Here is a 56293-nt window from a genome sequence, read left to right on the forward strand (position 1 = left end):
TCCATTCAATAAATATTTTCTTCATTTTCTATTCCTCTAGTTTCATCATATATAATAGTTATTTAAAATATTTTACCAAACAATTATTTAAAAATTAATAGATGAAATGGGAGACTAGAAGAAGTAATTGGGTTTGAAAGAGTGGGATTGAGTGTCGGGAATTTGGAAGGGGGCATGAGGATGGAATTTTGGGAATGCGGCATGAGGCTTGGTCGTGGGGAAGAGAGAGGGAAGGAGTGGATATAGGGAAGGAAGGAGAGTTGCAATCGGTTGGAGATATAAGAAGTGACTGGATTCTAGAATTCTAGCTGGACTGAAAATCGGAAAGGGAGAATTGACTATGAGTGGAGACTTGACTGTGCTTATTAGCACATTTAAAATATATATATATATAGAGGATATTTTATGAATAATAATTAAAATAACATTTCAATTTTAAAAATTTATGTGGTAAGTGAAGTTATAATGTGGGTGAGAAAAATAAGACCTTAGAGTGGGTCGAGCAGCACTAGACTTTTATCACATAAAGTACTCACAAATTAATAGCCTTTACAGTTGCACCCGTCTCCAATTCACCTCTAGATTTATTTGAACAAAAGAATATATAATGAGTTTTGTTTGTACACAACTGTTGCCATACCAAATATGGTTATTCAGAATCCCAAGTTTTTTGTTTAATCATCACTTAGTTGAAATTAAGGGGTGGTTACTGAAATTTCAGGTGGCAACCGGTAATCTTACCTATTTGCCTATTAGCTTAACATCTACCTGAGATTTCAAGTTTTTTGTTTAATCATGTACCTAATCTTACCTATTAGCTTCCAGCTTTCCACTGCCAGAATTGGTGCCTACATTGAAATTTCTTTTGTGCACCAAAAGGCTTGAATACTTTGTGAAAGCGAGTGTGTGGTTAGGTTGGGTGCATGCAAAATAATGTCCAGGAAATGGTGTCCATAAACGCTAAACAGAATATGAAAAGCTAGGGTTTGAATATCTTGTTTGGCAACGCAAGGGAAAGAGAAAGAAAAGACAAAGAAGGCAACCACAAAGTATTAATTATATTGTCTTTCTTATTTGAACGATCAATTCATGTCTGGATTTAAAAGAGACAGACTATGGTGGAAATATTTACTTAATACATTCACCATGGAGATAACTATTAAATGGTGAATGTGTTAAGTAAATGCCATAGCAACTCCACAAAGATAAGAGAACAAAACATACTAAATATATGACGAGAGAATGTTACGCGTATTTAAGAAGGGAATTGTTATTAACACTCTAAAAATCTCATTCTACACTCCAAACTTTCTATATTTGAAAAGAAAAATACACTTATGAGAAGTGTAGAAGGAGATTTTTAGAGTGCCAATAACACTTCCCTTTTAGAATAATCAAATGATGAATAGGGGCATGCTTTTGTGGGTTCAACTTCAATTAGGTCCAAGAGCCTCTCTTGGTATCTTTGAAACCCCTACGTAAGAAACAAAAACAAGAACCTCTAGCTGGAATGATGAAATTAGCATGTGAGGTATGGAATCTGATCTGCAGAATATATCTACCAGTCTTGTACACACAACTTTTCGAAAAGGGCGAGCTACAGACCGTCCTGTAATCTAATATGAGCCATGATTAAACTGTATTAGCAGTGTTGGTACAAAATTCTCGACATGCTACCTTCAACCTACACTAATACCAAAAGGCTTGCATGTGATGTGATAATATTCTCTTTATTTATATATTGACTACACTAGTACTAGTATGATTGTCATGCATCATATCATTGAATCCGTATTTGTATTATTTGGTCTAATTGGCCCCCCATCCGTGTCCTTATTTGACGAATATTGACAAACATTGTAAGACTTTTGGATGGTAATTACTAATTTGTAGTGTTAGTGTCCAGGCAAAGATTTCTTTGGAGAATGCTCCTCGGACCTCAACACAGCTTCCCAAAGGATTGGCAATTTTAGATGTGTAGTCAGGCTTTTACTTCTTGAAGTGCTACAAGAAGAAAACAAAGTTAGTTCTGAAAAGTGTCTTTGTGGGGCCTTAGGTGTAGGCCTTCAGGCTCGCAATCAAAACTAAGTGCTAGGCGTGCCACTGTTATCTCGGCATAGCAGATGTAGAACAGATATGTTTTAAGTTGATTACTTGCGCCCCAAGTTACTCAAACTCCTTGTTCTCAAAGGATTGTTGTGGATGTGCTAAGTCCACATTAAGTTATTTTTCTTGCCTTGTAAACAAGGACTTTTAGTTCATAGTCTTGTACGATCGAATGAAGGGAGTCCAGAGCCCCTTAAGTTATTTGTTTAATCCTAAACTGATCTTAATGAAAGCATATCCATTAAGCTAACCAGATCCAAATGCAAATGGGACTCTTAAAATAGGAAAAAAAAAAACAGATGGGAATAACTTGAATACATGTTGGAGAATGCATTAAGTAATATATCTACTAATTTAGAAAACAAACAAAGAGCTTCAGGCAAGATTTCACCTTGTCTAGCAAGGTTGAACCTCTTGCAATCACTTCTCTTTGAATTTACAAGGTTATATGCTAAAAAATGATGGATTGTAAACAAGTTTACACGAGAGAATCGATACTACAACATTGGGAATGGTAGCAGAGCTTTTATACTAGAGAAAATATAACTTTTCTAAGGAAACTATCACTAAAAAGGGACTAAATCTAGGTTCATTTCAGCTTTTGGGTGCAAATTTGGCTTGAGAGAAGAGTTTGTATGTTTGTTTGTTTGATTGGTTAAGTGTCATTGACTCTAGGGCCTGTCTTTCCTTTTATAGACAATTTGGCCTAACTGCTGTAGCTTTTGCTCTTACCTGAAAACACTTGGAGGGTAGTGGGTCATCAACTTTTTACTAACAATGCCACTGGAAAATGTTCTTTAGCTGGTAGTAGGTTAGTCTCCATCACTTGTCATTTCAATTATACATACGTGGCTTGTATCCTGGCTGAAAAGACTTCAATTTGCTTCTAGGCTTGATGCTGGGCTTCGGGCAAATCTCTCTTTTAGTTGGCATCCTTAGGTTTTCCTTTATTAAGGCCCAATATTCAAATATTAACCTAAACAGTGCCCTCTTTAATCATTGTAAGGTCCCACATCGCCCAGGGGTGAGGATCCTGTAAGCCTTATATGTATATTCCCATCTCTACCTAGCACGAGGCCTTTTGGGAGCTCACTAGCTTCCGGTTCCGTAGGAACTCCGAAGTTAAGCGAGTTCGTGCGAGAGCAATCCTAAGATGGGTGACCCCCTTGGGAAGTTCTTATGTGAGTTCGCAGAAACAAAACCGCAAGGGCGCGGTCGGGGCCCAAAGCAGATAATATTGTGCTACGGTGGAGTCGAGCCAGGGATGTGGTGGGGGCCCCGGTCGGGATGTGACAATTTGGTATTAGAGCCAATTCCTGACTGGAAGTGTGCCGACGAGGACGTCGAGCCCTTAAGGATTGTGGATTGTAAGATCCCACATCACCTAGAGGTGAGGATCCTGTAAGTCTTATATGTATATTCCCATCTCTACCTAGCACAAGGCATTTTGGGAGCTCACTGGATTCGGGTTCCGTAAAAATTCCGAAGTTAAGCGAGTTCGTGTGAGAGCAATCCCAGGATGGGTGACCCCTTGGGAAGTTCTTGTGTGAGTCCTTAAAAACAAAACCATGAGGGTGTGGTCGGGGCCCAAAGCGGACAATATCATGCTACGATGGAGTCAAGCCCTAGATGTGGTGGAGGCCTAGGCGGGGATGTGACAATCATTGTTGAGTCTGTAAATCGAGGAGTTAATGATGATTAAACAGCCACTGCATACCTTTACTCGGGACTTGCACCATTCAAAGCAACCGTTTGTTTTTAACAAAACCTTTGCATTAACCCATGGATTCCGACATTAATTAATTGCATTACTATATAATCTTCAGTTAACCTCTCGGCCAAATTCCTTAGTAACTCCAATCCTTCAAATTTCCAAGTTTCCTAAATTTTCTCAGAATTCTCTTACTCTCTGCTCCATCTTGCTTCCTACCTTCAAATGTTTTCTATCTTTTCTAAAACCATCCAATTGCACCCAAAGTTGCTCGGACTCAATCTTCTTGCAAATCAGGCGAGGGCATCGCCACCATGCGCCACTTGCTTAACGACCTTTAATTGCCCTCAGGCTGGCCTTTATACCTCACTTTTCTTTGAAGAGGGAATAGTGCACTCTTTGGGACCTGCATGGACTTCTTAGGTCCCCATTTCCATGGAAAACAACATGCCCAAGGCGAGGATTTCCTTTTACGAATGATGAAGCTTGGGTGTAGAAAGGAAATGAGCTCGAGCCCACCTTCAAGAAGATATGCATGAACAACAGCATATACGAGCTAATTATGTTGTCCAAGACTACTATAATTGCCAAGCCTAAACTGTTGACCACGACTCTCCTCATCTGGAATTCAGGCACCAATACTTTTAACTTCAGGATAGGCCATGTGTCCCTGACCATTCTTGACATGGCTCAAGTCTTCGGGCTAAGGCCCTTAGGTAGAGTCGTAAACGTGACCCACGACTGATCTTATTCTTCTTGCCTGACTGCTGAGAGTTCGAGCACCTCTAATCCTATTATCAAGCTGGAGTATAACTTTTCCAGTTCTAAGAGTTATGGGACTTCCTTCACAGGTTTCATTCCTTTTGCCAAGAAGAATTTTGGCTCGACTTCTTCTACTGCCAACAGAGATCAAGAGCATATGTACTTTCTCCTGTACTGGCTCAACAAGCATATTTTCCCTAACAAGTCTAAGGGAGTAAAACTCGAGTGAATCCCTTTAGTGGAAGCTACAATTTTGATGACGTGGCTACGAGCCCCTTCCTCCTCACTCATCTTTATCATCTTTTGTATAAGATGACCAGAGACGAGCCCTTTGAGAACAATCTCAACAGACCGACTTGGATGATCCAGCTATGGCTGCAATGATACTTCCCCGAACTTCAGGCACCCTACCTGGAGTTTCCTGAAGGTGTTGCTTCTGCTTGAATTCTTGGGGAAGTTTCACCCACTAATCACTCTACATTTTCCTGCTCTACTTCTTCAGAGTCTGCAGGACTCGGGCAGACTTGGAGTGGGGGACTTCAGTATTAAGAAGATATTGTTGGTTCTCCAGCCAAACTTTCCAAGATGCTTTCGGGGAGGATGTCAGTGCTTTATGTAGAGAGAAATTTATCAGTTGCATTCAACCAAGGGATTTAGCCTGGGGAGTAAGGAGCGACCGCTACGAGTGCGGGCTAGAAGTTTATCATCCAAACTTCTGCAGTAGGCAGCTGGGTTTTAGGCAAGCCATTCTTATTCCATTTTTTTACTCCGTACATTGTGGCACCTATGTTCGTCTTTTTTCTCCACAAGAGCTCACATTTCAAGTTGCTCGACGAAGTTTTGAAGTTATGACCAATATTGCCCGAAAGCCCATGGCTCTCAACTTCGAGTGTACTTCAAGGTGCTCTACTTGGTGGGAAACCAAGTGGGTTAAGAAGTACAGAGGAGATCTCAAGGAGTCGCATGACCGCCTTTTCAGTCAACTTTCAATCAAGTTATATCCTAACTCAGGCGAGCTCGATAATTGGAAGAAAATGATTCACCAGAAGAACCAACTCCTTCTAATAGGTATTTTTATGTTCTTGAATTGTATTTTATGATATTTTATGAATCTACCTTCTTCTAATCCTTTATTGGTTACCTTGATCTTGTAGCCCAAGGCCACACTGAAAAGGTGGATGTCAAGCTAGACGAAAAAGTTACGAACACATTTGTCTTCCAAGAGGCTGCGACTAAGGTGGAGAGACAAGGTGTTGGGGAAGGCGGAGATGTCTCCAAGTTATTTGGAGATTCGGGCAACACACCAAACAAGGGCATTGGTGATAAAATCTTCAGAGTCTAATCCTGAAGAGTAGCCCGAGTCATGGCCTGCTTTGCTCGTACCTCTGGCAACTCTAACCAAGAAGAGGACCAGGGCTCAAACCTCTAAGACCTCTCAATCTTCTATGTCTTTTATTGCCCTTGCACCTAAAGTGGCCAGGAAAAAAACAGAAGGCTTCTAGTAAGTTGTCTATCCTTCTTTTTCTGTTTAGTTGCAATCTCACTTTATAGGGTAACAACTTTTTCTTCTTTGAAACTAGAACCTCAAGCAACTAAGAAGCCCATTATGGTGTCAAAGGAAGAGCCATTGGGTGTGGAGATGCACCAGAAGGCCAATGATCTTCTTGATACCACCCTTGAAGAACTGGAGGTATGCCGTGCATCTCAAGTCATTCCTTTGAAGTTTTCCTTTTTTCCTTTCTCTTATTTATTTATTTATTAATGACTCTTTGCCTGATTGCCTGAAACAAGGTATAAGAAAAGAAATGATCTCTTCGCCTGAGGCTTCTTCACCCCCAGCCTGAACGAAACATGCTTCTCCTCCTCGGGCTAAATCTTCCAAGGTATATTTTTCTCACCTTTGGCTTAAAATTTGTAACTTTATTACTTTTGAAGCTAATGATTGACTTTCACTCCTTTGTAGGCCAAGGTTGGAGAACCTACATCTTTGATCAGGCAAGGCTCAACTCCCAAGTCTTTCATTCCTCCTCTTGCATTGATGGTGACTTCAACCTCTCAATTCAATCCAAGTACTGGGGAGATACTACATTTTGTAGAGGATAATAGCAACTCAATGAGTATTTTGTCTTAATATTTTATGCTTAAAGTCCTCTTCTTCTCTTATACTTATCTTCTTTTTACTTTTCCCAATCTTCCCCAGTGCAAGAGTCTCATCCATCAACAACAATTGCATTTGGGGAGCCTATAGTCCCTGAGATCCCCGTGGTCTCAGAGGTGACTAGCCCACGGGCTTTTACTCAAACAATAGCAACCATAGAGGAACCCCATCCTCCCATTCAAGATCCTGCTTAGGCATAAAAGTATTTTTACTTCTATTTTATTTTCTTAATAAGTTAGTTACTAACATTTGCCATTTCTCCTTGATATTTATAGGTCTCTGGTGAGGACTTGGGCATCATCCCTCCTTCTCAAGTAAGTGAGAATGATCCTCCTCAACCATCAAGGGAAATAACTCATCCTCCACCTCTTTCCAAAACTCCAGGCTCAACTCAGGTAAATCAATTTTCCTTTGCTCACCTTCCTATTGTATGCTCTGATTTGTAATCTTTCTATTTAACTTGTTTTTCTTGGTTTGCAATAGAGTTCTGGAGAGGGCTTGGGAAAATCTCCCATACCCTTGATGCACAAGGCAGCTCTCCCAATGCCTCCCTTGACCTTTAAGGTGACGGAGATTCCTATCCATCAACCAAAGAAGAAAGTCAAAACTGCTGCTACTACTTCCATTCCTGCTTCTGCTCCTGAGATCATTCATTCTCTGCGACTGAGGTCGCCCCCTCTGCTACTACTGAAGGTGTTAGAGAGATGCCTCCATCTTTGATATCTACTCATTCAGCAACATCTTTGCTCGAGCTGGTCAAGAAGTTTGGGCAAATCAAGACCAAGCTGCAATCTCATCCACCTTTATCTGAGTCTTATATTCTCCAAAATGCTCGTCATATCTTCAAGGATTGGATGAGGAGGGAGTTTACTACTTCCTTTAGTCTCAAGATCTTTCATGATGTTGAGAAAGTCCTGATCGAGCTTTACAAGGCTCAATTACTGTCAAAGGCTCAATATGAGTCATTTCTCAGTTTTTTTGAGAATTTGCGCTCGCTGAAGGATCAGTATCAAAAGGTGGAGCGGGCATCTAATAGAGTTAAATTCGTCCAAGAAAAATACACGAAGACCTCAGCCACACTCGAACAGTTGGTGGATGAAGGATCGGTTATGGAAGATAGGATCGCAGTGGTTGATTATAAGATTCTGAGATTGGAGGAGAAGCTTTCTTCGCTGAAGGCCGAGAAGATGACCCTAACATACCATCTTTTCAACAAAGTAGAAAAGATGGAGAAGATTTCTCAGGAAGTTAAGGACTCAAAAACCCAACTTATCAATAGCAACATGTATCTAGGAGAACCAGGCAGAATTTTCACCATTATGCAAACTTATTATTCTAGAATAACTGTCTTGGCCGAAGATGCAAAGTTGTTAAGCTAAGATCTTTTGTAATTTTTTTTATGAAATGATATGAATTTCTTCTTCATCTTTATCTTGGTTTTCCTTCCTTTGAATTTTTAACTATAGTAGCCTAACTCCAACCTTTTTTAACTTGCTTATATCTCCTCAATATAACAATCTATTGCATCCCATAAAGTTGGATGGTATTTCTTTAAAAACTTAGCGTTAACTGGATGCCTTTGCAAGCTTCCTTCCAAATCTGCCAAGTAATATCCTCCCTTATCTAGCACTTGATTGATAATGAAAGGACCCTCCCAAGTGGGGCTCCACTTCCCAAAGCCTCTAACTTGAGCTCCTAAGGGTAAAATGGCATTTCGAACTATTTCTATTTCTTTGAAGGTTTTCAATCTCACTTTCTTGTTGTATGCTCAGGTAACAGCTCTCTTCCCTTCTTGAATTTTATTTAAAGCTTCAATTTGGGGCTACATCTAGATCTTCAACTCCTTGACACATAGCCTGAATGTATTCTTCACTATGTAGCCCAAACCGGTTTTGAATCTTATCAGAACTCACATTAATTTCCATGGGTAGTACAACATCTTGCCCGAAAGTTAAGGCATAAAGAGTAGTTCTAGTTCCTGCCCTCTTAGAAGTTCTGTAAGCCCACAAAGTATCTCCCAACTTCTCATGCCATTTCTCTAGACTATCCGCCACCATTCGCTTTATAATACTCACCAAGACCTTGTTGCTAGCTTCTGCTTGACCATTTAATTGGGGATAGTAAGGACTAGATTGGATCATCTTTATCTTGAACTTACTTGCAAACTTTTCTACTTCTTTGGAAATAAAAGATGGCCCGCGGTCTGTAATAATTGTCTCGGGCACCCCATATCTGTGTAAAATCTTGGTTTCAATGAACTTCTTGACAATAGTTGAGGTGATGGTCTTCACAGCTGAAGCTTCTAGCCACTTGGTAAAGTAATATGTTGCCACAATTATGAATGTATACCCTTTACTAGAAGCTGGGTAAACTTGCCCAATGAAATCCATTGCCTATCCTCTAAAAGGCTAAGGCTTGACCACAGGGTATAAGGGTACTGAGGGCACATGTTGGAGAGGTGCATGCCTTTGACATTCTTCAGACCCTCAGGCATAGGCCTTGTAGTCTTTCTCCATGTCGGGCCACAAGTAACCATATCTTCTGAGTAACCACCTCATCTTAATTTCAGCTTGATGTGCTTCACAAATTCCTTCATGTACTTCAGCCATCACTCGCATTGACTCCTCTTGGCCTAAGCATTTTAACAACCCAGAAGATTCTCCTTCCACATGACATACTTAGTTGCTTGATGTTTATCCTTTTTTAGAGCAGAGTTTGTATGTTTGTTTGTTTGATTGGTTGAGCATCCTTGACTCTAGGGCCTATCTTTCCTTTTATAGACAATTTGGCCTAACTGTTGTAGCTTTTGCTCTTGCTTGAAAGCACTTGGAAGGTAGTGGGTCATCAACTTTTTACTAACAATGCCACTAGAAAATGTTCTTTGGCTAGCAGTAGGTTAGTTTCCATCACTTGTCATTTCAATTATAGATATGTGGCTTGTATCATTGCTAAAAAGGCTTCAATTTGCTTCTAGGCTTGATGCTGGGCTTCGGGCAAATCTCTCTTTTAGTTGGCTCCTTAGGTTTTCCTTTATTAAGGCCCACTATTCAAATATTAACTCAAACAGCTAGTAATGTAAAATCTTATCATACATCAACGACGGATAATCACTCATGCATATGTGTTCACTACTAACCACTCTGATAAGTAAACTATTCCTAGCTGCCATCTTAACCGACCGCTTAACGTTCTCTCACCCTCTAATGTAGGTGGCATTCCATCACTTAAAATCCATACAATGGCAGCATTTGTTAAAAACTAAAGAATATAGACTTGAGTACTAAAACCATGGGAGAATTGTCTCATTTCTCTGACTATATTCCAAACCATATTGCTTTAGCAGAATAGTTTCTCGTACAAGTATATATACATATAGGAGAACCAAATATATGGCTGCAAAAGGTACCCAGAAACCGTTCACTGGAACACGGTTTCTTTATCCCAGAAACCTAGCATTACCCTTAATTTTAGAATAGTGTTATATGCACATTATTTTCAACTTTTACTCACATCTCTTAATTTTTCATTTTCAGATCTAATGAATTGAAAATAATCAAATGACAAAAAATAACAATGAGTATATGGACGTAAAAAGATATGTATGGATCCCTAAATTTAAGATTGGAAATTTTGAGGAAAGTTTGGTCTTCTAAGACCATCTCCAATGGTTGGGCTAAAAGCCAAATTTTTTAGTCTGGAAAATTTAGCTTTTAGCCCAGAAACAACTTTTCTGCTCCAACCGTTTTAGCCTAAAATTTTAGCCCAGGATTATTAAAGAACGAACTTAGACTATTTTTTTTTGTTAAATTAATTTTTTTTAAAAATAAATATGTAGACTATCATAAATTAATTTTATGAACATTTTAATTTAAAAAAATTTAAATTCCGATAAATATTGGGTGGAGTTCACTCCGATTTCTCGACTAAATTTTGGGGGGAATTTGGCATTGGTTTAGCATTTAGCATTTAGCCCAAAATTTCCTCTTGGGTTGGAGTGGGTTTGGAGGGAAATTTTAGGGGGTAATTTGGCTTTTAGCCCACCATTGGAGTTGGTCTAAAAGTGGCAATTTCAAGATTTGGGTGAAAAATAATTGTATAGATTTTGAGGAAACCTAGATGAGATCAAGAAAGGAGAAAAGGGGTAAAAATTAAATTCTTAGAAAAATGGAAAAAAAGGAATTTTTTTTTAATGTCATGTGAATTTATACACTTATATTAATTTATTATATTATTTAAAATTTCAAGCAATTTGTCATAACAACTTTCTAAAATCATCAATTGTATTTGCATATAACTTCTGTGCAGGATAATTTTAGACATTTCAACACAATAAATGTCATTCAACTTTACCATTAATTAGAGGATCACTAATGACTCTATATTTTTTAGTCATCTTTACTTCTAAACACAGATAAGCGTGTGCTAGTCATTCTTCTTTTTTGAACGGAAAACCCTCATATCCTCATATACCAGATTAACCCTCCATTTTTGTATTTTTTGAGAAATCCTAAAATTATATTTGTTGAAGACAACTTATTAGAAGGGAAATGAGATGTTGAAATGGCCGAAATAACCCTGCACATAACTCATGTGGTTGGAAATTTAACCGAATTAGCGTGAAAGGAAAAAATAAAGATTTCGAAAAGCTAGTGTGACAAATCGATTAAAATTTCAATTCATATGAAAAAACAAAAAAATATATATATAAATTCATAGGATATTTTAAAAAAATCAAAAACTAAATCGGTATTGGAAACGGGGAGAAAAACTTGTGTGAGGCTTTGGCTTGTCATTGAACTTCGCTGAATAGCACTACAAACCACTCAAAACTCGTCACGTGGCAAATTTTAAATATAATTCTTTATCATTCTTTTATAATTAAAATTCTCATAATTATTTTTCTACTAATTAATATTATACATATATATATATATATATCAATCTAATGTTTCATTTTTTTTCATTCTTTCCCCATTTTTTACTTCATTCCCCCTTTTTTTTCTTCCCAAATTTCCCTCCACTTTGTTTTGTTGTTCTCTTCACTGTCTTTCCCACTTCTTTCTCTCTCCCAATTATGGTTCTTGCTTTTATGAAATTCTGCACTTTTTTCTTCCAAAAATTTCTTTGCTTTCTTTCCCCCCCACTGTTTATCTCCTCTCTCCAAATACCCTAATTTGTTATAAATAGACAAAAGTTAGAGAGATAACCTTTCTAAGGACAGGAGCGAAGCAGGTGCAAAATATCACACTATGACATTAGTAGTTGTAACACAAAAAAGGATGGCAGGTAAAGAGAATGAGAGATACTGATATTATTTCTCTTGCTTTCTTTTACAGTGCATTTGATAACAGATGGATTGCTCTATTTATAGAGTGACTCTTGTAACTACAAGCATCAAAATATAATGATGATACTTTTGAAAGTATTAAACACTATTACTAAGTTTTTGGGCATTCTTTTGAGTAGGCATTCACCCATTAATTCTATAACACTCCCCCTTGGATGCCCACATATCAACATCAGTTACCTCGTTAAAACCTTGCTTGGAAAAACCCTGTGGGAAAAATCCTAGTCGAAGGAAAAAAAGTACAACAAGCATGTATCATGGATGCTTCCCCTGATATTTATCTCCTCCTGATTCCACATTCTTCAAATTTAGCTGATTGGTAAGTCAATGTAATCCAATACTCTGCACTAACTTCTGAAACGTGCACTTTGGTAGAGACTTGGTGAATAGGTCTGCCAAATTTTCATTAGAACGGATTTGTCTGACTTCAATAACTTTAGCCTTCTGAAACTCATGTGCACTGAAAAACTTTGGCGATATGTGTTTAGTCTTATCACCCTTAATGAATCCTTCTTTCATTTGGACAACACAGGCTGCATTATCTTCATGGATGACAGTTGGATTGTTTGTCTTCGAAGGTAGACCACATGAATTTCGAATATGATGGATCATTGATCTTAACCAAGAACATACACGACTTGCTTCATCTAAAGCAAGTATTTCTGAATGATTTGAAGATGTAGCAACTAATGTTTGCTTTGTTGAGCGCCATGAGATTGTTGTATCTCCATTGGTGAACACATATCTGGTTTGTGAGTGGGCTTTATGCGAATCAGAGAGGAACCCAACATCCGCATATCCAGCAAGGATCTGGTCATTTGTGGATTTTCCTGAGTAGAAGAGATCCATGTCTGTTGTTCCACGAAGGTATCGCAAAACATCTTTGACTCCTTTCCAATGACGCATTGTTGGAGCAAAGCTATACCTTCCTAACAAGTTAACTGAAAAATCTATATTTGGTCTAGTACATTGCGCTAAGTATAATAAAGCACCTATTGCACTCAGATATGGTACTTTTGGACCAAAACCATTTCATCATCTTCTTTTGGACGGAATGGATCTTTCTTAATGTCCAAAGAACGAATGACCATTGGCGTGCTGAATGGATAAGCCTTGTTCATGCCAAACCGCTTAAGGAGTTTTTCAATGTAAGTTGATTGATGGACCAAAATTCCATTAGCACAATGCTCGATCTGCAGGCCTAGACAATATTTTGTTTTCCCGAGGTCTTTCATTTCAAATTCGCTTTTCAGATATTCAGCAGTTTTATTGAGTTCTTCAGAAGTTCCAACTAGGTTCATATCATCAACATATATTACCACTATAGCAAATCCAGAATTGAATTTCTTAATGAACACACAAGGGCAAATGACATTGTTGATATATCCTTCTTTGATCAAATATTCACTGAAACGATTATACCACATTCGTCCAGATTGTTTCAGCCTTACAATGATCGTCTTAATTTGATCGAGAGCATACCTTGTGGTTTGTTAGTTGTTTCAGGCAACTTAAGTCCTTCTGGGACCTTCATGTATATGTCAGTGTCTAATTCTCCATATAATTACGCAGTGATGACATCCATAAGTCGCATGTCAAGGTTTTCTGAAACCACTAAACTTATTAAGTAACAGAACGTAATTGCTTCTATTACAGGAGATTATGTCTCCTCATAATCAATTTCAGGTCTTTGTGAAAAGCCTTGTGCAACGAGTCGTGCTTTGTATCTTGCAATCTCGTTTTTCTCATTGTGTTTTTTTTGTGAATACCCATTTGTAACCCACAAGATTTACATCAGGCGAAGTTTAAACTACTGGTCCAAAAACACTTTGCCTTTCCAAGGAATTTAATTCTACCTGGATTGCATCTTTCCACCAATCTTGTCTCTATTTGCATTCATCAACAAAGCGGGGCTCAATATCATCAATTAATATGATTTCAGTGGCTACTGCGAATGCGAACATATCATCGATGATTATTTCATTCTAATCCCACAATTCATTTGTACATGCATAATTTATGGAGATTTTTTTGTTTTCATGTACTGCTGTCTTTTCAGGGACATGTGTCTTATCAAGGACATTTTCTTTTTCCGAAAGTACAGAATCATGAATTGCGGATTTTTCATTCATTTTCTCTTCCTGAATGATGTCATTTAGATTCAGTTGTGCCCTTGTCTTTTTTGAAGGGCTGAATCTTTTGACCCTGGGGGTCCACCACGCTTCAGGCGTACACCAGATGAATCATTCGCTGCCATTTTATTTTGTCCAACAGGGACATCAATTCTTGCAGGTGCATTTGCAGCTGGTATATGTGATTTTGTCACTTTCATAGCATCATTAAATGCATCTGGCATTTGATTGGCAATACTTTGAAGATGAACGATCCTTTTCAATTCATTTTCACATTGAGTGCTACGTAGATCAAAATGAGACAAGGTGGGTACAACCCATGTTAGCTCTTGCCGTTCTTCTGGAACGGTCTTTTCTCCTCCTAACAACAGGAAGACGGTCTCATCAAAGTGACAATCAGCAAAACGAGTTGTAAACATATCACCTGTTAAGGGTTCTAAATATCTAATGATAGATGGTGAATCAAAACCCACATAAATTCCCAGTCTATGCTGAGGTCCTATTTTAGTACGTTGCGGCGGTGCAATAGGCACATAAACAACACAACCAAAAACTCGTAAATGTGAAATGTTTGGCTGATGTCCAAACACGAGTTATACTAAAGAGTATTGGTGGTTAGCTATAGGTCTCAATCAAACCAATGATGCAGCATGTAAGATGTTCCTATGCAGAAACTAACAATTTTGTTTTCATGAGCAAAGTGCGAGCTATTAACTAAAGCCGCTTGATCAATGCTTCTGCTAAACCATTTTGAGTATGGACATGAGGAACAAGGTGTTCAGCATCAATGCTCAACGTCATGCAATAATCATCAAAGGTTTAAGACATAAATTCACCAGCCTTATCAAGTCGAATTGACTTAATGGGATAATCTGGGAATTGTGCTTGCAACTTGATTATCTGAGTAAGAAGTCTCGCAAAATCTACATTCTGAGTAGATAATAGACAAACATGTGACCATCGGGTAGATGTATCAACCAAAACCATAAAATATCGAAATGGTCCACAAGATGGTTGAATAGGTCTACAAATACCCTTTGAATTCTTTGCAAAAATGATGGGGATTCAGCATCAACCTTTAATTGTGATGGTCTAATTACCAACTTCCCTTGAGAACAAGCCTTGCAAGGGTTATCATTTGAGATAGCAATGTCTCTACTCAATAATGGATGTCCATTAGAGTTGGCAATGATCGTACGCATCATGGTGGATCATGGATGACCCAAACGGTCATGCCAAAGCATGTAATCTTTTGAAGACAATATGTGATTCAATTGTCCTTATGTATGTATAATACAATCCACTCGACAAACCACGCGACTTCTCCAATATACGCTTCTGGGTATCCTTGGAGGTAAGGCATAAATACTCCACATTTTCTGCACTTTTCGTTTCAATGTGGTATCCATTTAAATGTATGTCTTTGAAACTCAATAAATTTTGAGTAGATCGAGTAGCATACAATGCATTCTGTATGGATAATATTGTTCCATTTGGTAACATAATCTGGGCTTTTCATGAGCCTTCAATTACATCTGATTGACCTAATATTGTTGTTACCCTTACTCTTATAAGCATCAAGCTTGAGAAATACTTTCAATCACGAAGTTTTATATGTGTGGTTGCGCTGTTTGCAAGACAAATATCTCTGCCATTTCTCATGTTTTGAGAATAACCATAGCTTTTATCCATGTTTTCTAAGTAAAGGAGATCACGGTTAAAAACAACTAAGAAATTTAAATGCCTCTTTTATTGAAATGCGAGTTTTTAAACTACAAGTTCAGAATAATAAAAGTACATCAAATATAAATGATTCAGTCAGACCGATACACTTCATTCCCCATTTCCACAATGAAGTCTGAGACATCTAGGTGGGTTATGTTCAACTGTCCTGATAAGTTGCACACAGGATCAGGTATATCCATTGGTCTAGCTTAGTTGAGGAAATTAGTCTCGACACCCTTCTCCTTAAGGGAGGCTTGATATAGATCCACCAGATGTTTTGGGGTATAACAGGTACGCGCCTAGTGCCCATCGCCACCACACCTATGGCAGGCTCCATCAGAGTTTCTAGGAGCATTGTTCATACGAACTTTGCCTTTGTGGCGATTTCCATTTTTAAAGCTCGAGCTTGAATTTTGCCTTGGAATCTAGTTGTAAAACTGACCACCATGATTCTTGCCTTTCTTGTTCCACCGACCTCGCTTATGGTCACGTCTTCGTTTATGATTAATACCACCAGAGGATGTGGCGTTCACTTCGAGGGAAGCAACATTCACTTCTGGGAATGGTGCAGATCCAGTAGGTCGGGTTTGATGATTTTTCATCAGGAGATCATTGTTTTGTTCAATTACCAAGAGCACAGATATCAGCTGGTTGTATTCAGTGAAGTCGTGCGCTCTATACTGCTGCTACATGAGCACATTGGAGCCATGAAATGTGCTGAAAGTCTTTTCCAGCATATCTTCCTCAGTATTGGTATCCCTACAGAGCTTCATTTGAGAGGTAATTCTGAACAACACAGAATTATACTCAACCACTGACTTGAAATCCTGGATCGTTAAGTGAGTCCATTCATAGCTAGCCCTTGGAAGAATCACCGTTGTCTAGTGATTGTATCTATTTCTCAATGCCTTCCAGAGAGCTAGCAGATCTTCAACCATTAAATACTCGTTCTTTAGTCCCTCATCAAGATGGCGACGAATAAAGATCATGGTCTTCGCCCGATCTTGAGAGGATGAGTTGTTTTCTTCCCTACTGGTATCTCCAAGATTCCCTGCTTTCAGATGGATCTTGGTATCCAGTACCCAGGTAAGGTAATTATTCCCAATAATGTCCGGGGCAGCAAAATCAAGCTTTGCCAGGTTCACCATTTTTTTTTCTTTCTGAAAGAAAAATGAGATGCGTAAGAACTTGCAATATTATGTACTCCTGGAGGAATATAACGTTAGAACTTCTGGTTCTTACCAATTTTTCATTTTGATCTTCAAGCCAAAAATGGTAAGCACTCGAAACTTCAGGCTCGAGATTTTCATGATTAATGAGAAAAGCGATTGAATCGCACCATCCTGATCTAAACAAGCATAGGATAGGCGATTATTCCGCACCACTTGAACAACAGAAAATTTTAAATATGCAGAGCAAGATATAATCGATTTAGATATGTAGAGCAAGGTGGATGATTATACCGCACCACTTAAAATTGCAGTAAAATTAAATTTACAGCTCAAGATGGGCAATTGTACCGCACCATCTTTGATCGTAGTGAAAATTAAATTTGCAGTTGAAGATGGGCGATTATACTGGACCATCTTTGATTACAGTAAAATTAACATAAATAAACATTAGGTTAGAAACCAGGAACTACACCAAACAAGAAATCAAAGATATAAGTAACTGTTAAATTTAGAACGAGAAGCAGGCATGGTGCTAGCAGTTCATCGCGAGGGTGCATCACACAGATGAAGCAGCAAAAGAAGAAAAACAGGAAAAACCTTAAAGGAAGCATTTTTTTTCTTTCTTTCGGTGAAGGGAGATGTGAACTATTTAAGGTTAGAGAGTCGTGTTGATAACGTGTTATAAATAGATAAAAGTTACAGAGATAACCTTTCTAAGGATAGGAGCGAAGCAGGTGCAAAATATCACACTATGACTTTAGTAGCTATAACACAAAAAAGGATGGCAGATAAAGAAAGGGAGGGATACTGATATTATTTCTCTTGCTTTCTTTCGCAATGCATTTGATAACAGACGAAGTGCTTTATTTATAGAGCAACTGTGACATCCTACATCGCCTAAGAGAGTGATCCTTATATGTATATTCCCATCTCTACCTAGCACGAGGCTTTTTGGGAACTCACACGAGAACTTCCAAATGGGTCACCCATCATGGGAGTGCTCTCGCGCGCTACTCGCTTAACTTCAAAGTTCCAATGGAACCGAAGCCAGTGAGCTCCCAAAAGACCTCGTGCTAGGTAGGGATGAGAATATACATATAAGGATCACTCCCCTGGGCGATGTGAGCTCCCAAAAGGCCTCGTGTTAGGTATGGATGGAAATATACATATAAGGATCACTCCCCTGTGCGATATAGGCTTGGGGTTCCATTGGAACTCTGAAGTTAAGGGAGAAGCGCGCGAGAGCACTCCCATGATGGATGACCCACTGGGAAGTTATCGTGTGAGTTTCCAAAAAGCCTCATGCTAGGTAGGGATGGGAATATACATATAAGGATCACTCCCCTGGACGATGTGGGATGTTACAGCAACTCTCGTAATTACAACCATCAAAATACAATGATGATACTTTTCAAAGTATCAAACACTATTACTCACTAGTACTAAGTCTTTGGGCATTCTTTTGAGTGGGCATTCACCCACTAATTCTATAACATAATTCATATTATAAACATAAAAAACCAAACACCCGAACTGAAAAACCCCTAATTAAAAGAAAAAAATTACAAATTCTTGGTTGTTTTTCATGAAAAAATTGGAGTGGGTGTAGAATATATATATATATATATATATATATATATATATATGTATGTATGTATGTATGTATGTATATGTATGTATGTATGTATGTATGTATGTATGTATGTATTTTTTTTGAGGAAAGCAAGAAACAAAACTGGGAGACAAAGAAGTGGAAGATAGTACTGAAGACCTACGACAAAACAAAATGGAGGGGAATTTGGGAAGAAAAAAAATAGGGGGAAAGAATTAAAAAAAAAACATTAGATTAATATATATTAATTAGTAGAAAAATAATTATAAAAATTTTAAATATAAAAAAGGTGATAAAAGATTATATTTAAGACTTGCCATGCGGTGAGTTTTGAATGGGTTGTAATATCACTCAACGAGTGAAAAGTCAAGCCCCACATAATTTTTTATCCGAAAACAGAGGAGGTCATGAGTAAAACCGAAAACCACGTACGGCTTCGTTGTCGAAGAAAATTGCCATAAAAAATAAGGCGCATAAAATCACGTGATTAGTAAATGGAATTTATACAAGATTAGGCTTATATTTAGTCCTTTTTGTCATTTTGGATGGAAGTTTATATGCTAATGCAAAATCTAGCATTTTAGAGAGCTACAGAAAATCATTGGATTCACTTCAAATTTGGACCACCACATCATTACAAACCCTATCCAATGTCCTTAAACATCAAACTATGCATTAAAAAATAAATATTGCTATTGCCAGTGTCAAATAACGAAGAAATTTTCAGTGTACCGGGAACAGGATGTGGTACATTAAGTGTCATAATACAATTTATTGGAATTTTTTTTTTTTTTAAGTTTTCAGCTAGTTGTATTACTATATTTAGTGTAACGAACTGCATTCCCAACACAATAAAAATTCTCCACCAATAAAGACTATTTGTCTCAACTAACATGGACCCCCTAATTCTTTTTTTTTTGTTTTGCCCTTTCTATTTGTTAATCTTGGTCAATGCAAAATCGCACATTTCACAACCACTGTAAGTGCTAAAATAGAAACCCAACGGTCTTTGTTTCATTCATTGCATTCACTTTCCAACCCTCCTACAACCACCACCCAAATCCACTTGTTTACATAGTGAGTGAGAAGACTTTTACCCCAAGAAATTCCTAAGTAATATATTATCATCATTCTATTGTTTCTCTTTGTTCACTCCCCTGATCATAATTTTGCTTTATTTTTTTCAATTTAAAAACTAATAAAAAAAAGAGAAAATGTTAGAAGACTAAATATATAGACAAAATATATAACTAAATTATGTGTCATTAATAAGAATGAACACGTTTATCAACGCTTAAATAATAATTCAATCATCAACTTTTATATATTTATCTACAAATTTAATATTTCTACCATTATCCAAAAAAATAAGTGTAAGTACGAAAATCGAAGCTCACAAAATTTTTGAGATCATGGTTATTTGGGTGCCACTGTTGGAACTTCTTTACAAAATAAAAAATTTTGAGAGGCAAATAAAAATTTTTGAGAGGCAAATAAGAGATGAAAGCTCTATCGAAATTATCCAAAAGAACGCCAATGAATTCAGGAATCGATCCTGTACAAAGGATCGATATAGAAAACACAAAGATATACACGTCATTATCTATGATAATTATTAAAGTTTATTAATCTTTTTCATATTTATATATGTAACAAGTTACCAACTAAAAAGGAAAATAAAAAGCACCAGCCTAACAAAATTCCACAGCTTATCTCTGTAGATAGATGTTATAGTTCACTTCAGTGCAAGAAAGATACTACACAGCAACACATGAACAGAACATGGTAATTGGTACTTGAACATTTTTTCCCATGTTCCCATTCTACCCTTGACATTGCTCACTTTTTACATGATAGAGCAGGCATTAGGGTTCTCATCACTGAAGATCTGAGGTGGGTAGGGATTTTCCATGATCTGAGGTGGGTAGGCATACTGTTCCATGGCATACCTTGGTGGGTAAGAATAGTATTCATTCTTCTTCATCAGCTCCACCACCTTGGTCTCTTCTGCGGCAGCTCCTTCCGGTGCACCACCAGCGGCCGCGGCGGCAGCTTCATTGTTGTCACCTTTATTTTCCTTGTTCTTTTCTGCTTTCGCTTCATCGCCACCACCATCTTTGCCCTTCTTATCTTTGTCACCTTTACCACCTTTCTTCTCATCTTTGGCTTCTTCGGCTTCTTCTTTCTCTTTCTTCTCCGGTTCTTGCTTCACGATCGCCGCGTGCCTCCCGGTTCTTTTGTGCACATAATCAACTAGCTTAGGCGGATCAAACACACCCTTCACTGTCACCTCTGAGCTCGTAAGATCCGCCTCAGCAGATTCCACTCCTAAAAATGTAATACAAAAGAAAAGACACAAACATGATTAATTAGAAGATCGCTTGAATAAAATAATTACTTTAAAAACAGAAACTTTTGGAAATAATTTAAAGTTGGGATTGGTGGGATTTGGTCTTGGAAGAGAATTAAATCGACTTTAATTGGACCTGTAGAAATTAATTAATTATATTATTGAAGAGAAAGAATGAATTGACATTGAAAGATTGGTCATTATTGATAGAATAATAAACTCTTTTTTTAAGAGATTCACAAAAAAAATAATAATAAAAGTTCAGGACCGTTAATTGCCAACGCATTCATACTCCAAAATTTCCATTTTTTAATTTGTGGAAAGTTAGAAAATGCATGAACCAAAATCTGAAAAGGGATCAAAGAAATAATCCTTTTTTTCTTTTTATTTTTTGGGTTTTGTTCTTGTTTCTGAGAAAAGAAAACGAAAATAAAAATTTGAGTACACCTTTCATTCTGAGAATGCGTTTCTTGATTTCTTGGGCACAGGCGTCGCAATGCATGTGAACTTTCAGCACCACTGTGATTACCTGAGGCTGAAACAAAACAAAAAATAATTAAACCCATCAAATTGAAAGAAAAAAAAATCAATTAAAATGGCAATGGAAAAAATTCTGCAAAATGATTAAAATAATTGAGTGAACTGAGAACCTCTTCTTTCTTTTCCTCTGGTTTGGGCTTCTCTTTCTCCTCCGCCTTCTTCTCCTCCTCCGCCGGCGGTTTTGGGATTGGAGAGAGAAGCTCCACCTGCCGGTGGCTCTTCCTCTGAACTCTTTCAAGAACCTTAATTGGCTCAGCCTTCTCTCCCTTCACCACCACCTTGTGAGTCTTGCAATCTGTGCTCACATCTTCCACCCCTGAAAAAAAAAATTAAATCAAACACATATTAATCCCCCAACCCAAGATTCCAATAACACAAACACAAAAACAAACCAAATCTGAAAAAACAAACCTTGAAATCCTTTGAGGCACCGCTTGACCTTGCGAGCACACCCTTCACAATGCATATAAACTTTGAGCACAATTTCTTGGGGTGGAGGCGGAGGCGGAGGAGCGGTAGCGGCATCACCCTCCTTGGCCTCTGCTTTCCCATCTTTTCCCTCCTCGGCTTTCTCCTTCTTTTGCTCGGCAGCTTCAGGCTTTTTCTCTCCGGCCTTCTTCTCCTCCGCCTCTGGCTTCGTCTCCATTTTCTTCTCCTCCTAAATCAACACAAACCCAAATACAAAAACAAACCCAATAAACAAAAGATGCAAACTTCGAGAGAAACAAATCATATCAAAAAAAAAAAATATCATATCAAAAAAAGATTATTAAAGTTGTAGGACCTCCCCCATTGGTTTAGTTCAATTGTTAAGTTTTACTCTGTTTTTAATCTCTCTCCTCTCTCTCTCTCTCTCGATCTCTCGAGTGGGATGGGAGCTCAGCTTTCTCTATATTTGTGACAAATGGGCACTCTCTCTCTCCCTTATTTTTTTATTTTTTTTATTTTTGAAACAATGGGCACTCTCTCTTTGTGTTTTTTTTTCTTGGTTAAAACTCTCTCATTGTGTTTTGTATTAAACTTTGAGTTACATATTTGTGTCCATCAGATCTGTAGCCAAAAGCCACTCGGTTCTCTCTCTCTCTCTCTCTCTCTCTCTCTCTCTCATCATCCAATTTCTGCAATTTTCTAACTCCATGACGTGGCATTGTTGAGTGTCCATGTGTGCGCAGAAATTAATATTTACGTGCACTCTCTGATTAAATTATTTTATTTTATTTTTTTGGCGCATTTCTGGAATTTTCTACCACTTGTTTCTGCTGTTTTTCTTTTGCTCTTGTTCCTTTCAATGGACTGTACTTGGATGCTTGCTTTGTCATTTTGGCAGCTCTTCATGTGTGGACTTCGAGTTACTAGGGCACATCCAGTATAGGAAGGCTCCCCGGATAATTGACAATTTAATCTCCTCTACTGAATAATAATCGTTTTTAATGAACAGTAATTGTCTTTTGCATCTCCACATCTAAATTAAATAGCCATGACAATAGACAATTAAATATTAGTATTTTTTATTTTATAAAATAATAAAAAATAATTTTATTTGTAATTTCGGATATGATTTTTAACCAGTCTCATTACGCCACGCGTCATTATTCGAAAGTACAATTTTTTGTGATAGTTTTCGATAAGATTTTTATCCAATTCCGTCGCGCCACATGTCATTATCTTTTTAAAATTATTGAGGATAGATTTTTAACCAATCCCGCCACGCTACGTGTCACAATCTATTTAGAATCTTTGAGGATAGATTTCAATAAGATTTTTAACGAATCACGGCATGCCACGTGACATTATCTCCAACCTAATCCCTTTTTTTTCTTATCCATATAACCCACCATCAATCCTAAGAAATCACACACCAAAATCAAAATCTCTCAAAATCTTTATCCTTATTTATAGTTTCTGCTTCCGTCTTACAATGTCTTCTTCAAGAATGATGTGGGAAATCGATGAGTAAGAGAAAGAATTGTTTAAGTAAGGGAAAGAAATGTTCAATCTCTAGGAGGGCGAAAATGAGATGGAAGAGGTAGATGATGAGGAGCGTAGAAGGAGAGATGATGAAGTAAGAAGCCAAAAAGCCTCACATTCCAGTCGAGTCATCCAAGTTGTGGCTGAGATCTTCAGGCCCAGCCGTTCCACAAACATTGATAGAAGCAAGCAACGACGAGGTAAGGATCTTTTGGATGATTATTTTGTCTGTAATAGTGCATTCCCTAATACATACTTTAGACGTCTTTTTAGAATGCAACGACATTTGTTCAACAAAATCATGATTGCTGTTTACAACCATGATTCTTACTTTGTGCAAAAGAATGATGCTTTTGGTGTCATAGGTCTCATTCCTAAGAAAAATATTACTATTGTCTTGTGGATGCTTATATATGGAACATATGTAGACCAAGTAGATGAGATAGCGAAAATGGGGAAATCAACCATTCTTGAGTCCATGATAAGGTTTTACTCTGCAATCAAATCTATCTACACCAAAAAGTACATCCGAAGACCTACGACAGTGGACTTGCAAAGGCTTCTTGATAAGCTTATCTTTCTGAGCACGTGTAAAATCATCTGGAATCTTTTTGGTGACCTTGTAATTGATAATATCTGCATACCAAGGGTTAGTAACCTTTAATGAAAACAATTGTTCATCCGGAAAACTCTCACGTAAAGGGATAAGATCTTCCTCTGTGTTTGAGTGCACAAGTCTGCTAAGATGATATGCTACAACATTCTCACTCCCTTTCTTATCCTTGATCTCCAAGTCAAACTCTTGAAGCAGAAGTATCCATCGAATGAGTCGCGGTTTTGCATCTTTTTTTGTGAGTAAATACTTCAAAGCTGCATGGTCAGAAAACACAATAACTTTAGTTCCAATCAGATAAGATCTAAATTTTTCTAAAGCAAATACAATAGCTAGAAGCTCCTTTTCTGTTGTTGAATAATTCAACTGTGCATCATTGAGTGTTCGTGATGCATAATAGATGACATGTGGCACTTTGTTGACACGCTATCCTAGAACTGCACCGACACCATAGTCTGAAGCATCACACATTAACTCAAAAGGTAAACTCCAATCTAGTGGCATGATCATAGGAGCCGTGTATAACAACTCCTTAAGCTTGTTAAATGCTACCACACACTCTTCATTCATATCAAATGTTACATCCTTTTGAAGCAAATGGCACAAGGGTCTAGAAATCATTGAGAAATCCTTCATAAACCTATGGTAGAAACCTGCATGTCCAATAAAAGAACGAACCTCCCTGACAGTAGTAGGGAGGGGTAAAGAACTAACAAGTTCTACTTTAGATTTATCAACTTCAATTCCATTTTCAGATATGATATGCCCTAGAACTAATCCATGTAAAACCATGAAATGACATTTTTCCCAATTTAAGACCAGATTAATTTCTTGACAACGTTTTAAAACTAGGGGACAGATTATGTAGACATGTATCAAAAGAATCACCATAAACTGAAAAATCATCCATGAACACTTCAATTATTTTCTCAATCATATCAGAAAAGATACTTACCATACACCTTTGAAATGTGGCGGGGGCGTTGCAAATTCTAAACGGCACTCTCCGGTATGCAAATGTGCCAAATGGACATGTGAAAGTCGTCTTTTCTTGATCCTCCAGAGCAACTGCAATCTGATTATATCCAGAATATCCATCAAGAAAGCAATAATGAGAATGACCAGCTAACCTTTCTAACATTTGATCAATGAATGGAACTGGAAAGTGATCCTTGCATGTGGTGTTGTTTATCTTCCGATAGTCCGTACAGACTCTCCAACTATTTTGCACACGTGTAGGCACTAGCTCACTAGCTTCATTCTTAACAACTGTGACTCCGGATCGCTTCGGAACTACTTGAATAGGGCTCACCCACTTGCTGTTCGAGATAGGATATATAATGTCAACATTAAGAAGCTTGATAACCTCTTTCTTGACGACCTCCATCATGAGTGGGTTCAAACGGCGTTGAGCTTCCCTTGTAGGTTTTGCACCTTCCTCCAGCAGAATCCTATGCATACATGTAGCTGGATATATACCTTTGATATCTGCAATGCTCCAAGCTATGGCAGTTTTGTGATCATTCAGTACCCGAATCAGTTTCTCTCCCTCTTCTGCTGTGAGTTGTGATGATATGATGACTGGTAATGTTTCAACCTTTCCCAAAAATGCATACTTCAAATGTTTAGGAATCGGTTTAAGCTCTAATTTGGGTGCCTGAATCACAAAAGGAAGAATTTTTTCGTTAGAAATAGGAAGAGAAATAAAATAGGAAGAAGACTTACCACGAATTGGTGAAAGAGACTCAAAGGTTGCCACTGTCTGGATTAATTCTTCTTCAATGTGCTCATAATAATTAAGTTTTCCATGTGTAATGTTATGCACTAACGCATTCTCTAAATTATCTTGTCCCACACCTTCATTAAAACAATCCTGCACAAAATAGTCAAACGCATCAATAGACAAACAAGATTCAAAATCACTAGGGTACCTCATAGCATTGAAGATTTTGAACTTGACGCTTTCTCCATCAATTTCCACAGTTAAAGTACCATCGTAGACATCAATCTTCGTATGTGCCGTTCTAAGGAATGGTCTTCCCAATATAAGAGGAAGTGCAATAGGCATAGGTTCATGTTCCATCTCAAGAACAAAAAAATCAACGGGAAAAATAAGTTCATTCACTTGCACAAGTACATCCTCCAATAAGCCTTTGGGATATCTATTTGAACGATCTGCCAACTGGATTACTACCTTTGTTTCCTTCAAGTCTCCAAGGTTTAGTGATTCATACACTGAATATGGCATCAGATTGATGGATGCCCCTAAATCACACAATGTTCTCCCAAAACTCTTTCCCTCCAATTAGACATGGAATGATAAAGCTACCGGCATCCTTCAACTTCAGTGGTAGCTTTCTCTGCAAAACAGCTGATACTTCCTCGCTTAATGCCACATTTTCTTAATCATTGAATCTCCTCTTGTTCATACAAAGCTCTTTAAGGAACTTTGCATACTTGGGCACTTATTTTATGGCATCTAAAAGAGGTAAGTTCACATGGACTTTTTGGAAAGTATCCAAGATTTCCTTATCAGTTTGCTCTTTCTTAGACTTCATAAACTTACGAGGAAAAGAAATAGGGACACATGAGTTAAATGAATTTTGAACTTCTTTAGTTACCTTATCAGAATCTTTTTTGTTCAAATATGTATCTTTAGGAGACTTTTCAATTTCTGTTGAAGCCTCATCTTGCTCAAGATTTTTGGTTTGTTGCTCCCCTTGCTCATTTGTATCTTTTCTAGTCTTCTTTTGCATCCTTGGCTGCTCAAAAACTTATTTTCCATTCCTTAAAGTCACAACATTCACCTGCTCCGCATTTGGATTCACCACAATTTGGCTAGGCAACCTTCCTGGTTGGTGTTGTTGCCCCCATGAAACTTGCTAATTGACTTATTTGGCGCTTAAGGTTTTCAATTGCTTTGTCTGTTTTCTGTTGATGAGATTGAGTAGAGTTAGCTAAAGAAACAATTAAATCCTCAAGAGACTTACTTGGAGCTTGTTGTTGTTGAGGCTGAAATGGTGCCTGCGGTCTTGCTTGAAAGAAGCCAGGTGGACGGTTATAGTTGTTGGGAACAGATTGTTGTCCGTTGTCTTGATTGTTCCACTTTAAGTATGGATAATCGCGCCACCCTACGTTATAGTTGTTGGAGTATGGATCATACTTTTGTCTTTGTTGCCCTTGAAACCCTTCTAACGCATTAGCTTGCTCAAGACCACCTTGATCCATCAACAAAGGGCACATGTCCATGGCATGTCCCATCATTGAACATACACCGCACACCTGTTTTGGAGCCACCATAACTTGTTGTACAAGAATAGTCAAGTTAGCTAATTGTAATTCAATACTAGAGTTAGCATTTACCTCGTTAACTTTCTTAAGAGGTAGCTCATCTCCTCCAAATTGTCGTGTGTTGCCAGTAATGTTCTTTAATAATGCCTTAGCATTTGTTGGTGTCTTGTCCATAAATGCTCCTCCACTTGCTGCATCAAGCATTACACGATCAGTACCACACAATCCTTCATAAAAATATTGTATTAAAAGATGCTCTGAAATTTGATGATTAGGACAAGATGCAACCAAATGTGTGAATCGCTCATAGTAATCTCCAAAGGGCTCTCCATGTTGTTGTAGGATTGCATATATGTCTTTCCTTATGCTTGCAGCTTTTGTGACCGGAAAATATTGCTCTAAAAATGCTTGCTTCATCTGGTTCCATGTGTTCATTGATCCCGGAGGTAAATTGTAAAGCCACTCCTTTGCCTTAACTTCTAATATAAATGGGAATGCCCTTAACTTGACTTGCTCATCATCTACATTGGCTGGTCTCATTCCCGAGCATACCACATGAAACTCCATGAGATGCTTGTTGGCATCCTCTGTTGAAAAGCCATGGAACTTAGGCAAGTAGTGAATCATGCCGGACTTAAGCTCAAATCCTCCTTCTGCATTTGGATATGTGATGCACAATGGTTGTTGATCCGTATTAGGCGTTGCCAACTCCCTCAAAGTCCGGTTATCAGCCATGCCTTCTTGTGGTTCTTCCTCCTCTTTAGAACTCAAATGTGGTGGAGAAGATGGTGGTAAAGACACTGATGCATGCTTCTGCTTGATTGTTCCTCGAAGCTTTCGAAATGTTCGTTCAACCTTAGGATCGTAAGAAGCTAGATCAATGCTCTTGGACCTTCGAGTATGCATATACTACAAAGAGTACCTGAAATAAAAACAAAATCAAAAACACTAATTAGACAAGAAAAGAAAACAATAGAAAAATAAGTAATTAGAAATAACAATCCCCAGCGACACGTCGCCAAAAATTTGATAGGATTAAAAGCACACCACAAAGTAGCACACAAATGTCCTATTGATTTTCCTTATTAACACTAAGATTTGTCAATTGTAGCATATGAAAATAAGGGTCTTTCCCGCAAAAGATTGTTTTATCTAACTACTTAAAATGTCACAAAAACTGTGCTGCTGTCCCTACTGACCAGCCACCGATAAATAATTATTAGACCGACTTACACTTATCTAAAGTCTACGAAATTTTATATGAAGACACTAGACACACAGAGCTACATTCACACAAATTTTTGGGATTTTTGGAGTTGATTTTCTATTTAAATTAAATCAAACAAAAACAGAACAGAAACAGATTTTTAAGTAGTTCACAAATTAAGAAAAAGGAGTTAAGGGAATTGCTATCCACCACCAAATAATCATGCAAACATGTTATGTTTCATTCAAATTCCTTTCATTTTCGGATGAAGATGCTCAAGTTGGTTCAATGTTAGAACTCAACCTATTACTCTTTCTTATATAGTATGTTAAGAGAATGGCGTTTTCAACTTAACTTAGTCCCTAACATGCAATCTAGAATGGTGTGTTCATAGATTTAACAAGTAGAAATCATTAAGAACGAAAAGAGTTTGAGTCATCACAAGGCATCGTAAGTACTAGCGTTGTCTTACTTATCCTTGAAATTGATTCACATGTTAATCGCAATTAACAAGTACTACTCTAGAACATATGTAGGTCCTCATTCGACAAGGGCAGGCACACACATATTCATAGCATTAGAATCCTAGATATGCTTACTAAGTATGCATCCGTAGAAAACACATAAAGAATTCATCAATGAGACAAGTAGTGAACCAATTTTCATCCATTCATAAAAGTAATTCAAACGAAATGTCATAACAAAATTGCAATCATATTCGGGGCTTCAAAACAGCCCCTAACTACTAAAAATTAGTCACACATAATTCTCAAATTAAACCAAAAGAAAGACATGAGTTTGAGAAGATAAAACCGAAAGAAGAGAATGCTAAGATTTCCTCCTTCCTTTCCTTCCTTCCCCAACGCAGCAGCCTTGCCTTTTTTCCTTGCTTTCCTTCCTTTTTTTCCACCTTTTTTTCCCCTCTTTGCTGCTGCAACCTGTAGCCCTTTTCTTCTTTTCTGCTGCCATAGTTTTTTTCTCCATAACTCACCCCACTAACAGCCATTTAGTGATGACAATAAGTGAGAGGAAATGGTAAAACAATTATAACTCCTTGGATAGCCTTTATGTCAATTACTCCCTCTTAATCCTCATCTTTTAATTCCATTTCCTCTGATATTTGAATAGGTGTCAGTTGGTTTGTTTTTTACTGCATCAGTTTTGGCTGCTAGTTTTATTGGATTTATTGCTTTCAATGCTTTCTTGTCAGTTACAAACTGCTCAGCCTCTTGGGAACCGTTCAGTGTTAAAACAGCCATAACTTCTTCTAGCAAAATGATATTAGTAATCTGCGAAATGCCCCAAAAAATAGACATCCGTAGCTTTCCAAGCATATAAGGCTCATTCTCTAATTTATTCTGAGCTGTCCGCAACTTGCTTCCAAAGTCAGCTAATCTGCACAGGCAGTTTTGACATATTTGTTACTTAAAATTCCACTTGTGCTATTTTTCTTTTCTTTGCTTGACAAATCCTACAAAACACAAAAAAAAAGTAAATAGCTCAAAAATATAAGGAACTAACTAAGAAAAGGCAAGTGAATTTGATGTAAAATATATATAGATATAAGCTTATCACTTCTGAAGAAGGGTGAGATGCGAGGTTTTCCTAGCATGATTGGAAGCATCGACTGTATGCACTAGACTTGAAAAAAACTGTCCAAGTGCATGGCAATGAGCTTATGGGGACAGAGAATGAGTAAAAAGTATCATTTTGGAGGCGGTGGCATCATTTGATACATGGATTTGGCATGCTTTTTTGGTGTTCCATGAGCTCAAAATGACCTCAATGTCCTTAACCAATCCCAGTGTTCAACGATGTCCTGCAAGGAAAAGCACCGAAAGTCATGTATTGGGTCAATGGACATAAGTACCACAGGGCATACTACCTAGCAGACGGCATTACCCAAGGTGGACATCATTTGTCAAAACAGTGCCACGTCCGCAAAGTGAAAAGGAAAAACACTTCGCAAGTTATCAAGAGGGGTGTAGGAAGGATGTGGAGCGTTGTTTTGGTATCCTCCAAGCTCGTTGGGCCATTATCAGGGGTGCTTCCAGGTTGTTTGATTTAGAGTCGCTTCAATCCATCATGTTGACGTGTATCATTCTTCACAACATGATTGTGGAAGATACGTATGATTATGATGCCATTGATGAATTTAAGCCGGACCTGATGAACAATTCCAAAACAGAAATATATTATGCTCATGACGTCACCGAAGTGAAGGAAAATTTTTGTCCTTGCTAAGAATATGTGAGAACATTTGAACACACAAGGAAACTAATAACACTTTAAAGTAGGCATGCATTCAAAAACAATTCTAAAACCTATGACTTTCAAAGCCTAGTGAATAGTGAACCAAAAGACTCTTTAACAAATTAAAGAGAAAAGAGAGTTTGAGTTTCATTACCCTTGAAGCTCATCCTTAATTACACAAGGGTTCACCCAAGTGGAAGGCATTTAAGTCACCTCCTTTACTCCTTTAGATGGTTGCTTCTTTACTTCTCCTTTGCTCCTAGAGGATTTGAGGAGAGGAACTCCAAGAACACCAAAAGTTTGGTGTCTCTAAGTCTGTACACCAAAGATGAGGTGTGAAGATGAAATGGATGACTTAGAGGAAGGAAGATTGCTAGCAATTTTCTTCTATGTGAGGCCGGCCTCTTTGGAAGACAAAGAGAGAAAAAGTTTTGCTCTTTTGCCTTAAAAGAAAACCCTAGTGAGAGAAAGGCTATAAAGATGCCTTTATACCACCTCACATATGAGTGGCAAACTTGCAATTAACCTAAGTTTGCTACCACTCACCCTATGGCCGGTTTCCATTAGTTATTGGGCTAATTGCCCATTGTATTTTAGTTTTCATACAACTTAAACATAATGGGCTTTGTGGACCAAAACCCTTTTGGGCCCCGAGACCCAAAACTAACTTGAAATCCTAATACAAATCTTTCGTATAATTAATTAACTAATTAATTAATCTTGACCATTCTCAACCATTTAATTGCTTATCCATCTCATTTATATTTTTTCACTTTCATCCTTATTCGGTGTACGATCCATTAGGTTCCAATTAGCGAGGCAGTAGGTGATTGTTATTCTTAACGATTGATTGTGAATTGAAACTTCATTTCAATTCTCACTTTGATGAAGATTAATGTTTGCTAATCTTTAGGGCTTCGACATACCATGAGTGACACCTAGCAGTATGTCATGGCTACCCAAGCTAAGTAGAAGTGGTTGGAGAACCTATCCAGTTACAATTATAATGCAATACGGTCCTTCTCTAATACAATACTCTTAATCACATTGTTTAAGTAATAGTTTGATTCATGTCCACTATCCAGTGTGATACTTCTCTATATGATTCAATTGAATATGATTTGGAACAAACTTCCTAAGTTATATTCGTATGATTTGGCCAAAGACTCCTGAATCATATCTCAAAGTATTCTCCCTCCACCATGGAAGGTTAGAGATCTCTTGTTATGCATTTATATGCCTACATGACTAGATAGCTTGACCCCAACAATGTCGTGGACACTCTCGATGGAATGCTTTTGACATGATCAAAGATCAAGGACCTAACCATTAGACATCTATGATGTCTTAGGTCAAATGACTACTTTGCACATTGCAACTTACGAGTTCTTGCATTACATGTATGTTCGAACTCTCTTTTGATCGCAATTCAGTGTACTCAATTACTTTTTGAGCACCTATGTGTTTGTCTTAGTGTCCAACACTAAATGACTTGAGACTAGTCATATTCACGCTTGAGTTAACATAACACATACTAAACTTAACCGATTGTCAATGCCCAATTGGCAACTCTATGGCTAGGAACGTTTTAGGAATAAACATAAGAGAAAGGTCTTGTTAATCTAACTTGCTTAGATCACTTCTCTCTTAGATTAAATACATTCCTTGGATTCACTTACTGCTTAAACACATAATACAATAAATAGTGATTAACAATAAGCTTTGCCCTTCATTAAACATATAATAGTTTAACACAATAAGTATTTCAAAAGCTATTACATCAAATGAGTGGCTTTGTGGGCATACTTCCAACACGAAGAACCCGTGCAACATGAGCCATTAGAAAGGGATGGATGTTACAATGAAAGGTTCATTGAACGATATACTTCACTCCAATCCTCATACTTTCACAAATCCTAGCAAATTGACTTGATAGAGCACTTATGGGGATTGAAACAAGCTCAAGAAACTTAAAAACAAGTTTGGGGTGGAAAAAGAATGCTCTTGGTTTGTTTGGTGTGTTTTTTAAGTTCATTTAGTTTGTTTTTATTTATTTATTTAGTGTGTTTATATAATTTTATTTGGTGTGTTTTTTAAGTTCATTTAGTGTGGTTTTTTTATTTATTTGGTGTGTTTATATTCTTTGAATAAAGATTCTCTTAGTTTAAATAAAGTACCATATTAAATAAAGATACTCTTAGTTTAAATAAAGTACTAAATTAAATAGATACGAAATTACATAAAGTATTCAATTTAATAAATACAAAATTACATAAAATACCAAATTAAATAAATACGAAATTACAACCCAAGGTGATTGGAAAATTATGGGCTCCGATTATACAACAAATTCCTTAGTCATTCGTGAATGAAAAATCATCACCTAACCAATCTGTGGTGCTAGGACCATCTCCACTTGCTCTCTCTTCTCTTGCACGCCACCTTCACACGATCTCCGAATGCCAAAAATATTTAGAATTTGGAAACATCGCATCTATAAGCTCCTTCATAATGTCACGATCTTGTTGAGCCCTTCTTTTTCTTTAAGCTCTTCCCTTTCTTGCCTAAGTAGCTCTCTTTCTCTCTGATTAGCTTGAAATAATCTCTCAACAGTTGCAGCTTTTGCCTCATCTCTAGCCTTATTAGCCTCAAATTTAGTCATTTCCCGTGCCAAAGTCAATTCACCTTGGCAAGTAAGTTCTTCCATATATTTTGCATAATCATTCTTGGAAGTACTCCCTTTTCTCTTTGAAGCCTTCTTACCATGAGGCCTAAGTGGATAATGGGTCGACCCTGACACTTGTTCAGCGGTCGCTTCTGACACTTGTTCTATGTTGCTTTCATGAACATGCGAGTCATGATCTGGCATATAGTGTAGAGGGGTGTTGTTCATGACAACTTCTGGACTGACAAACACAACTCTAAATTTGGGACAACAATATTCCAACATTCCCACTGGTTAAATGATTTGTTTTTGTTTTTGGCATTATACCAAGCTTGTGCTTGAAGTGTCTACAAAATGCGGGAGAAAAAAGATTATAATCAAAGTACATAATGTAAATTTAGGTATAGTACAAACAAATAAATAATATATTGTTACCTAATCCACGTAATTTTCCCCACTTCAAATATTAGTACTAACTTGTGCCAAGGTGTTTTTCCAATCAGTAAACGATTGGCTGAGTATTCTCCAACGACTTGAGAGCGATTGTTCTGTTCTTTTGCCACCAATTTTCTTAAGAAAAATGGAATGAATATTGCTCCACATTTCTCGCAACTGCATCTCATTACCCATAACCGGATCATGAGTAACTTCAACCCAGCTAGAACACAACGTAACATCTTCAATAAGCGTCCAATTCATATCTGCATCATTAGCCATTTTTTCGGAAACCAAAGTATATAGAAACTTTGAGAGAAAGATTGGAATGTGGTTGAAAGTATTTAAGAAAATATGAAATTGTAAGGTGGAAGATAATGAAAAGGTATTTATAGAAAAATAAAATCAATTTTTTAAATTAATTTTTAATATTTCTATTAACTTAATTATTTTTTACTGTTTGATTAAAGAAAATTTGAAATCCAACCCTGCAGATTGTGCCATGTGTCATAACGATAACATATCATTTGTTTTTCTTTTTTTTTTCAATGTTGAAGCCGAAAAACGTGGACCGTTGATCTGGAATCAAACGACTGATATTGTGCCACGTCATCTAGCTATTGGGGGAGGTTTGAAATTTTTTTTTACTGTTGGAAATCCAACAGTCTAGAAAAAATAAACGTTGAAATCCAACGGACGAGAGGGTGCCACTTGGCACTAGTAATGGTAACATTTCAGAGTTCAAACCGCAGGGCCCACCAACTAAAATCTTGTCGGTGACACGCCCCCACGCACGCGTGTTATGCACACACCTGATGAAATTTTTTTTATAACATGGTTGACATCAGCCTTGCATCACAGAGCCCTCAGAATGGTGGGGGTGAATTTCATAGAGTGAGTGAGTCACTAAAATAATTTTTAGTAATATTAAAAAGTAATTGTTTGACAATCATTTGCAAGTCGCATGTATATGTAAACTTTTGACGGAGTCTATGATGAAAATTTGATTGAGTAAAGTCTAAATTTATAACTCATTCCTAATGCTTTTCGGTTCGGAACGTGACCACTTTTGTAAGGCATGCACACAAGAAAAATTAAAGTTCAATAAACAAGCATGAAAATCATTGTTTCTTAGTTGGTATTCAAGGTTTGGAGATTACATTAGGCTTGATCATTAAAATACCCTAACGTTTTTAGCGTTGACCGCCAAGTAAACAGATAACGCCTAAATTTACAGCTAATTCCTAATACTTATTTCTTTGCGATTTGACCACTTATAAGGCATGCACATAAGAAAAAAGACAAAAATAAAAAACATGTAAATTATTATTTCTCAATTGGCATTCAAATTTTTTGATATTTAATCATTTTAGCCTTCACCTTAAAATAAACTTAGGTAATATCTAAATTTGATTAAGAAACTGTTGTAAGCCTATTTGATTGAACGATCTAGGATTTAGAGAGAGAGGGGGCCGGAAATATTGAGGGAGAAGAGAGAGTGATTTAATTGTGAGGTGTCTTTGATTCACCCCATTGTGCCTTTATTTATAGTAGAAGGATAGGTGAAAACCTTTCCCTTTAGGATTACAACATTTAATAGATAATCTACTCTTAATAGGAATATAAGATACATTCTCATATCTACTAGGATTTACACAATCACATTCCTATTCTAAATATGACCGCAACACTCCCCCTTGAGTGTGTAAATACTCAACAAACCATCACATCAGATCTTAAGCAAAAAACGTAGAATAGTTGATGAAGTCATTGGCACAACGAGTGATTGCAAGTCTCAAATTTATTTGAAGTATGCATTTGTAGTAAAACTCACAAAACCTTGCTATGGTAAAACCCAAGGCATGGGGAAAAAACCCATAGACTGAGGAGAAAAGTGAGAAGTATGCATAATGTCTTCAAACAAACATCAAACAGGACAAAAGTAGTGAACTCAATGGAGTATGATCATTCCAGGATGGGTGCCTCATTAAAACCTCGTTAGGTTGCAAAAACCCAGTGGGAAAAATGCTCCTAATCGTAGGAAAAAAAGTAAATTAAGATCATGTGAGTATGCTTCTAGATACTCCCCCTGAGTTAGACATAACCTCTAAATAAGAGAACTACAAGCGATTCAACTCATATAATTTACACATATCGATTCCTTGGATGAGCTTCTGAAAAGTACACTTGGGCAACGACTATGTGAAGAGATCGGCCAGGTTGTCCTAGGAACGGATTTGCTTGACTTCAATGTTCTGATGCTGCTGCTGGTGTGAGTAAAAGAACTTTGGCGTTATATGCTTGGTGTTGTCTCCTTTGATGTATCTCTTCTTCAACTGCCCGATACATGCTGCACTGTCTTCAAAGATCGTCGTAAAAAGGTCAATGACTGATGTAAGACCACTAGTGCTTTGAATATGTCCCATAACTTCTCTTAACCAAAAGCACTTACGCGATGCTTCATGCAGGGCAACAATTTCAGCATGGTTAGACGAAGTCGCAACTAGCGTTTGTTTGGTAGACCTCCAAGATATAGGGGTGTCTCCAACGGTAAAGACATAACCCGTTTGAGAACATGCCCTATGTGGGTCAGACAGATATCCAACATCTGCGTAACCAACAAGGCAAGAATCAACCCATGGAAGAATAAAGTTTTATTTTTCTAAGACATGTTAGGGTGTTTTACACCTCCTAGTGGCCGAACCCCCTACATTTTAGGTTTATGGTTTAATTTTCGAACAATTTTTCTAAGTCTTTGGAATTATTTGTTTGGTTTTGATTTGTTTTGAACTATGGATAATTATTTTATAGATATTATTTCTCGACTTGATTAATTGAATGAATGGAATTATATTTATGCATGTGACCGATTCAATTAATTTATGGCTGACAGTGCCACTACGCACACCATATTTCGTGAGAAACACTATTTTACTAACTTCATACCTAAAATGTATTTCTGACAACCCTCTCAGGCCTATCCAACCTGATAAAAGGATACAGGAAGGCCCGTATTATGTTTTCAAATGGTATTGAATTAACAATTAAAAAGGCACTCTATTAAATAGGCATTCTTTGTATCACTTCTTACGAATATGGTCAGAAGCGTATTCACGAAAATTAAATAGGCATTCTTTGTATCACTTCTTACGAATATGGTCAGAAGCGTATTCACGAGAAGTTGGAACATCTCCTGAGTGGGTTGTACATAACAACCATTCGTGTCATCGAGACCCATCACATGAATGGCCCTATGGCTAGGTTCCAAAGCACTTTCTTGTTTTGGCATGATCGAATGGGACACCCCGAACGAGATATGATGCGCCGTATTCTCAAACTATCATATGGGCATCACTTAAAATCTTATCCCGGTCATCCGCTCTGCAAAACATGCTCCCTAAAGAAGTTGAACATTCAACCTTCCCTTACAAAGAATATTCACAACCCTTCTATGTTTCTTTAAAGGATTCAAGAGTATATTTGTGGACTTATCCAACCAACATGTGGACCATTTAGATACTTTATGGTGTTGGTTGATGCATCGATGTGATTGCCATATGTATGCTTATTGTCCACACACAATGCTGCATTTGCGAAACTCCTAGCACAAATTATTAAGCTTAGGGGTCACCACCCTGATTATCTGATTAAGTCGATTCGACTGAATAATGCTACAGAGTTTACATCACAGACTTTTGACGATTATTGCATGCCTATTGGGATTGAAGTTGAACATCATGTACCCCATGTTCACACAAAACAGCCTGGCAGAAGCTTTCATAAAACGCCTTCAAACGATAGCTCAGACTTTGGTTATGCGAACCAACTTGCCGATATTTTCCTAGGACCATCTAATATTGCACGCAGCTATGTGGGTCTATCTGAGGCCCACCGCTACCCAACATTATGCACCGTTATAGTTGGTTACTAAATATGAGCCTGACATCTCGCATTTACATGTGTTTGGGTGTGTATTCTATGTGCTAATAGCGCCACCACTACGTACCAAAATGGGTCATTAGAGAAAAATGAGAATCTATGTCATTATGATCTGTCATCCATTATTTGCTACTTAGAACCCTTGACAAGAGATATATTTATCGCATGTTTTACGGATTGTCACTTCGATGAGACAGTTTTCCCGTCGTTAGGAGGAGATAAGATCACTAACGTTCTTGTAGAACACCACGAATTGTCATGGATTACTCCCACTATGTCTCATTTAGATCCATGCACCCCTTAGTCTAAAACTGAAGTATGACGTATTCTAGATTTTTAGAGCATCACTCAAAGTATGCCAGATGCTTTTACTAATCTAGCAAAGGTGACAAGATCACATATACCCGCTGCAAACGCACCTGCAAGGATGGACGTACTTAACGTACGCTATAACATCGACTTGGAAAGTCAGACCATCCCAGAGGGTGGGGCGGCCGCACCTCCCACACGGCAAAATACACTAGCGGCTAACCAATCACCTGCTCCTACTTTGAAGCATGGTAAGCCCCCTGGTTCAAAGGATTCACAATCCCACAAGAGGAAAACGGCACAAACTAGTGACCCTAGTCTGAATCCGACCATTGTTTACTCATATGTTCCAACGCATGAGGTTATTCAAGATTACGGTGATGTCTTAGATGAGACATACCGGCCTCCAGAGAATCGCAAGATTTTGATCCATTACGCAGTATTAGACAAGGTTTGGAATTGGAATGAGATAAATGTCGATGATGCATTCGCGTATACCATTGCTTTCGACATCATGCTTAACGATGACATTGAACTACATTCTGTTAATTAATGTCGATGTAAAACGGATTGGTCAAACTGAAAACAAGCAACCCAAGTCGAACTCAATTCGCTCGCAAAACGTAAGGTGTTTAGGCCTGTAGTTCCTACTCCACCACATATGAAGCCTGTGGGCTACAAGTGGGTTTCCATAAGGAATCGTGATGAGAAGAATGAAATAGTGCGATACAAAGCACACCTCATAACGCAAGGCTTCTCTCAACGCCCTGGGATTAATTACGAGGAAACGTTTCTGAAAAACTGAATATGCAGTTTATGGACGTGGTAACCACGTATCTCTATGGGGATCTAGATACGAAAATGTACATGAAAGTTCCAGAATGACTTCCATTGAATGGTTCAAATAGTTCTAGACCAAGTAACAACACTCTACGGATTGAAACAATCCGGGCAGATGTGGTATAATCGTTTGAGTGAATATTTGACAAGTTAGGATTATGTGAATAATGAACTATGCCCATGCGTGTTCATCAAGAAGTCATATTCTGGATTTATGATCGTTGCAGTTTATGTTGACAACATAAACCTCATCGGAACTCTCACAAAGCTTGAGAAAATTGCCGCTCACTTGAAATCGGAATTTGAGATTAAAGATCTTGGGAAAACTCGATATTGTCTCGGCGTGGAGATCGAGCATTGTTCAAATGGAATCCTAGTACATCAATCGAACTACACCCAGAAGGTGTTGTGACGTTTTAATGAGGATAAAGCGAAGCCTTCAAGTACTCTTATGGTCGTTCGGACTCTAGATGCAAAACAAGATCTCTTCCGTCCTAATAAGGATGAGGAAGAGATTTTAGAGTCTGAAGTTCCATACCTAAGTGCAATTAGTGCTTTATTGTACTTGGCTCAATTCACTAAACACGATATATCCTTCATTGTTAATCTTTTGGCCAGATACGTGAATGCGCCTACACGCAGACATTGGAATGGTGTTAAAGACATTTTCCGCTACCTTAAGGGTACAATAGATTTGGGCTTGTTCTACACCCACGAATCATCGAGAGAAGCGGTTGCCCCCTCAGTCCTCGAGTTGATTATTGCCTCGTTGGTTACGCAGATGCTGATTATCTGTCCAACCTACATAGGGTATGTTCTCAAATGGGCTATGTCTTTACCGTTTAAGACACCACTATATCTTAGAGGTCTACCAAGCAAACGCTAGTTGCGACTTCTTCGAGCCATGCTAAGATTCTCGCCCTACATGAAGCATCGCATGAGTGCTTTTGGTTAAGAATAATCATGGAACATATTCGAAACACTAGTGGTCTTACTTCCATCGTTGACCTTCCTACGACGATTTTTTAAGACAATGCAGCATGTATCGAGCAGTTAAAGAAGGAATACATCAAGGAAGAGAACACCAAGCAAATAGCGCCGAAGTTCTTTTATTCTCACCAACAACAACAACATCAGAACATTGAAGTCAAGCAAATCCATTCCCAAGACAACTTGGCCGATCCCTTCACCAAGTCATTGCCCAAGTTTACTTTTCAGAAACTCATCCAAGGAATCAGTATGCGTAAATTATCTGAGTTGAATTGCTTGTGTTCTCTTATTTGGAAGTTATGTCTAATTTAGGGGGAGTATCCTGAAGCATAATCACTTGATCTTAATGTACTCTTTTTCCTACGATTAGGAGCATTTTTCCCACTAAGTTTTTGCTACCTAACGAGGTTTCAACGAGGCACCCATCCTGGGATGATCATACTCTGTTGAGTTCACTACTTTCGTCCTGTTTGACGTTTGTTTTAAGACATTATGCATACTTCTCACTTTTCTCCTTAGTCTATGGGTTTTCACCTGGATTAGGTTTTACCATAGAGATGTTTTGTGAGTTTTACTACCAATGCATACATTTTTTTTTAATTTGAGACTCACATTCACCCGTTGTGCCGACGTCTTCATCAACTGTTCTACCTTATCTGCTGAGGATCTGATGCAATGTTTTGTTTGAGTATTTACACACTTAAAGGGGAGTGTTCCAGTCCTATTGGATTAGGAATGTGATTGTGTAAATCCTAGTGTGATATAACACACACCTCAGAATTACATCTCTCTCTGTTGCCGCCGGCCCCTCTCCCTCTCCATCCTAAATACAGTTCAGTCAATAGGCCTACAACAGAAATGAGTATTTTTCATTTTTTTTGTTGACTAATTCTTCGAACACGAAATATAAATGATTCATTTTCATGGGAATATGTAAATAAAAAATTTAATTTACATTCTTTTTTACATCTTTTGGTGATGGGTCCGACTAATCAAATAAAGAATTTAAATGGGATATCAAATTTACATTTCTCAATAGGGAAGAATTTTCATTTACATCTGCCAAAAATATAAAATATGATGTAAACATGGTTCTTACCTCTCAAGTTTACATTTTTTTCATTAGAGATGCAGGAGATGCAAAATACATTGGAATGAGTATTTTTCATTTATTTTTTTTGTTGACAAATTCTTTGAACACGGAATATAAATTATTCATTTTCTCAGAAATATGTAAATAAAAATCTAAATTTACATTCTTTTTTACATCTTTAGGTGATGGGTCCGATTAATCAAACAGGGAATTTAAATGAGATATCAAATTTACATCTCTCATTAGGGTAGAACTTACATTTACATCTGCCGAAAATGTAAAATAAGATATAAACATGGTTCTTACCTCTCAAATTTACATTTTTTCATTAGAAATGCTCTTAACTCTTGTGAGAAGAAGAAAAAAATGGGACACCAATCTGAAAAATAGTAAGACGCAACAGATCACTAAACATTTTTTTGCCATTTATATTAGTTTTTTTAATCGAGAATTTGAAAAGAAATTTACCAAAATTTGGAATCCCATATCATAAAAAACTGAGTGGATTAATGTATTGTGACTCGTGATTAGTATTAATCAAATAAATAAGAGTACCAAATAGATACGGAACGCTCCAAAGGGTGGGCAATAATGTTGACATGGATGGCACAAAATGGTTGTGACTAGAATGCTGTGCGATATGGGAATTATTGGGAATTATTGGGAATTATTGGAGGGGACGTTTGGTTCAGTTTTTACAAGATAAGTTTTGTGACGTGTATAGTGCAAATTTGACACGACTGATTTGGTATTGCATACGGTTGTGCTTTCAGACTTGATATATCTTCAGCGAGCTAATTGCTTTGTTAAGCTCTTAAGATTGGAGGAGAACGTTTGAAAATCTCAACCGAATCCTTTTTGTCTGCGATGTTTATAGCAGAAATTTTAATCAAATTAATTACTGGAGAGTCATTATTTGAAAAGAAATATTTGCATCTCTTATCTCCTTTTTTTTTCCTTTTTGTCCTGAGATTTGTAGCTATATGTACATATCATCTCAATCTTTTCTTGTGTACCTTTTATTCATTGTGTTTGGATATTATTCATGCAATCATGATGAACCAACAGTTTCCCACCAAATAGGAAAATACCTCATAAACCCTCCAATTTCCCACCAACACTGAGGGTGTAATGCACCATGACAAAAAAATGCATCAAACGATAACCTTAATGCATAAGCGAATTGAAATTCACCAAAAAAATACTTCATATATTGATTGAATAATAAGAAAGATAACTAAACCCTATCACCCTAATGGTTGCTCATATAATGTCCCTTGGCCCTAGACCTTCTAAGAGTACAAATAGGAAACAAATTAAGAAAATAACAATATACCGAAATATATATTATAAAATCTTAAAATGTTGATAAAACATAGTAAAAGATGAAATTTGGCCTAAAATGCCCATATGTCACAACAAAGTGGTTTGTTGGACTCATGTTGTGACACACCCAAATGTGGTCCTACAGTATTCAGAGCATAAAAGACCTAGTGCAGTCCAGGGAAACAAACACTAAATAAACATACCTAAATGTGGTCCTACACTGGTGATAATCTATCAAATATGCTAAGAAATTCTTCGGGGAGCCACCAAAAGTGCTATCCAAACTAGAACCTGGAGGGGCACAAAACAGAAAGCGTGAGTGGGCAAAAACAAAGTTTTTCAAAATCATTTCAATAACAAAGTTCTAACCCCTCGTCGTAAAACCTGTATAATTCCCAGAAAAATAGAATATATACACATATATAAAAAAACATGCTCAGAAATGTGCCATGTCGAATCCCTCTGAATAAAATGCAAGTACTCAGGTAATGTCAATCAATGCCATGTAATCTGTCAGCCGGAGTCACCTAACGTGACCTGTACGGCTGAATCTAGAGCTCAAATCTCCAACTCACTAACTATACCTGCACACGTGTCGGAACCACCTAAAGTGGTCTGTACGACAGGACTGGGTGTAAATAAATACGCTCAAGTGCTATGATCACGTGAAGACTGGGCGAATAATCGCGGGTCACCTACGAGTCGGAACCATCTATAGTGGTCTGTATGACAGGACTGTGCACCTAACTTGGATCCAAGATGAGCGTGTGGTGCGGAAGGTGAACATCACGTGAAAGACTGTGCCCTACTCTGGGCAGGAGCATTAACACCGGGGGTGCAGGTTATGAGCTCTCTAAGCATCTCAAATCACTACTAAACATAAATATAAACCATAACTTACATGGCACTTACCTGTGCGTCTGCAGCACCAAACAGGCAAACGCAAAGCATGGCATTTAAAACATATAAACGTTTCCTTTCATTTTCCAGGAAAATCATAAGTATATAGGTATATACGGAAAACCAAAAGCCCACTCACTGGTATGTAGAAGGGTCGTAACCCCCTTGCCTCGAGTGACTGCGCTCGTCCTCGGGATAGGTCTCACCTATATGCGAAACAACTATAAAAAGGTTAATTTTAAAGCACATAACCAACATTACGAAATAACTTCTCATACAATACTCAAATGGGGTGTATGAATACACCAACGTGATCTACTCAACCTCACGAACATCCCCATATTTTTAAAATAATTTTCTGACACCGCACGCGCCCCCATGCACCGGCCAAGGCACGGCCACACGCGCAGGCATGTGCCTGGCACACTGACGGCGTCAGTTAACACCATTAGGAATATTCCGTTAACTCTGACAGAATCCGTTAACGCCGTTAGGAATATTCCGTCGTCTTCTCCAACCAAACTCTGGCGCCGTCGCCGTCGCAAGAAAATCGAGAAAATTTTCTAAACTTAATATCTCACTCGTTTTTCATCCAAATTCCACGAAATTGGTACCAAAATGAAGCTTACAACTAGAGGAACAAATCTTTACCACTTTCAAGTACTAAAACCCACGGAAACTCGCCGGAAAAACTCCACCAAATCCGGCCAAACCTGCAACTCACAATCCCAACGTCCAAAACCTTCAAACGAACCACCCCGAGCTTCCTAAGGACCTCACCAAGCTTCCTACAAACTTGAAATTCCCAAAAACACATGAATTAATGTGTGCATGAACAGTACCCCGATTTGAGCATCTCAGGTTCGACGTGAAAACGAAGGTATCCTTACCTGAAATGGGTATGGTTGAACTCCTAAGAACCTCACGAGCACAAATATGTAATTTGTTTCCTCGATCTACCACGTTTTCGAGTGAATTGGTTCTTGTCCGTACACAAATGAAGAAGAAGGAAGAGAGAGAGACTCGGGACAGGCAGAGGATGAGACTGAAAGTGTGGGGGTGTGTGTGTGGTCCAAATGCAGCCAACCAAATCCCCAAAATGACCACACAACGAAACAAAATCACTAGGGGCAAAACCATCATTTCACCCCTACGGTACGAAAAATCTGGGACGGATTGTCACATGTTGGCATTTTCTTCGAAATGGCGAGTCATGGGTCCAAATCGAACATCTAGACACAAGTTTGCAAAACTTGCACCTTTCAAGTTGATTTTCGATTCACTCGGATCAATCACCTACACAAAACTTTTATTGTAAATGTAATGTGAGATCCACATGCATACATTAACAACTCTTAATCTCATGGAGACAACTTATCATAGCACATCTCTTATTGTACATGATTATAAAATACATCACCGTATATGGTAAACCATTTATAGAAATCTGATCAGATTGTATTTGGCCAGCCACAACTCAGTTTAGCTTTTCCTTCCTTGATTTATGCATTACTTTTTATTTTTCAACATTGTCATTGGATGGTTATAGTCCAATATGGGGCATGACTTGTGTTACGAATGGCTGGCCATAATTCAATGCCTTTTGGGATGAAGGTACAAATGCAATGCGTAATGCCTAACTCCATATCCACCAGAAAACCTACATACCTGCATCTGCATGGCTGGCCCTAATTTCCTTGTACATTTCAACATGCATGAATGTGAATAGGCAGAGAGAGGGCCTATTGCGTCTTTTAACACAAAACCATGTTACCATTGTCCCGTTGAAACGGGTTCATTTTTCCCATGTGAGTTTGTCTAACATAATTATAAGCACTACTCCTGAAATATCACGATCAAATTATACAACACCCTTGCTAGCTAATATATGTTGATCCTTCAATCAAATGCCACGTTCGAATCACATGTCATAATGTTCCTTATCTTGTAGACACGCAGAAGAAAATCATTGAGTAAGTATATGCTAGTTTCGGAACCAAAGTTATTACAAACAATCCGCATATCGGATATATGTGGTTCCAAACAATTGATACTAACTCGCATGATTTGCTAATACATAATTTTTGCAACAGAACTGCTACAGTTAGTCACACAAGTGCATATAAATTATGGCTGTTATATGCAACAACTTGACGTTGTTTTGCTTCCTATGAACTGATCATCTTTCTTAAGAAAATAAGTGAATAAGATTCCAATGTCGAGACAAAAACTCTCAATAATCCAACTCTTTGGCCCAAAGGCTTCATCTTAAGTTTTTTTTATTTTTTTTACTAATTTCCATCTTAAAAATGACACTTATTTGTCACTTCTAAGTTTGTTAACTTAATTCTTTTAATTACAACTTTTATACAATTGATACAAAGTATAATGATATTACGCCAATGTTCAAAAACCGGAGTGCATGGAGACTCGAGAGACCCACTGAATTTGATAAAAACACTGCACCCTAAAGATGCTGAATGTCACTGTGTCCGAGGAAAGCCTAACAAAAATAAGTGTACGATTTTGATGTGCCATGTGTGATGCAGCCCATAGCAATTTGCCGGGTCCACTAAAATATAGTTCCCTTCATGCTCAAACTCTTTGAGGCCCATAGCACACATGATGATGCACCATATCATTTTGAAGCAGACTTTCTATCCTGCGCGCCAGTTGTGTGCATAGGTTGGGCATGACTCGAGTCAAGTTAACAACATTATAACGACACTGTAACAACATAACAACAATAATTTGACGTTATAATGACATTGCAAGTTGATAAATTGTTCAATATGAAGGTGCACAAATTCGGATGTGTTTCGTTGCGACGTTGCCCATTCCCATGCAGGAATAACCAATGTGATCTTTTGTATACAAATCCTTGAAGTATATGAGACTCTCCAACAGAAATTTTTTTTATACAACTGCGTGTTTTGATAATCTAAGCGTCATTTTGGTTTTAACATATATGTCTCGGGAAAAATGTCACTTTTAAGGATGAAACAATTAAGGCTATTTCCAATTTAAAAACCTAAAGTTAAAGTTATAATTTAGGGTTTTTATCACAAATAATTTTTGAAATTGACTCACTACATCAAGATGATCTTTAAAATTGAAAATCGATCAATGTAATCCCTGAAAATAGGTATCGCAAATTAATGTGGTCATTCCGTCAAATATTCCGTTATATGCTGATGTGGCGCATAACTAGACCCCACAAATCTAATTAAATATTATTATATGAATTAAAAATATATTTATTTTTAATTTTTATATAATTAAAAACATTTAAAAAAAAAAAAAAAAAAAAAAAAAAAAAAAAAGATGAAGATGACTGTTCATCATCTTCTTCCCCTCCCACTACCTCCCCCGTCGCACATCTCTGTATTTTTTTTTTGTTAAAAAATTACATATTTCCCTCCCATCACCACCCGTGGCTGCAGCGCTCGAAATAGAACACGAAGAGGCCTGAAAACTGCAATCTACGCCGCCAATTTGAACACCCGGTGGAAATATCGAGACGAAATTGGACATGGGTCTGGGTTGGTGCTATGGGTACCAACCCACTAGACAAAGCGCTCGGGTCGCGCACATCAATTAAACACAAAATCCCAGATTAAATCCCAGAAAAACCAAGGATGGTGCCCGAACCGGGCTTGTGGCTGAGACTGGGATGGTGCCTGAGCCGAGCTTGGAGAACCCAGAAAAACCAGATGAAAAACACAAATCAAGCTGAAAAACTAGGAAATTTCAAGAATTTAAGAGTAGGAAATTTCAAGAACTTAAAAACTTCCAAAATTAAATGTTTCTCCTCACCTTTGGCGGGGGCTGTAGTGCTGAGTGGGAGGGGAAGAAGACGATGAACAGTCACTTCTTCTTCTTCTTCTTCTTCTTTTTTCTTTTTTTTTCAAATGTTTTTAATTATATAAAATAAAAAGTATTTTTAATATTTAAATATTTTTAATTCATGTAATAATATTTAAATACATTTGTGGGACCTAGTTATGCGCCAGATCAGCACATAACAAAATATTTGACGAAACTGTGACGGAATGAACATATTGATTTGCGATACTCATTTTCAGGAACTACATTGATCTATTTTCAATTTCAAAGACCATCTTGATAGAGTAAATCAATTTCAAGAATTATTCGTGATAAAAATCCTATAATGTATTTTTGGCCTCTAAATATGACCGAAAGTTAAAATATCTGCAATATGTAGCAAGTTTGACCTTTTAGTTTTAACTCATACACATTAGGAAGTGATTAAGTGAAATATACAGTTAAATATTACTTTGGTACCTTCTAAAGGTGAGGTCTCGCATTTTGACTCTACAATTATATTCAGTGTCAAATATGACTTTACATTTTACATAACACCCAAGTCATATGCGACCGAAATTTTTTTGGTGCATTGAAGATGGTTTGAATCAAATTTAAAGCCAAATATAACTTTTGATTCAAACTTTTTCTGTCCAATGGATTAGGCAAATGGCTGGAAACAACAATTACGAAATTTTTACATATCGCACTTGCTCAGTGTGCTCTCCTGGCATCGAGTGTCCCGTCCAGTTCACTATGTTATTAGACTTTAAACATATAATAGTTTCAAATAGAATCTCTTTAGAAAGAATATCTTTTGTCTTATGGTAACCTGCTCTAATTCCCTTACGAAACTTTCGTTATTGGATTACCTAGCCATAAACTTTACATTTTTATAGTGCCTCACATGGCATCATCAACTGATACAAGTCTTGGATAAGAATCTACAATGCACTAGAACGCCCTTGTTGATGTTCTTTTATGTTATGCCCTTGACTAAACCTAATTGTACAAATTTAAGTTAAACGTTGTTTTATATCTTGGAGGAGTGAAGTGTTGAGGTGAAAATAAAATATGGGTTGCCTCACCCACTGGCGAGGCCATAGAGGCGCAAGGAGGTGCGATGCAGCACCTCCGATCGTCAAAAATTGATCCTAAGAGCGAGAATTTGCTCCTCTGCTTCTTCTGAACTTGCACTAATGCCCTGAAACGTGTAGGACAAAGGAAGGGAACTCAGCAAAGGTGGCAGTGGCGGGAGGAGGAAGAAAGAAAAAAAAGTAAAAGCCATGGACCACACGACGTCATTTAGGTGCTTTGTTCCAGCCATTAATTGATACATGAGCGTTTCACCACTCAATTTCGTTTTTCAATTTGTACCTCTCTTCCTTTCTTTTTCTTATTTTTTCCGTCCTCATTCATGAGTTACCTTTTCTTTTCCTCAAAGTTGTTTCTTCCTTTTCTTCTTTAGTTACAATTTCCATAAGAGGCATTCGTCAATTTCTTCCTTGAACTTATAACCTGCAGCCGATTTACATTTTTCATAATTGCATAAGTCCCATTCTGCCAAATCCTTTTTCTTGTACAGGGGAAACAATCTATATTTTGGCCTTTGTTTTTTGTTCGTATATTTGGAATGCTGTTAGCTTTTCTTTTTTTCACCAAGTAGTTATAAGTTTTTCTATATATGTATTTGTTAAATGGATTAGTATGTTGACTGTGCTTGCTAATATTGAGTGTTTGCAGTGGATCCATAGGTTTGACTTGGAAACTGGAAATTGTTCCTCCTCTACAGACCTATATACACAAATACTGGATGGAAATTACGGTGCAGAAGCAAAGCTGGTTATTCGTCGTCCACAGTTATATTCAAAATTTTCGTTTTTGGTTGGACCTTGATGTATGGTAATTTTTATGAAATAAGGGTAACCAGACAATCATGGAACTCAAGTTTTACCAGGGAAAGTATGCATAATCATTATTTTTTTTTTAGGGTTTTATCACAAATGGTTCTTGAAATTAACCCTCATTATTAAGATGATTCCTGAAATTGAAAATCAATCAATGTGGTCATTTCATCACAATTCTGTTAAGGACTGATATGACACATAAATGGGCCCCTAAGTCTTTTTTTCTCACAAATGGCCCTTAAAATTGACCCATGACGACATCAAAATGGTCCCTAAAATTAACCCGTGACATCAAAATGGTCTCTAAAATTAAAAATTGATCAATGTAGTCCCACAAGTAAGTGTCTCAAATTAATGTAATCATTCTGTCACAATTCTGTCAAAAATCTGTTATGTGCTGATGTGATACATAAATGGGTTACACATATCTAATTAAATTAAAAAAAATTACAAATAGAGCTTAACAATTTAATAGTTAATAAAAAAATCGTCAACCCAAAAAACTAGTCATGCAATTACCTCCAATCATAGTTCACATTTCTCTACCTCTTCCGCTCTCTATTCTCTAAAAAAAATCTCAATATACCCATCTCTATACACTTCGACACCCTTCACCTAATTGAACTTGAATAAAGGTGACGGCTTGGCACATTGGCAACAACCATTGGGACATCACTTTTAGCATTTAGGCGATCAACATCCTCACAACCTTAATCTTGAAGAGCTTGTCCGACGCTTCCCTGATGGTCTAGTGATGCAAAGAACGACGAGATCTGCCTTGAGATAATGAGGTTACAACCGACGTGTGTCCATTGTTAGTTGAAAACTATTTCCACAACTCCTCTTAGGCTTTGGTTAAGCCTTGTGCCTCTAAGAATTTATGGAAGGGATCTTTCTTAGGAGTAGGCCCTACTATAAGAAAAAAAAAATTCAATGTGCAAAAAGGTACTTGGACAACTTTTTTAATTAATTATTAAACCCACATCAGCACATAATAAATTTTTTCACAGAATTATGGCGGAATTATCATATTGATTTGCGACATCTATTTTCAATGACTAATTTTGATTGATTTTCAATTTCAGGGACCATATTGATGGTGTGGGTCAATTTCAGGGACCATCTTGATAGTGTGGGTTAATTTCAGGGACCATTTGTGATAAAAACCCATAAATCTTGTTGGGGCAATTTATGTGCTACATCAGCACTTAACGGAATTTTTAACAGAATTGTGAATGAATTGCCACATTGATTTGCGACATCTATTTAAATGGACTACATGACTGATTTTTAATTTAAGGGACCATCTTGATGGTGAGAGTTAATTTCAAGGATCATTTGTCATAAAAACCTTTTCATCCAAAATTCTTTTTGTGACGGCATTCCCCGTCACCACCGACTTAATGAAAAATATAAAAAGCCTACCCCAATTTTTACGACGTCTACTACCGTCGCCAACTCGACATCTGCCTCCCGTTGCAAAAGACCATTAGCGTCGCTACCTTTCCATCCCCACGTTTGTCATCGCCCTGCCGCTGCAAATAGTTTTTGCGACGGCATGGCCGACGCAAACGTATTTTTCCCCAGTGGTCATTGGAGAGAGCCTTCCACCAAGGGAGCAAAAACCTCTATCAGCGCCGTCAATATTTACTTTTATCGAGTTTTATAATAGTTGAGGGCAACTTTTGGGTTGTAGGAAAACAAAGCCCTATATAGAAGACAACTACTACCACTCAATGTAATGGGTTGTAAATTTGTAAGCTCCCATGCTAACGTTTTTTTTTTTTTTTTTTTTTTTAAATACTTCTGTTTAGAAACATTCTTAATAAAAGCACTTCTATTATAAACACATTTAAGTTTTTTTTTTTTTTTAAATGCAAGTGCTTCGTGGTCAAGTGCTTTTTTGAACCTTTTAACTTTTTATGCCAAACATTAGCTTTTGGTGATCTAAAAGCATATTTAGTTATTTTAAAAGCACTTTCAAAAAGACTTTTAACAGTCTCATATGTTGGATTTTATTTAGGCTTTTCATTACAAATGTTTTTTTTTAATTAACCCATCATTATTTTGGTCTATAATATTGTCTTTAAAATTGATTATTACAAATCAGTGTCGTCATCTATCCGCCATATTAGAATTAACGAAATGTTTATGTTTTTACGATGTACTTGGTAGTATTTTGGAGGATCCGTTGAAGTAAATGGATTCATTTGCGTGTTTATTGATTTTTTGTCCTTTTTCTTCACTGGATTCGTAGTACCATAATATGTGTAATTCAAGTAACTTCATCAGTTGAAATTATGGGTGCACTTTCCTTCTCTAACTCAAAAAGTAACTTATTTAGGCGACCAGTAATCCATTGCATAGAGGAGTCTTCTCTTTATTAGCGATCGATGCATGTAGACCATGTGAGATAGAGATAGAATCAAGCATGGCTTTATAGATTGTTGATCCATTACGAGTGCATGGTTTTTGAACAAAAAATAAATAAATGTATATGATCTGAAGAACTTGCACGCAACGGGATGTATGTTTTTTTTTCTTTATTAATTTCTCTCTTCATATGATAAGATAGTGTGACCATGGCACCGCTCAAGTGTTATCCTAATCTATGTGTTACAACATGCATGGTTACATAGTTGGACGACATAATTAATATATTATGGATTAGAAGCAACATATGACATTATAACTGAACAATCAAACGACAAATCATTTGAAAGAAAGGGTTATACACTCGATATAGAAGGGAGGTTTATCTACGCTTAGTACGACATAGTATCGGTATCCTAATTAAATAACACGCTGTCATATAGAAAAGTTTAAACTTTTTTCATAATGGCAATTTTCGTTTAGGATACTGACAAAAATCACATATGTAAGTCCCTCCATATAGCCTACGGGCAAGTTTATTTTTGCCTTTTCCTACTAAGATCCTACAAAAGATAGAGCACAAACACTAAGTAAGCAAGCAAGCTATCTTTGAGGAAAAGCCAATAGCGAATTGCCATGTGTCAACTCGAACATAATGCTAGGAAAACTAAATTTTTTAAATCAAATTTGCAAACTAAATGATGTAGCTGTAGATGATTGGATTATTAATTCAGTCTCGATTAATGTGTTTGTTTCTTATTGGTGACACATCATTTGGTTTACAATTTGATTTAAAAATTTTGGTCTCCCTAACATTATCCTAATAGTTAACCTATCAGGTGTTTACTCATGTAATTGTCTTGTCACGAGAAAATCTCTGTCAAAAAGTCCCAAAACATGGAACAGCTAGTGTAAGTATAAAACGCTCCCACCATACTAGCCTGGTTGGAGAGTTTAATGTAACCTCCACTCTTTTCATTCACCTTTTCCTCGTTACATACCTCAATATTTAATCAACCAAACCCTACGCTCCTCCCTCCTATAAATTCTTCCTCCCCTCAATTAAAATTCCAATCCATTTTCTCTCTTTTTCTCTCAAGATTTTCAGAGATGGCCCAGCTGCTTGATCTGAAAGATGATCTAGACATTGTGATTCCAACAATCAGAAACCTTGATTTCTTGGAGATGTGGAGGCCTTTCTTTCAGCCATACCACCTCATCATTGTCCAAGATGGTGACCCCTCCAACACCATTGCCGTCCCTAACGGCTTCAACTACGAGCTCTACAACCGCAATGATGTGAACAAGGTCCTAGGTCCCAAGGCCAGCTGCATTTCTTTCAAGGACTCCGCTTGTCGCTGCTTCGGTTTCTTGGTTTCCAAGAAAAAGTACATCTTCACCATCGATGACGATTGTTTTGTAAGTTTTGTGCTCCTTAACAATGTTCCTTTCCACGTTTATCAAATGATGTGTTTGTATAAATGTGACGATATAAATATTGCATTAAATTTTTTTATTGGTTGAGAAAAAATGAAGGTGGCGAAGGAGCCTAGTGGGAAGGAGATAAATGCTTTGTCACAGCACATTAGGAACCTGCTGACACCATCAACCCCATTGTTCTTCAACACACTCTACGATCCGTTTGCAAACGGGGCGGACTTTGTTCGCGGGTACCCGTTTAGCTTGAGAGAAGGTGTGCCTACTGCTATTTCTCACGGCCTTTGGCTGAATATCCCTGACTATGATGCCCCAACTCAGCTAGTCAAGCCTCTTGAGCGCAACACCAGGTTACCACAACCAATCCATTTCCATAGTCAATCTTCTAGGTTTAAGTAATGATATTTATATTTAAGACAAATAAAATTGACTACATTGTTGACATACTTTTTAATACAGAAGAATCCAATATACAATAATAGAACTCATTTTTATTAAAAAAAAATGTATCAACAATGCAATTAGTTTCGTGTCTAAATAGCATTACTGTTTAGATTTTGGCCTTGGTTTAAAATGATTGAGTATTGAGTTTTTTTAGCTCATGTAGGTATGTGGATGCTGTGATGACAATCCCCAGAGGCACCCTTTTCCCAATGTGTGGGATGAACCTGGCGTTCAATAGGGAGCTGATAGGTCCAGCCATGTATTTTGGGCTCATGGGCGATGGCCAACCCCTTGGTAGATATGATGACATGTGGGCTGGCTGGTGTGCGAAGGTAAATTAGTTCCCAAATTCCCATCCCATTTTACTCCATTTATGACGTGTTTATTTATATAAAATAATTATTAAAATTATTCTAATTCTAGAATTCCTAGGTGTCATAATTATTTCATTTTCTGATTCTTTATGTTTATCAATACTTACGAAATAAGAAATGGGTTTTATATTAAAATTCATAATCAAATACTTGAAAACTCAAGAATCATATTAATTAAGAGATTATTTTATCTCATGCTTATTCTTTCTTTCTCTTCCCCAATTCATGATGTTGATTGGGGTTGTTTGTGAGCCATTGATACATTTAAGTCTCACAATACTTCAACGACTAATGCTAACATAATTCTTGCTTTCAATTAGCCAATTTGGATGTTTTTATGTGACAGCATAGTTGCATATATATAAGACCCTGAACAATGATATGTGTGTTCTTTCTTCAGGTGATATGTGACCATTTGGGTCTAGGAGTTAAGACAGGACTCCCATACATATGGCATAGCAAGGCAAGCAACCCATTTGTGAACTTGAAGAAAGAGTACAAAGGGATATACTGGCAAGAAGATATGATTCCATTTTTCCAACAAATTGTGCTCCCAAAAGAGTGCAAAACTGTCCAAGATTGCTACATTGAGCTTGCCAACAAGGTGAAGGAAAAGCTTGGCCCTCTTGATTCCTACTTTGAGCAGCTTGGGGATGCCATGGTTACTTGGATTGAAGCCTGGGATGAGCTCAACCCACCGCCTGAAAAAGCAAACTAATTTGGCTCAATCAAATGGTTTTATATGAAAAATCATCCAAATTGCTAAAATTTACTATTGAGTTGTTATGAGTTTTTACTGTATTAGTAGGTAGTGATGATCACATTACCCGTTTTACTGTACTAAAATTGTTCCTATAAAGTTGTTCGAGTTGAAAGAGTAAATCTTTATGCGTTGTTATAAATTTTCATAACTGTTTAAGAGTAATGACTTTCACACTTCAAATTTTTTTCTTCTCTACGATCAATCCGTTATTTCTATCTATTGATTCTCTAAGAGGAGTGCGAAAATTCCATTTTGAAAAATGAGCTTTATCGAAAAACTCTCAGTACTATTCACTTTAACGAAAAATCACATTTTTACTCTAAAAAGTCAATCATGGTACTATTCACTTGCAACACATTTTTGTCATTTTCGTTAAAACTTAAAGTTTTCAAACCATTTTCATTAGTTTTTCTTTTTAAAAAAACTACTTTTTGACCGGTGGGCTGGTGATGGTTGTTTAGATTGGTCTAAGTGTCTCCTACTTTTCATTTTCACCATGGAAATAATCTTTTCTTACTTTATTCCTTAGTTAAGAACAAAGCTTTTGAATTGCCCAAAATGCTCATGCAACATGGATTTTTAGCTTTCCATCTCAAGTGAAAACAATGCAAAATATTGCGTGTAACAGTAACACCACTTTGAGTATGACATAAAAGGATACGTGCCGACACAAGTTTCCTTCACAGTTAGTGACAATGTACGTTGGCCACTGGCCACTGAGCCGCCCACAGTGTTCTACATGTTTCGCGTTTTTGTCAGAATAAATACATGTACACTACACTTTTAGTCATAAACTTTTTCTCTCTCAGATGGATCAAAATAACCAAATATTCTTCCTCGGTTCATCAGCAACCTCACCAGCTTTTCTTACTTGTTCATCGAACCAGTCAAGCTTTCCTCATTTTCTCAGTGACAGAAGTGCAGGCCAGATGAAGTCAGGAAGAAAAGAAGGTGACAAAGAGAGCGAGAAGCACAAATATGCATTTCAAACAAGGAGCCAGGTTGATATACTTGATGACGGGTACCGGTGGCGAAAATACGGGCAAAAATTTGTTAAAAACAACAAATTTCCTAGGTTACTATCTCTATATCTCCCGGCTATCATCAAATAGTTTTCGAATTTTGAATTTTTGGTATTGATCTTTTTAAGGAAACTGGTATTAAACGTAAGTTTTTAAGTTTTTGTGATATCTTGGTTCTTTATATTTGCTCTAGTACGGAATATATTGGTTAGTAGGTTTGTAGATTTTATACGTAAAAAAATAAAAATAAATAATAAAATAAATAAAGTAAAAAACTCTACTTTTTACTGTTTTCCGGTTAAGAAAATGCTCTAGTTCAATGTGTTCTTGTTCTGCCTGCTCATGTATTAAACTGGATTTGTTCGACTATTTATGCAGAAGTTACTATAGGTGTACACATCAAGGATGCATCGTCAAGAAACAAGTCCAACGCCTTTCCAAAGACGAGGGGATTGTGGTAACAACATACGATGGAATCCATACGCATCGGGTTGATGAGAATTCTGCTGGAAATTTTGAGGAGGTACTAAGGCATATACAAGCATGTAATGTGCCTAATGCTTAAAGCTGTTGGTGATATTTCCACCATGTCACGTATAGTTTGTAGGGTCTTCATATGAAGATTGTTTTAATATCTGCCTGATAAAATAAATTTGCTCACTCTTCTTTAGAAAAATACCACTTTTTGGATTGTAAATTCAAAA

General features: G+C 37.2%; 3 protein-coding genes across 3 annotated transcripts; 1 reads left to right on the top strand and 2 right to left on the bottom strand.

The window, feature by feature from the left end:
• Positions 1 to 16030: 16030 nt before the first annotated feature.
• Positions 16031 to 17089, bottom strand: LOC137712319 (uncharacterized). Its single transcript, XM_068451419.1, has 3 exons — positions 16850 to 17089; positions 16384 to 16627; positions 16031 to 16107 (listed from the first exon to the last, which is right to left on the bottom strand). The coding sequence occupies exons 1-3, from the start codon at positions 17087 to 17089 to the stop codon at positions 16031 to 16033; spliced, it is 561 nt and encodes a 186-aa protein (XP_068307520.1).
• Positions 17090 to 20417: 3328 nt separating this feature from the next.
• On the bottom strand, positions 20418 to 22541 carry LOC137712511 (heavy metal-associated isoprenylated plant protein 7-like). Its single transcript, XM_068451584.1, has 5 exons — positions 22400 to 22541; positions 22027 to 22273; positions 21726 to 21931; positions 21523 to 21610; positions 20418 to 21053 (listed from the first exon to the last, which is right to left on the bottom strand). Exons 1-5 carry the CDS (start codon positions 22406 to 22408, stop codon positions 20572 to 20574), a joined length of 1032 nt encoding a protein of 343 aa, XP_068307685.1. The 5' UTR covers positions 22409 to 22541; the 3' UTR covers positions 20418 to 20571.
• A 29982-nt stretch (positions 22542 to 52523) lies between these two features.
• On the top strand, positions 52524 to 54680 carry LOC137713244 (UDP-arabinopyranose mutase 1-like). Its single transcript, XM_068452528.1, has 4 exons — positions 52524 to 52968; positions 53086 to 53336; positions 53594 to 53762; positions 54205 to 54680. Exons 1-4 carry the CDS (start codon positions 52660 to 52662, stop codon positions 54520 to 54522), a joined length of 1047 nt encoding a protein of 348 aa, XP_068308629.1. The 5' UTR covers positions 52524 to 52659; the 3' UTR covers positions 54523 to 54680.
• Positions 54681 to 56293: the final 1613 nt, after the last annotated feature.

The sequence above is a fragment of the Pyrus communis genome, chromosome 13 (genome assembly GCF_963583255.1).
Source record: "Pyrus communis chromosome 13, drPyrComm1.1, whole genome shotgun sequence".
Taxonomy (NCBI): Eukaryota; Viridiplantae; Streptophyta; class Magnoliopsida; order Rosales; family Rosaceae; genus Pyrus; species Pyrus communis.

Coding starts and splice junctions, on each gene's coding strand:
- LOC137713244 (XM_068452528.1), top strand. CDS start 52,660: ATGGCCCAGCTGCTTGATCTGAAAGATGATCTAGACATTGTGATTCCA. Junction 52,969..53,085: donor CCATCGATGACGATTGTTTT/GTAAGTTTTGTG, acceptor GAAAAAATGAAG/GTGGCGAAGGAGCCTAGTGG. Junction 53,763..54,204: donor GGGCTGGCTGGTGTGCGAAG/GTAAATTAGTTC, acceptor TTCTTTCTTCAG/GTGATATGTGACCATTTGGG.
- LOC137712319 (XM_068451419.1), bottom strand. CDS start 17,089: ATGGTGAACCTGGCAAAGCTTGATTTTGCTGCCCCGGACATTATTGGG. Junction 16,628..16,849: donor ATCTGCTAGCTCTCTGGAAG/GCATTGAGAAAT, acceptor GTGCTCATGTAG/CAGCAGTATAGAGCGCACGA. Junction 16,108..16,383: donor GAAAGGCAAGAATCATGGTG/GTCAGTTTTACA, acceptor GCAACTTATCAG/GACAGTTGAACATAACCCAC.
- LOC137712511 (XM_068451584.1), bottom strand. Junction 21,932..22,026: donor GTGCCTCAAAGGATTTCAAG/GTTTGTTTTTTC, acceptor TTTTTTTTTCAG/GGGTGGAAGATGTGAGCACA. Junction 21,611..21,725: donor CAGAGGAAAAGAAAGAAGAG/GTTCTCAGTTCA, acceptor GTTTTGTTTCAG/CCTCAGGTAATCACAGTGGT.